General features: G+C 32.3%; 2 protein-coding genes and 2 pseudogenes across 2 annotated transcripts; all 4 read right to left on the bottom strand.

The window, feature by feature from the left end:
• Window positions 1-18,947: 18,947 nt before the first annotated feature.
• On the bottom strand, window positions 18,948-19,357 carry LOC124922566 (annotated as a pseudogene).
• Window positions 19,358-21,784: 2,427 nt separating this feature from the next.
• LOC124926760 (pectinesterase-like) lies at window positions 21,785-29,227 on the bottom strand. The gene is made up of 3 exons (XM_047467052.1): window positions 29,053-29,227; window positions 22,856-23,668; window positions 21,785-22,425 (listed from the first exon to the last, which is right to left on the bottom strand). Exons 1-3 carry the CDS (start codon window positions 29,225-29,227, stop codon window positions 21,785-21,787), a joined length of 1,629 nt encoding a protein of 542 aa, XP_047323008.1.
• Window positions 29,228-33,411: 4,184 nt separating this feature from the next.
• On the bottom strand, window positions 33,412-33,891 carry LOC124922577 (annotated as a pseudogene).
• A 15,630-nt stretch (window positions 33,892-49,521) lies between these two features.
• On the bottom strand, window positions 49,522-51,190 carry LOC124926769 (putative pectinesterase/pectinesterase inhibitor 38). The gene is made up of 2 exons (XM_047467064.1): window positions 50,590-51,190; window positions 49,522-50,162 (listed from the first exon to the last, which is right to left on the bottom strand). Exons 1-2 carry the CDS (start codon window positions 51,188-51,190, stop codon window positions 49,522-49,524), a joined length of 1,242 nt encoding a protein of 413 aa, XP_047323020.1.
• Window positions 51,191-72,089: the final 20,899 nt, after the last annotated feature.

Below are 72,089 nucleotides of genomic sequence, written 5' to 3' on the forward strand. Positions count from 1 at the left end.
ACATATTCGTTAGTCAAAGATTTGAACAATTTTTTTAAAATGTTATCAATAATATATATCAAAATCGAAGGAATAGTTTAGGGAGGTAATATGAATAAATGAAATAAAAAAATTAAAATAGATGACGAGGATAGAAGAGTACCGAAAGTTGCAGATCCGATGAGACTAAAACCTTTTGGTTCACTGCGTTCACCAGTAATTATAGTTTTTTTTATGCCGTCTCCAACCATTACGACGTTATTAAGATTCTTAGGGATTAGAATATTCTCATGATACACTCCCGATTTAATAGAAATGACATATTTCATGTCATCCTTCCGTTTCCATCTTCTCAAATTAGTGATAGCCTCTTGTATGGTTTTATAGTTACCAGTTCCGTCCTTGGCCACTACAATATCTACCTTGGAAAATATTGACGTCCTTTTTGTCGACTTCTTTTCGTTTCCAAGAACCAACTTGTTAGGAATATGTTGTCGGATATTGTGATCAACCGCCTGTTCCGACCATTCATGGTTAATGGTAAGTGAATTCCTTATTAGAGCCGTTATGTTGTTTCTCGATAGAGGGGTAATGTGATTGATAATCTGGGAAATTTCTCTTTCACAAATGAGAATATTCGTGGAGGCTGCGCTAAGCCATGATTGTGTATCGGAATCTGTGTGATTGTTGGAGACGTACAGAGTGTTGTTTAGTTGGAGGGTGGCAAGATCGTAGAGATTTGAACAGTCGAACCATGCACCCATTTTTTCAGGTACATTTTCTACACTTTTGCGCACTCTCAAAACCTCGGTTAGGGCTGCCTTCAATGTCACTCTTAGGAAATCGCGTTCCCCGTTTATAACAAATGGACTAAGTCTGCTTTCTTGGCTGAGGTGGTAGAGACATTGCGCTGGATATGGCAATTCGTGACACCAACAAGATAAGTCTTGGCTTGGAGTACAAGATTTTGAGTAAGCTAGTGAAATGAGAGAAAAAAATATAAAGAAAATGGAACTAACAACATTGGTATTGGTAGACATTTGGATTTTAGATGTATTTTTTGCTCTATCAAGTGTGTTACATTCTAACTATATATATACTAACTACACAATGATTATTTTAGGAAGGAGTTTGAAATCTAGCATAATTTAGTAAATGTAAGTACAGTCAAACATTGAAATTTTCTACATATTTTTTTCAATTGAATTTATATTTTGTTTTGGGTCTCTCATGGAAATTTAAATTTAATAGAATTTTATAATAGTAATTTGGAGATATTACTAATTATTCCATGCAGTTATATATACAATTTATAAATATTTGGTCAATGTCGACATATTTAATATTGTAGCTTGCAGTAAATCTATAATGTTCATTTATTTATTTAGAATATTCTTCTGGTCCTTTTTTAGAAAGAATATAATATTCTTTTTTAAAATAAATGTCATTTAGAGTTTTTATTCAATTATAAAAAAATATTATAATAAAATATCATTTTATTCATTCTCATTAATTACATGTTTTATGCTAATATATCATTTATTTAAAAAAAATATATATTATAATTATATATTAATAAATTTTAAGTGTTTTTTTTTTTAAAAATTCATCACTTCTAATTCAAAATCAACATTATTCAATATGTTTTCTAAATAAACTAAGATTTATTTAAATAACTCAAATGCCTTTATATGTTTCTTAGTAGAAAAAATATACAAAAGTTGTTAAAAAAAATAATGCTAATAAAATAGTATTGGTGATTTTTTTATGGTGATTTTATAGTTATATGTTTAATAAATAATATTCATATTACTAGATTAAAGATTGCTTTAGACCTTATTTATATTATTAATTCATGACAACTCTATGATATTTAAAAAAAAAAGGAATCTAGGCAAAATCAAAAGTATGAATGTCCGTTAGTATAATTTTTATTTTAAAAAAAATCATTACATATTTATGGGTTACTTTGATTCGGCACATAAACATGAATAATTCGTAATTACTTAATAAATTACTACAGTAATTTTATGAATAAGTTATTAATGTATATAAATTAAAATCAAACATATCTTAATATTTAACTTAATATAAGTTAAAACAAATAATAAGAATACTTTTAAAACGATTAAACATATCACACTTAATCAGCATTAGCAATTTAAAGAAATTGAGTATTATTAAATACGTCTGAATATTTAATAATAAACTGCACACTGTAGTCCCACTATATGATGAGTTTATTTTGAAACAGGATAGATATTTAGTGAGTAATACCGGAGTGAAACATCACTGTTGACAAGTTTGGACTGAGATTGCGTTTTTGGTTAGTTTGAGTCGATGAGTCTCTATTCCGATCATCTTATTTGAATCATTTTGTTCGAAAGAAAAACCAGATATTTAGTGATGGCGTTCAAATTATGCATTTATTCGCCAACACTTGTTATTATGACATGTGTAAAACAAAGGAATTTTTATCTGAAATCAATCTAGATATATTATTTATTTTATTGTATAAATGTAATAAATAGTTACATAATTATTATATATATTTAAATCCATGGGTCATAAGGCACTTTGGTACTTGGAAGCCACAACCATCTATGAGCTTTTGAAACAGAGTATTGTTGAGCCTCCAAATAACCCATAACCTGATACCCATTCCAATTAACTCTTTTCAAAATAGAATATCCAGGCCCGTTGTTCTTATAGCTAAGGCCGGCTATTAGGGTGGGCAAGATGGGCCACTGCACAGGACTCCAAAATTAAGAAGGGCAATTTTTTTTTTTATACAGTACTATAAAAAATAAATAAATTAGGTTTTATGTTTCTTTCTACTCGACTCTCTCCCTCTCAAATTTAGGTCCCAAATCTTAGATCGCCCCAAAAATAAACGAGAAGGCCCTGTCTATAGCATAACTTATCGACGTTCGATTCATCGTTGAAAATTAACCAACCAGTTTGGTCGATATTCTTATTGAAATACGACTTAATAAACGCGGTTCGGGCATATATCTTCCATGACCTTCCCAAAAACGTGTTGTAAGATGGAATTGATAGAATGTTTATCATTATCCTAATCATTAATATAGACTATAATTATCACTAGTAGAAAAATGCGTATTAGTAAGGGCTAAAACCGTTACTAAAAGCATCAAACGCCGTTACTGAAACTTATTTGTAACGGCAAATAAAACCGTTACCAATCGTTACAAAAAATTACGTTACAGAAACTTCACAGGTATCAGTAACGGCGTTCGAAAACCGTTACTGATAGTCATTGAATAACTGTAACGGTTCTAGCCGTGTAAAAACCGTCACAGAAACAACACGAGCATCTGTAACAGTTTTCGAAAACCGTTACAGATAGTAATGGAACAACAGTAACGGTTTTAGCCGGCTAAAAACCGTTACTGAAAGACTGATTTTATCTGTAACGGTTTTCGAAAACCGTTACAGATGCTCGTGTTGTTTCTGTGACGGTTTTTTATTTCTTAAACCGTTACAGTTAGATTTATATTAACGGTTTTTGTAATTATTTAACCGTTACTAAAACCTAAATTTTTTTTTTTACAATTTTTACCTATTTAAAACCTCAATCATTAATAACCAATAACTAAAAACCAAAAACTACAATCATCAATAACCAAAAACCCAAAAATACAATCATTAATTCAAAACAATAATCATCCACAAACTACAATCATATCACAAATTCACAAAAACCATTAATTAACGTATTTCAAATTACATTTAAACTGACCAGAATTGAAGTGGGAAAGCGACGATCACGAGGAAGGGGATCATCTCTAAGTAGGAGGGGCATCATCTCGAGTGGGAGGGGCAGGTGGAAGTTGATCACGGGGAATCCTGGATAATAAGAAGTTCATTGTCGATCTCATCTCAAGCATCTCATCCCGCATTCTCTCACGCTCCCTTCGAGCTTCTTCACGTTCATCTTCACACTGCATCAATAACTCTTCGCGCTCCATTTCACGCTGCCTTTGTGCTTCCTCACGCTCCATTTGACGCTCGAGTAAGGCTTCTTCGCGCTCTCTCCGTGACTGAAGCTTCTTAGCTTCACGCTCCTCTCGCATCCTCTGTATCTCCTCAAGTAAAAGTGTGTTTTGCGTGTCACCGCGCTGTGTGCTAGTACCACCACGAGCATCAGGTCTAAAAGATCTAGGTGTGACACCGGAGCCCAAACCCACAACTCGCCCATGTCCTTGAGACCCGAATGCGCACTCAGCCGACTGCAATTCATTTCTATTCGGGTCTTCTTCTATAGCAGTTCGCAAGGCAGTCTACAAACACAAATTACATTCGATTACATACATACATAAAATAAATAAAAGAAATATAACTAATAAACACGACTTACCACTTTTTCTTGAATAATAGGGGGAACCACCGGATTTGGATCTTGCAGAGTCGGTTTCTTTGTATGAGTGTGCAGAAATAATTCCGCAAAATTAGGCGACGTACCGGTAGTCTTCTCCTGTACAAATTTAATAATTAATAAAAACGTAATAACATTATAAACTTTGTTATTCAATGATAAAACGAACCATTTGCTTCTTCACTTGCGAAAATGAGATGCTGCCCGCATGATTCTTGTACACAACATGCGACCTATTTTGCGCATTCACAGCACTTGTTTTCTGCAAATAAGAAAATATTTGTGTTTAATGAATGATTAATGTAAGAGCTATTTATAAACACATTAATTTACCTTGAATTCCGGCGTGAGAAAGCGACGATCAAGTAGATAATTCCAATCACTAATTTCGATCTCGGGAGGGGAATTTGCCCTAATTGCTTGCTCGTCACCATCACGGGATTTAATGTACATGGTGTTCCAATGACATCTCCATCTATCCCATAATTTGTTGCCTTGAAATAAACTTTGTCTTCGATAGTTGTTGATGTCATCCCCCACAGCCACGAAAGGATCCTAAATAGTGAACATTAAAATACGATTATAGATTGTGTTGAATACATAATGGACTTAATAATATAAAAAGTTATATACCGTGATAGCCATCCATATGTGATCTAGCTGTGTGGAGCTCAGGTCCGACCAACGCAAAGTCCTATGAGGTAGTGCATTGGAGTCTCGAATGACACTCCCAATATGCCTCGACCAAGCTGTCCTATTCTCGCACATTGGTTTACCATCAACAGGGTTAAATTGAAGAGTCATCTTTTGCCCCGCTTGCAATCTACCAACAACTTTATTCTTGTTCTTGCCCCGTCTCCTTCTCGAAATAGATCCTAAAATTAAACAAAAAATTATATAGGATCACAACAACTAACTTAAGCAAAAACACAAGTACCTCCATCTTGCTCCTCAGACGGGGGCTGTGTCTCATCATCATCATCATCAGCGGGGATAGTGTTGGGTACACTATCAACATTCATAACATCATCAAGGTCCAAATCAATTTCCCCGACAGAGTTACACAATTGCACGAGATCTTCTGAATGCTCCTCGGTCCTTCGTACAAGCTCGTGTAGCGCGCTGCTTAAACTCTTACCTTGCATTCTTTTAGGTGCCATGATAGCTGTAAATATTGAATGTAATGTTTATAAGACAAATTTACAAGTAACCCTTCATAGAAATTAATTCAACCTTAATTAGAATAACGGGGATTTATTGGTGTCACAATTTTCCATTCAAGCCTTGATGCCATATCTGTAGAGTAAAAGACTTGTTGTGCTTGGCTTTCCATTATGAATGGTTCATTTAATTGAGTCTGTAGAATCCTGTTGATATTTATACTAACATAACCATACTTATCAACTTTAATGCCCCGATCTTTGTGATAAACATCAAACCATTTGCATTTGAAAAGAATCACTCGTCTTCCACAAAAGAATATCACTTCTATGATTTCATTGATCACTCCATAGTAGTTAATAGTCTCGGTCCTATTATTACCAACAACCAAAACCCCGCTATTTTGGGTAGTCAAGCTCTCGTCATGTTTTTCAGTGTTAAATTTGTACCCATTTATTTTGCACGAGTTATATTTCTTTGCATACAATGTAGGCCCACGTCCTAAAATCTTAAGATTCGTTGTCCTATCGGATTGATCGGTTAGTTGCTCCACCTATATATTCATTAGAAATTATTGTTAAACTAATTGTCATATACTAAAAAAAAAAATTGTTGAGACGATTACTTACTCTTTCTTGGAAATATCTAACGTATTGTTTATCCCGAGCCTCATTGGAAATATTAGGAGGGCACGATTGAACGAAATCGCTGCGCAAATGACAGATTAAATTATTACTTAAATCATAGCTCATAATGACATTAATGGACTTACTTATAATATTCTTCAGCTTCGCGACAATTTTTTAAAATGTACCAATGAGCACGCTCACGATCACCCGGTTCATATGTGTAGGATGTGCCATTAGATAAGTCTTCCATAGTGATGAAAATGGAGAATGTTGTACTTGTATTTATGGATTCATCATTTGACTCTTGATCGTCCAAATATCGGGCACACATGCTCATACTCTCATTCAAAAGGTAACTCTCGCTGATTGAACCTTCTGGAAAGTTCCTGTTCCTAAGGTATTTCTTGAGTGTGCTCATATATTGTTCAACTGGATACATCCATCGATACTGAACGGGCCCTCCAAGACAAGCTTCAAAAGCTAAATGAACTGGCAAATGCACCATTATATCAAAGAAAGAAGGTGGAAAGATCTTCTCCAATTTGCAAAGTGTCAAGACAATGTCGTCATGTAATGTTTCCAATTGCCCGCGTTGTAAACTTTTTTGGCAAAGCAACCGAAAGAACCTTGCTAAATTCACCACGGCATCGTACACATCATCGGGAAGTAGGCCACGTGTAGCTAGTGGAAGGAGATATTGTAATAGAATGTGACAATCGTGACTCTTCAATCCTGATATTTTTTTCTCCTCCATGTTTACACACGCCCCAATATTTGAACAAAAACCGTCGGGCATTTTAATATCTTTCAAAAACTGACATAAACGTTTCTTATGTTCTAAGGACAATGCATAGGGGGACGGCGGACACCGAAGAACACCATCAACTTCAACCGGATGTAAGGAATGTTTTATGTTCATTATGACCAAATCTTTCCTTGCTTTAATTCCATCCTTGGTCTTTTCTTTGAAATTCATTAAAGTTCCCAACAAACTATCACATATATTCTTCTCAATATGCATTACATCCAAATTATGTCTCAACATTAAAGATTTCCAGTAAGGCAATTGAAAGAATATACTGAATTTGTTCCAATTATCACCTCGGGATTCATGTATAACTTTCGTTTTCTTAGGCAGGTACTTTGTCAAACAAATTTCCTTTAGATCTCGCGCTTGCAATTGAATTTCGTAACCCGATAATAGTACAGGAGGATCTCTATGCTCCGTATGCCCGTCAAACGTATCGGTCTCTTTGCGCCATCGATGATTAGACGGGAGGAATCGTCGATGATTCATGTAACACTCCTTCTGGCAATTTGTTAACCTCAAAGACGCGGTGTTCTGATTACAAGACGGACATGCCAATTTACCCTTTGTACTCCATCCAGACAAATTTGCATAAGCCGGGAAATCATTAATAGTCCACATAAGAGCTGCCCGTAAATTAAAATATTGTTTTCTGCTTGCATCGTATGTCTTCACACCGGTATTCCACAATTCCGTCAACTCTTCAATAAGTGGCTCTAGAAATACGTCAATATAATCACCGGGACTTTTTGGTCCTGGAATTAGCATTGAAAGAAGAAAATTGTTTTTATCCATACATGTGGTAGGAGAGACGTTGTAAGGGATGAGAATAACTGGCCAAATGCTGTACGATGTTTTTCCGCTAGCAAAAGGTTGAAAACCATCACTAGCCAAACCAAGTCGCACATTTCGAGGTTCTGTTGAGAAATTTGGGTACAAGTTATCAAAGGTCTTCCATGTCATTGAATTAGCAGGATGCCTCAACACATCATCTTCAGGATTGTTATCTTTATTTAGGATCGGTACGAAGTATAGTCATCCATGTTTTGTCTGGGATTTCCATCTAACCTAACATACAAATTAATAATCCAACAACCTAACATCAATAATCAAACATACAAATCATTTATTAATCTACTAATCCAAACATGCAATAACCTAATAAACCAACAATCCATCAATCCATCAATAATCTAACTTAATTAATCTACCAATCCAACAACCTAATATCAATAATCAAACATACAAATCATTTATTAATCTAATAATCCAAACATGCAATAATCTAATAAACCAACAATCCATCAATAATCTAACTTAATCTACCAATCCAATAATCTAACAATCAAATAATTTAACTTATCATTCAATATTATCTAACCTAACATACAAATTATCCACTAACCTAACATCAATAATCTACTAACAATCTAACATTGAAGAACTAACCTGGATTTTGAAGTGCAAATTACAATCCGCGACAGCAAAGACAATGGCCAATTCAAACCCCGATAGAATTAAAATGGATGCAACCTGATTCAACAGTTCAAATGCAAAAAGTGATAATGAAAACCTGATTCAACAGTTCAACATATATAAGAAGTAACATGATTGAATACCTGATTATACCGTTCAAACGGTAGTGAAGAACGAATTCAACAGTTCAAAATCTAGGTCTGGGATTGGACAAGAAAATGTTAGTAAATTTCTTTCGAAAAACTCTTTCTTCTGTATAATATTTGTTAGATTCAGCACCCAAAAAAAAATAATATGTTACCTTTAGTGATTTGCACTGTTGCTTGTTGACACTTAAGCAATCATCATATATACCAAAGCACCCATAAAGAACCAGATCCTCAAAATTTTGGAGTTTTAGGACTGCTTTCAAAGAAGTATTTGTGATCTGCAGAACAACAGAATCAAATTTTGGTTTATATGTTTCATAACAAACATTTTCTACCAATAAACAACAAAAATGAATACAATAATAAGTCCTGCCTAATATCTAAGGTCATAATTAAGACATAAAAATGCAGCAAGTTGTACAGTAGTACAAGGTTTACTCATTATAATAAGACATTCAAAATGCAGCTTTTCATTGATCATATATAGCAGCGCGCATCACTATTCCTAATCCTTGAGAGTAATGCAATCATTGATAAGAACAAATGCTTTTGATTGGGAATCTTCTAGAACAGAAGATTAAGTTTGCTAGGATACAAATACTACATCTTCAATTTTTAGGATTAAGAAGAAACATAAAATATGTTATTTTTCCACATTAAGATTGTATTCCAATATATAGAGAAGATAATCCATGATTATATCAAACGGGCAGCGGTGTATTTTCAATCTGTAAGGGGGAAAGAAGGAAGGGCGAAATAATAATGTTTACCTTTCGTCAACGGGCGGCGGCGGCAATGAACTAGCGGCGGCGGCAATGAACTAGCGGCAGCGGCGAAGAATGAACCGGGCGAGGAAAACAGCGGCGATGAAGGAAGCAGGCCGCGGCCGGCGGATTGCGGATCAAGAAGAGGAAAGAAGAAGGGAAGAGAGAACTTACCTGATGATCGGAGACTTCTACCGGCGACGGATGATCGGAAGAAAAACGCAGGATGATCGGAAGAAAAACGGGAGCGCGCGGAAGAAAACGGAAGAAGAAAAGAAAGAAAGAAAGAAAGAAAGAAAGGAAGAAGGCGCGGGTTATTAATGGGTATCTGTAACGGTTTCTGCATAACCGTTACAGATACCAGAAAAGAAGTTAAAAAGTCGGCTTACCATCTGTAACGGTTATTCAGAAACTGTTACAGATATGCAACACAAAGAACTAAAGCTGAATGCTTATCTGTAACGGTTATAGTACAAAACCGTTACAGACAGCATATCAGTAACGATTATGGTGGAAAATCGTTACAGATATGAAACACGAATAGCTGAAGCTGAAGGCATATCTGTAACGGTTATCGTGGGAAACCGTTACAGATACTAGTTAAGAAGTTAAAAAGCCGGCGTCATATCTGTAACGGTTATATAGAAACCGTTACAGATAGTCTATTAGTAACGGTTTTAGGAGTAAACCGTTACAGATACGCAACACAAAGAACTAAAGTGAATACTTTTCTGTAACGATTTATATAACCGTTACAGATATATTAATAACTGTAACGGTTTTATATAACCGTTACTAATAAAAACTTTTAGTAAGGGCGTCCGACCGCCGTTACTAGAAGACGTTACAGATGACCTATTTTCTACTAGTGTATAACGCAGCGGAAGTGTACCTGAAGATGATCCCATTGTAGATCCGGATTGATCTGTTCTTAAAAGGAACGACTAGGTCTTCCAAGACTAAGTATTATCCGTTCTCCTCTGATATTGACGGGGGAAATCAAAGGACAAGAAAATGGAGGAGAGTTGAGAGAGAGAAGGCGTGAGAATTCTTCTTTGAATCTCCCTCTCCTGTTTCTTAAATAATACTTGTCTCATGGACCTAAACAAAGTTGAAGCCCATATATTGTTTATAAATTTGTAAATATAGGAATTGAATTTTAGTTTAGTATCAGTTATTGTGAAATTGAAATTAGAATTATAATGTAAATTCTAATATCTAAACATATCCCTTGGAGTTTTTTAATCCACCTTATGATAGATCTTTGATATTTTCACTGGACGATGACAATGGATAAGGAGTAAGGACTAAACAAAAGGTATCCAAAGAATTGATCGGGCAAAAAAGGATTTTCTATGGAAACTCCGTTTTCAATCTCAGTGGTCATAAACATGACATGCCAATTGGCTTCTCACAAATAAAAAAACAATCAACAATATTTTGACTCCATCTTGAAGAATCTGCCAAAACTCTCCAAAGAAAGAAAAGCCAAATCTTGTGATCATAATCTTAAGTTAACTAAGTCAATTTGTCAAAGTTTACGAGTCCGAGACCACTTAAGGGGATCGAGTTTTGAATGGAAGAAACTCTACTAGTAAATGTATGTTTAAGTAATTTTTATGAACTTACGATTGATTTTACTTTTCTACATTACAAATATTCAATTTTTAAATTTTTTAAATTTATTATTATTATTATTATTTTGAATAAAGTAGAACTAGCATGACATCTCTCTTAAACTCAAAGCGCTTCTTAAATCGACTTTAACTACTGAACTAACCTACAAATATTCTGTTGAGATTATTGGTCCGATATTGTTAAGCAAAAGCATACCCAGCCCAATATTGGAAATGCTCCCAAATCTTTTCCAATAAGAGAATCCAATGACCTAGGCTAACTGCCCATTGGCCCAAAATAATTATAATACTAGAAATTAAGCTAGGCATAACTTGGGTTGGGAATTTTGATTTTGTTTCAAATTAATTAAGATTAAAATATTATTACGGCATTGTTTTTTATTGATAAAATAATTAAAATCTTATTAAGTGGTTTTATAATAAAATTATATCTCTTTGTTTTTACAAATAATGGGTTTTAAGAATTTTTGTGTGTATTTTCTTAAGCTTTTCACACATTTTGATTCATTCTCCTTGTTATTTCATGAATATTTTGCCAGAAAATTATCAACTTATGGGGCTCTAACTAGAAGGTTATTTTATCTCAAGCTAATTTTATCATGTATTCAAATTAGGGCTTGATTTGAATTTTTGTTAGGAGTAATGATAGGGGAAGCGAAAGTTTTGCAGCGAATGTGTAGCGAACTTACGTGGAAGGGTGACTAAGCCGATGACTAAGCATAATTTTAAATGTTTATTTCTCTCTCTTATTTATTAATAACTTCTCTCTTCCTTTTATTAATAATTTATTTTTTATCTCTTCAATCTTATATGTTTATATATTTTATTATTTACCTTTTTTATTTATAAAAAATTAGAATAAAAATAGGAACATTAATAAATCAATCAAATAAATAAATAACAAAAAAAAATATATTTTTTCAAATATATATTATATTTGATAAATATATGTTTAAGAGAATAATAAAATAAATATAAAAATTCTTAATTTTTTTTAATTAATTATTTCTCTTCTTTGTTAATATATATATATATATATATATACGCGTTAATAATTCATTTATTTATTTGTTTTTAAAATAAATTATAATAAAAATAAGAATTTGTTGTTTTTAAAATAAGTTATAATAAAAAAATAAAAATTTATTATTTTTAAAATAAATTATAATAAAATAAATAAGAATTTGTTACATCTAATTAAAATCCTACCCATTAATATTTAAAATAAATATAACTCAAATTATAAAAAATAAAAAAAATGAAGAGAGTGTGAAAAATAATTAATTAAAAAAATAAAAAATAAAAAATTTATATTTAATTTTTTATTCTCTTAAATATATATTTATTAAATATAATATATATTTGAAAATATATATTTTTGTTATTTTTTTATTTGATTTATTATTATATATTTAAAATAAATTATTATTAAAGATTAAAGATATAGAATATAAATTATTAAGTAAGAGAGAGAAAAATTATTAATAAACATGAGAGAGATAAATAAACATTTAAAGTTATAATTAGTCATCGCCTAGTAACCATTCCACATCAGTTCGCTACACATTCGCTGCAAAACTTTCGCTCCCCTATCATTACTCTTTTTGTTAGTGTTGGCGTAGTGTATGGTGATCTATTTATACAGTTATTGAGTCAATAGTGTATTTATACAATTTTCAAGAAATTAAGGATTGTGTACGGATTTTGTACTGTCCCGTCCCATTTTAAAAGTTTATTCTTTTTTTTTTGAAATCTTTCCTATTAGCATGTTTTTCATTCGAATGTCCCGTTTCTAAAGTCATTTTGTGTTCAGAATTTTAAAACGAATAATATTTTTATATTGTAATCAATTGATATGAGATGGGTAAATGTACATGTTATCTAAATCTAAAATATGAGATCAAGCACAATATAAAACACCAAATTTATGTGGAAAACCTTCTAACCTGAAAGGTAAAATCACATGTCCAACCAACAAATTTAACTATAAATAAGAAACGTTTACAAATGTTATTCTCAACTTTAAACTTAAAGTTGAGGTATACAAACGGAGAAAACCAATTTCATTCAGACCCAAACAAGTTTAGATATAAAATAACAAGAAATTGGAACTTAAAGGTGATAAATATAAGGAGATCGCTACTGCCTCCTCTTCTTCTTCCTCTGTTTCTTCTTCTCTTAGCAAAATGTACTCTCTATAACAGTGATCAAATGAATAATATCTTAAGGTTTGCTTTTTTTTTTGGAAACTGGTTTAACACCCTTTCATTAAAAATCTCAAAAGTTGAGGTTTGCTTATTCAAAGTGCCTAATATGGCTGGACCCACAAGGCCCAACAATCTCCCCCACCAGCAAACAGAGAGTGGCACACCAATTTTTAAGTCATCACTTGGTATTCATGCCGACAACAAAGCTTGAGCTTGTCTTTTGGAACTTTCTTTGTAAACATGTTTGACGGGTTCTTATCCGTGTGGATTTTCTTCATACTCATCTACTAGTTTTCTATTACATCTCTTAACAATTGAAATATCACATCAATATGCTTTGTTCAGTAATGATATGTAACATTCTTTCTCTAATTTATGGCACTCTGGCTATCACAGAAAACAATTGCATCCTCTTGTTGCATACCAAGCTCTAGGAGAAATCTAATCACCCACAATAACTCCTTACCAGCTTCAGTTGCTGCAATGTATTATGCTTCTACTATTGACAAAGCCACACATTTCCGCAACTTGGATTGTCATGACACGGCTCCCCCTGCAAAAGTAAACATATAACCTGAAGTGAATTTTTTGTGATCCAGATCTCTTGCCATACCAGTATTTGTGTAACCTTCTAACATACAGTTTCACTATTTTCAAAACTCAAACACAAATTGGAAGTGCCTATTAGATATCTAATAATCCATTTTACTATTTTCCAATGTTGTTTTCCTATATTAGAAAGGAATCTACTTACCACGCCGACTGCATGCGATATATCTGGCCTAGTGCAAACCATTGCATACATCAAACTCCTTACTGCTGAGGAGTATGACACACTTGACATTTCATCATTTTATTTCTCTGTTGATGGACACAATTTTTTGCTCAGTTTCAAATGTCTAAGAAATGGACAATTTACTTCCTTTTCTCCTTGCATGTTGAATCTCTCAAGCACCTTTTCAATATACTTCTCTTGTGACAACTAAAGTCTCTTGACCTTTTTGTCACGAGTAATCTACATGCCCAATATCCGACGTGCTTGGCCCATGTCCTTAATGTCAAATATATTGGACATCTCCTTCTTCAACATAACTATTATCTGAGCAACATGTCCTATAAGCAACATAAAGTAAAAGGATTAGAAACTTTCTATTAGAATATCTTTTGAAGTAACCCACGGATTTGCCTGGGTTCTCTGATACTCATGACTCATCATAAAAGAGTTAAAATTTCTTGTACCACTGTTTTAGAGCTTGTTTCAAACTGTATAGACTCTTCTTCAATTTGCAAACCATGTTCTCTTTTTTCTTTCACTTCAAATCCCTTTGGTTGTACCATGTATATCTCTTCTTCCAAGTTACCATGAAGAAATGTAGTTTTTACATCAAGTTGCTCAATTTCAAGATCTAAGCTAGTTACTAGACCTAACACTGTACGAATGGAAGCAATCTTTACCATTGGTGAGAAAATCTCCTCAAAGTCGATGCTATGTTTCTGTCCAAAAGCCTTTACAACAAATCGGGCTTTGTACTTCATAATTTCTCCATTTTTATATCACTTTAGCTTGAACACCCATTTTTTTCTCAGTGTCTTTGGCCCTTGGGAAGCTCCGCCAGCTCATATGGTTTCATTTCTTGCAATGACTTTATCTTGTCTTTCATTGCATTCTACCACTTAGTTTTGTCTTTATGAATTTGTGCCTCCTGAAATTTTTTTGGCTCTCCTTCTTTTGTTAATAGAACTAGCATGACACCCCACTACTATGGTTCCCCGCTTAAACTTAAAGCGCTTCCAAAAAATATGGACACAAGGAGTTAAACATATAATCTGAATACACACTTAACCATTTAACTAGGCGCGTATTATCGTCTAACGGGCTCGAACCTAGTATTTCTCAAGGAGACTAGGGATATCTACATATTGTTGTCTCTAGACTAGAAGAGAGGATTTATTAGACGAGCTTTGATCAATCTTCTTGAATCATTTTCACTTGTAGCCCTGTATCTTCTATACTTCTCTTATATAATTTATTTTGTTCTTTATTTTATAATAATTGGTATCACATCTAGGTACGGATCTATGATTAGAGTTGAGCCTAAAAAAAATAACGATTTTTTTAATAAAACGAGTGAATAAATGTAAGTTTTACCATTTTTTTAATAATTAAATAAATAAATATTGAATTATATTGAAAATTAAAAAAATTATTGGATAGTGTTACATTTCTAACATATTTGTTTTTCTTCTTTCGAGGTGGGCTACATAGATCCGCCCCTGATCACATCTTGTGTTTCCATTATTAGACTACTGAATTAACCTAAATTTATATTTGAGATATCAATTCTATTTTCAGAAGTAGGAGGAGATTGCCAATTTTCAGAAAAGATCAGTTGTAAAGAAAGAATCATCCATCAATTATTAGTTCTTTTTAGAAGGAAGGCAACGTCTAATTTGAGAGTTTTTGCTAGACTACTAGACTAGATGGATATCGGTAGAAAATCGACAAATGGTTGAAGAAGATTGACAAGTCTTCAATAAAGATAAACAAATCTTGAAAGAAAATCAATGTTTGGGTTAGACAAACATACGAATGTTAAAGACAAATTTATAGTATGTTTTGTTCATCGTTTGATTATTACGGTTAATCACCTACTAAAAGTAAAAGAAGAAAAATTGCTTATTACTATTTGGAAGAGTTAAATTTGTCATTTTCTTTAATTAAATTATTGATTGATTTGTTAATTTATAATAATAAAGGAAACATCTTGAAAATGGGTGATAAGGAATTAATTTGTTCTTAATTGATATATTCTTACTAAGAATTATTGTAATTTATGAAGATTTTTGTCATGATTTATGTTTACTAGTGAAGGTATTCATTCAAGAATTTTATATTATTCTCTTATTCCTTTTTTAATGGAAATAATTTAGAGAAATTTTGTATATTATTCCATTATTGTATTGAACAAATTTAGAGAACAGCCTTATAAAGCAACAAATTTGAACCAAATGTATTAAACACAAAATGTGGCTGACATCTTTTAAACATGCATGTAACATTTTGTTACCACTACATCTTCTAAGTTAGAGTTACTCAACTTTTCCAAATTTGACTGAGTTGAGATTTATAGATAGTAATCACTTAATACATGATTTAACTAAACATAACATATATATTATATATAGTTAATAACTTAATAGAACTTGCAACTTGCACCCAAAGGTTGGGCCAAAAGGCCTATGCACTCAGGGCTGGACCAAATTAAGCTCACGCGTGTATTGAGAAATAGAGCCCTAGTATTGTATATAAATATGTTGTTGTTTATGCTAAAGAAAATAGCTCACGGGTCATTGGTTGTCTGCATATAATGTGTTGCATTCTCTTTTTTCTCTAGAGGTACTCATTTACTAAGGGCAGACGCTCACATCTTTAGTTTCACATGGATACGGTTAGACATATCATGGTTTTGATGCTCGATCTAAGATTTGACACATTCATGAGTTGTTTTGACGTATCGTCGTTTCTTGAGAATCAACCGAAACTCAAGAGCGTATATTTAAGACTTAATCAAAGGATAGAAGGTATAAAATATTGTGTATTTTTTTTATTAATTTTTAAACGACTAATTATGAAAAATGAAAGGTCCTGATTTTTTAATTTTGATTTCTAATACTTGTCAGGGCTCCGAAAAGTCATCAAATTCTTTGTGCGTATTCATAGCCTGAGAGATTTGCGTCGTCTTGTTGGCTCAAGCTAAATTAACTGGTTAGTTTTTAAGTTATATAAGTCGCGGTTAATTAATTAAAAAAAAACTCACTTAATTTTATGATTGATAAACACATGTCATGCTGCGTAGGAAATTCTAGATTGGCTAGATACAAGGGTCTATATAAAGATAAGGGTGGACATATGCAGAGGATTCAACCGTCATATGAAATGAAAAATGTAGTGAGAAAGAGACGAGAGAAAAACTAAAATTGTATAAATATTGTAATTATTATTATTAATAAAAAGAAGTTGATATATATTTATAATGTTATGTGTTTTATTTACATTATGGACAAATTATAAAGTTAATAATAATAAAATTGTTTTAAATTTTAAATTTTTATTTAAATATTTTTATGAATTTTTTTATACATACTTATAAATATATATTAAATATATATTTTAAAATCAAACATTCAAATCTGGTTGGGTATACCAACTTATTTAACTTTTTTATACTTTTTTATAATTAAATAAAAATATATTTTACTTAAAATTTAATGGACCAAATTAATGATATTTTTGTATAAAATATAATTTACTTTTTCAAAACAAATAAAAAATAATAAAAAAATTATTATATTGGATAAAATCTGCATATACATTAGCATTAAACTTTTATTTAATATATGTGACATGTCAATTGAACTTTTATTTTTTAAATAAATTTAAATACGATTCTCTCCATACTTAAGTCACCTAAATCTTTTCAAATTTTCTAAATTAATTTTAATTTAATTTTTTAAATTAATTTTTTTTTGCTAAATTAATATAATTTATTATTCAAGTACAATTATTTTATTAATCATTTAAACATTTTTATTATATTATAATTAATTATTAAAAAAATTCTAAATTTAATTATTTATATGTATACTTATGTATTTAAATTATTATTTTTATATAATATAATTTAACATAGAATAATATAAATATTATCATTATTAATCATTTTCATAAATATTTATTCAATACATAATTCATTTAAAACATATTACCCTTAAATTTAGGTCACCCTCAAATTACTTCAATCATTTACTTTTAGCCTTTAAACTATTTTTGAAAACAAATTGCCCCTCAAATTTTTAGAAAGGGTCGCTAGTGGTCCTTCCGTCAATTTTTTCGTTAAACATAACAATTATAACTAAGATCCCTTCAACTATTGATAGATTACGTTTGACCCTCAAACTATTCTGATAGTTTATTTGTTAACCCTTGAATTATTTCTCCCCAAAACTATCAACATATTCAATATTGACTCTTTTCTATTTTATTTTATGACCAAATTTAAAGATAATTTGTTTTATTGCAATCTATAAATAATTTTTTTAAAGTATTTATATATTAAAATAGAATTTTAAACAATTACAACTTTCTATTTTAAGTTTTTTTGCTTTTTACAATTATGTCAAATAAGATAAAAATGTGAATATGATTAAACAATAGCATCATCAATGTTAGATTAATAATATTCATTAAAAAGTACTACAAACATCAATAATCATCTTTTACATACTATAGTTAAAAAGACAAATGATCTACCATATAATGTGAATACATTCAACAAATCAAACACAAATATTTACATATTGGTTTTCTGCTAAGAACTGGGTATACAACAACAAGTACTTACCGTATACTCGATTGAAACAAAAACCGCAATTTCTAAGTCTAATCATCCAAGGCATTGCTCTAATACTATGAACTTTATCTCCTGTCTCTCTTTACCCCTCTAGCATACCCTTCTCTCGCACCAATCATAAAAATATAAACATTTATCGCAACTTAAGGCTTCTTTATCAAAACCATTCTCTCTCAACTAAGGCTTCTCCTTACAAAGAATGATGCAAATCTATGAAAAAGAAGAAATACGATATTAGGTAGGTAGGTTTTGTGGTTTGGACTAAAAGACCCGACCAAAATGGATGAATTCATAAATACATAATCACAAAAATCATTAATTAATCAATTAATCCATGTCAAGGAATTCCATTCTCCTTCTCATTGTATCTTTCAAATCCGAAGCTTCACTTTCCACCTTTTGCACCCTTGTTATTTTTGCAACTTAAATAGAGGTTATGTGAGGAGGAAATTCTTCATTTTCCAAATCCATTTCACCTAGAACCACATTCTCTCCTCGAATAATATATAGACCTAAAGGATGCCACAATAAATATCACCAACTATAACTCATTCATAAGCATCTTACACCACCGCATTTGCAAATTGGTCAAAGGAACGAAGTATGTCCATAAGCTTTCTTCCATCTCGCAGTAATACAATCAACTTCTTATCAAGATAGTTTGCAAGAGATGTTGACAAGTAAATATCTTCTGGTCCTGCCCAAGACATTTTAGCAATGTCCTAGAGCAACAATGGAGATGGGGATAGATTCATACTTGATCGAGGATGACTTTTGAGATAATTTCATACTAGAGTGACGATTGATTTAAAGGTAGATTCGTGCTCGATCGAAAGAAAATGGATCTTAAGACTCCTACATGATCTTTAGCAAAAGACGAGACTGAGAACTGGAGCGAAGGAGAGAGATGACTCTATTTTTCTTTTGTAAATCTGTAGAGGGAGAATAATGGTTGACTTTTTATTAAGCGTTATGTTGTAACAGAAAAATTTGACAGAAGGGCTTTGGTGACCCTTTTTGATAATTTGAGGATTATTGGTGACCTTTCAAAAAGTTTAAGGGATAATTCGTTTTAAAAAATAATTCGTTTAAATTATTATTTTATATAACAGAATATAATATATAATATAATTATTATCATAATTTTAGTTATATTTAATTTCTCAAATTTATATTTAACATTTTAATATATATGAAATTTTGACTCAATACATATCACAATTTAAATAACATGGTTGAAGATGTGTTATTATGAATTTGACAATGTTTAAACAAAATATTATGATCAATGAAAAAAATAATGACTACAAAATAATATGGTAAAAAGTTGATTGAATACACATTGGGAGATAAACAAGATATATGTGAAACGTTCACATAGCTTTGATTAGAATGTCAATCCATATGCCTCAAAACAGAATTTGAGAACCTAAAAATGAATGGAGACTCCAATCGATCAAGTATAGAAGATATTCATAATTATGGACAATAGTCTGAAGTTTTAGGGTTAGTACAAGAAGGAAGATACATCCTCACACATGTGCAAACTTCGTCCTTTGTGATATAAGACGCGATACTCAAAATTAAAAAGTTGAAAAGGGCGGAAAAAATTCTCTCTCGCAAAGCTAGGGATGTACTCCTAGCTCACATCCTTATTGTCCACTAGCACAATGTTGTGTGTTCTCTCAAAGTCGTATTAAGACACTATTTTATCCTTTAATTTATGTACCGTAATCTAATGACAAAAGACAAAATGAACAAGTTCATGGCTAACTATACCGAATGCACAATGTGTCATATGCACAACGGAGATGGAGACGACTAACCATTTCATAAAGTTTCTCATTCACAATCAATATATGAAGTGAACTCACAACAACAATGAACTTTGTTAACTTTCTAGAAAAATGACACATGTCCCAGTATGGATAGATAGAAAATGGTAAAAATGAAATGTAATAATCTTCTTATGGGTTAGATGTACAAATGGAATTGTTTGCAAGATATTTGAAACGAATTGCACATGAAAAGAATCTCAATCACCCAACAAAATTGAGAAGCTTGGCAATGTCTTAGTATTGATTATGCTTAAGTCACAAAATATCAACCAGTATAATGCAAAATAGTTACATTCATTTTATTTATTATTCTCAACATTACAATGTAATTGTGTTGAGCCAAATATTTTTTTCTCATTGAAAATGATTATTTCATTTTTCTGCTTGAGACATTTTTAACGCAATTAGATAAAAATATATATAAAATATTATTCAATTTAATAATTAAAATATTAAAATATTCTTTATTTTAAATTATTATTTATTATTTTATAATTATATATTAATACCTTTAAGATAATCAGGTTATTCCAAGGATGTCAATGGGACGGGGAATGCTTTTATCATCCCGCCCCGTTTAAATTTCGGGTATTTTTTTAATACCATCACGCCTCGTTCGGTTTTTGTCGGTTACGAAAAATCCCCGCGGGGCACCAATAATTAATTTTTTTTATATAAACGATTTTTTAATATAATATATATGATAATATATTGAAATTTTATATTATTATAAAGAAATAAACTTATCACTCTTATAAAATATACACTCTTATAAAATATAATGAATAAAGAAATATATAGGTAATTTAATAAATTTAATTATATTTATAGTGATCGGGGCAGAATCAGGATGAGATCGGGTCGGGTAGAGGACATAAATACCATCCCCGCCCCAACTCCATTTGGTTTCGGGGGAAAACCGTTCCAAACGGGACAATTCGGTTCGGTTTTCGCGAGGCGGTTTCAAATTGTCATCCTTAGGTTATACCAATAACTTAAATCCGAATCAGCCCTAAGATGATTATGTATGTATGATATAGTAAATTGAGTTATTTGAGATTATATAAGTTTGATTCTCATTCAGAATGAAAATTGTGAATCGTGCTAGTTTTCAGTAAAAATCCGCCTGATCATGATACAAACAAAAGGGAAAATATTATTTAGCCTTATTGTCAAACAAATCAATAATGTATATGTCCGAAATAATATTAAATTAAAACTAAAATATTATAATAAAAATTATACATTGATTTTAAAGAAATGTTGAATTATGTGAAATTAATCCCCCCAATTACTACTAATTTCTTTGAGTCTCATAACCATGGATCATTCGAACACTAGGGTATCTGGAAGCCATGACCAACCATCTATGAGCTTTGGAACAGTGTATTGTTGAGCCTCTATGTCACCCATGACCCTATAGCTTTTCCAATTTACTCTTTTCCGAGTTGAAGATCCAGGGCCGAAATTTTTATACTCTCTATAACACAAATTGTTCACATCCGAAGATCCGGCGAATTTTAACCAGCCTGCTGGATTGATTTGTTTGTTGAAAAATGACTGAAGAAACGCAACTCGAGCATGATTCCTCCAAGGTCGTCCCAAAAATGTGTTGTTTGAGGGGATTATCAACGAGTATTGAAACGAGAAACCCGTGTTCTCATATGTAAACTCCCTACTTTGAGCAGTTATCACAGCTAAGGCTCGGTTCATTGTCTTTATGGTACATTTTTGAAACACGGCTGCTGCATTTCCAAAAATGAAATCCACAGTCCCTATTATGAAACATTCGCGATATAATTGTCTACCGGAAGCTGCATAAAGGGTATCTTGGTATCCCTCAAAGCTACATCGGTAAAAAACAGAGTGATCCGAAAAGGAAGCCATTGCCACTCCTTGTCCACCCTTCGGACCAGCTGTGTTCCTAAAGGTTATGCCCTGCGCAATGAATCCCGAGCCTTGTACGGCTGAGATTTTGTTAAGGTGTAGATGTTTAGTTTAATGTAGTAAATCTTACAGAGAAAAACCAAATTTCAAATAATGATATTAATACAAGTCGTTAATACTATTCACGACGTATTTACCGTCGGCAAACATTTCTTTTCAGATATTAGCGACGGTAATTTTATCATTAACTACGGATTTGGTCCAGCTTTTTGAAAGCTTAAATTTTGATTTTGATTTAAACCCCTAAATTAGGGACGGTATCCTCGTCACTATACTATAACGACGTTTTCTCCGTCGTTATAGGACCACATATTCGTTAGTCAAAGATTTGAACAATTTTTTTAAAATGTTATCAATAATATATATCAAAATCGAAGGAATAGTTTAGGGAGGTAATATGAATAAATGAAATAAAAAAAATTAAAATAGATGACGAGGATAGAAGAGTACCGAAAGTTGCAGATCCGATGAGACTAAAACCTTTTGGTTCACTGCGTTCACCAGTAATTATAGTTTTTTTTATGCCGTCTCCAACCATTACGACGTTATTAAGATTCTTAGGGATTAGAATATTCTCATGATACACTCCCGATTTAATAGAAATGACATATTTCATGTCATCCTTCCGTTTCCATCTTCTCAAATTAGTGATAGCCTCTTGTATGGTTTTATAGTTACCAGTTCCGTCCTTGGCCACTACAATATCTACCTTGGAAAATATTGACGTCCTTTTTGTCGACTTCTTTTCGTTTCCAAGAACCAACTTGTTAGGAATATGTTGTCGGATATTGTGATCAACCGCCTGTTCCGACCATTCATGGTTAATGGTAAGTGAATTCCTTATTAGAGCCGTTATGTTGTTTCTCGATAGAGGGGTAATGTGATTGATAATCTGGGAAATTTCTCTTTCACAAATGAGAATATTCGTGGAGGCTGCGCTAAGCCATGATTGTGTATCGGAATCTGTGTGATTGTTGGAGACGTATAGAGTGTTGTTTAGCTGGAGGGTGGCAAGATCGTAGAGATTTGAACAGTCGAACCATGCACCCATTTTTTCAGGTACATTTTCTACACTTTTGCGCACTCTCAAAACCTCGGTTAGGGCTGCCTTCAATGTCACTCTTAGGAAATCGCGTTCCCCGTTTATAACAAATGGACTAAGTCGGCTTTCTTGGCTGAGGTGGTAGAGACATTGCGCTGGATATGGCAATTCGCGACACCAACAAGATAAGTCTTGGCTTGGAGTACAAGATTTTGAGTAAGCTATTGAAATGAGAGAAAAAAATATAAAGAAAATGGAACTAACAACATTGGTATTGGTAGACATTTGGATTTTAGATGTATTTTTTGCTCTATCAAGTGTGTTACATTCTAACTATATATATACTAACTACACAATGATTATTTTAGGAAGGAGTTTGAAATCTAGCATAATTTAGTAAATGTAAATACAGTCAAACATTGAAATTTTCTACATATTTTTTTCAATTGAATTTATATTTTGTTTTGGGTCTCTCATGGAAATTTAAATTTAATAGAATTTTATAATAGTAATTTGGAGATATTACTAATTATTCCATGCAGTTATATATACAATTTATAAATATTTGGTCAATGTCGACATCTTTAATATTGTAGCTTGTAGTAAATCTATAATGTTCATTTATTTATTTAGAATATTCTTCTGGTCCTTTTTTAGAAAGAATATAATATTCTTTTTTAAAATATAATGTCATTTAGAGTTTTGATTGAATTATAAAAAAAATATTATAATAAAATATCATTGTATTCATTCTCAATAATTACATGTTTTATGCTAATATACCATTTATTTAAAAATATATATATATATTATAATTATATATTAATAAATTTTAAGTATTTTTTTTTTTTAAAAAAAATCTTCACTTCTAATTCAAAATCAACATTATTCAATATGTTTTCTAAATAAACCAAGATTTATTTAAATAACTCAAATGCTTTATATATTTCTTATTAAAAAAATATACAAAAGTTGTTAAAAAAAAATAATGCTAATAAAATAGTATTGGTGGTTTTTTTTTATGGTAATTTTATAGTTATATGTTTAATAAATAATATTCATATCACTAGATTAAAGATTGCTTTAGACCTTGTTTATATTATTAATTCATGACAACTCTATGATATTTAAAAAAAAGGAATCTAGGCAAAATCAAAATTATGAATGTCCGTTAGTATAATTTTTATTTAAAAAAAATCATTACATATTAATGGGTTACTTTGATTCGCACATAAACATGAATAATTCGTAATTACTTAATAAATTACTACAGTAATTTTATGAATAAGTTATTAATGTATATAAATTAAAATCAAACATATCTTAATATTTAACTTAATATAAGTTAAAACAAATAAGAAGAATACTTTTAAAACGATTAAACATATCACACTTAATCAGCATTAGCAATTTAAAGAAATTGAGTATTATTAAATACATGAATATTTAATAATAAACTGCACACTACACACTACACACTGTAGTCCCAGGATAGATATTTAGTGAGTAATATCGGAGTGAAACATCCACTGTTGACAAGTTTGGACTGAGATTGCGTTTTTGGTTAGTTTGAGTCGATGAGTTTCTATTCCGATCATTTTATTTGAATCATTTTGTTCGAAAGAAAAACCAGATATTTAGTGATGGCGTTCAAATTATGTATTTATTCGCCAACACTTGTTATTATGACATGTGTAAAACAAAGGAATTTTTATCTGAAATCAATCTAGATATATTATTTATTTTATTGTATAAATGTAATAAATAGTTACATAATTATTATATATATTTAAATCCATGGTTCATAAGGCACTTTGGTACTTGGAAGCCACAAGCAACCATCTATGAGCTTTTGAAACAGAGTATTGTTGAGCCTCCAAATAACCCATAACCCGATACCCATTCCAATTAACTCTTTTCAAAATAGAATATCCAGGCCCGTTGCTCTTATACTCTCTGTAGCTAAGGCTGGCTATTAGGGTGGGCAAGATGGGTCACTGCACAGGGCTCCAAAATAAAGAAGGACAAATTTTTTTTTATACAGCACCATAAAAAATAAATAAATTAGATTTTATGTTTCTTTCTACTCGACTCTCTCCCTCTCAAATTTAGGTCCCAAATCTTAGATCGCCCCAAAAATAAACGAGAAGGCCCTGTCTATAGCATAACTTATCGACGTTCGATTCATCGTTGAATTTTAACCAACCAGCTTGGTCGATATATTCTTATTGAAATACGACTTAATAAACGCGGTTCGAGCATATATCTTCCATGACCTTCCCAAAAACGTGTTGTTAGATGGAATTGATAGAATGTTTATCATTATCCTAATCATTAATATAGACTATAATTATAACGCAGCGGAAGTGTACCTGAAGATGATCTCATTGTAGATCCGGATTGATCTGTTCTTGAAAGGAACGACTAGGTCTTTCAAGACTAAGTATTATCCGTTCTCCTCTGATATTGACGGGAAATCAAAGGACAAGAAAATGTAGGAGAGTTGAGAGAGAGAAGGCGTGAGAATTATTCTTTGAATCTCCCTCTCCTGTTTCTTAAATAATACTTGTCTCATGGACCTAAACAAAGTTGAAGCCCATATATTATTTATAAATTTGTAAATATAGGAATTGAATTTTAGTTTAGTATCAGTTATTGTGAAATTGAAATTAGAATTATAATGTAAATTCTAATATCTAAACATATCTCTTGGAGTTTTTTAATCCACCTTATGATAGATCTTTGATATTTTCACTGGACGATGACATTAGTGGATAAGGACTAAACAAAAGGTATCCAAAGAATTGATCGGGCAAAAAAGGATTTTCTATGGAAACTCCGTTTTCAATCTCAGTGGTCATACACATGACATGCCAATTGGCTTCTCACAAATAAAAAAACAATCAACAATATTTTGACTCCATCTTGAAGAATCTGCCAAAACTCTCCAAAGAAAGAAAAGCCAAATCTTGTGATCACTAAGTCAATTAGTCCAAGTTTACGAGTCCTAGACCACTTAAGGGGATCCAGTTTTGAATGGAAGAAACTCTACTAGTAAATGTATATTTAAGTAATTTTTATGAACATATGATTGATTTTACTTTTTTACATTACAAATATTCAATTTTTAAAATTTTTTAATTTATTATTATTATTATTATTATTTTGAATAAAGTAGAACTAGCATGACATCCCTCTTAAACTCAAAGCGCTTTTTAAGTCGACCTTAACTACTGAACTAACTTCATGTGATATTACAAATATGCCATTGATATTGCATAACCTATAGTTTTGACATGGTTAGATTCTGTTGAGATTATTGGTCAGATATTGTTAAGCAAAAGCATACCCAGCCCAATATTGGAAACGCCCCCAAATCTTTTCCAATAAGAGAATCCAATGACCTAGGTTAACTGCCCATTGGCCCAAAATAATTATAGTACTAGAAATTAAGCTAGGCATAACTTGGGTTGGGAATTTTGATTCTGTTTCAAATTAATTAAGATTAAAATATTATTATGGCATTGTTTTTTATTGATAAAATAATTAAAATCTTATTAAGTGGTTTTATAATAAAATTATATCTCTTTGTTTTTACAAATAATGGGTTTTAAGAATTTTTGTGTGTATTTTCTTAAGCTTTTCACACATTTTGATTCATTCTCCTTGTTATTTCATGAATATTTTTCAAGAAAATCAACATATGGGGCTCTAACTATAAGGTTATTTTGTCTCAAGCTAATTTTATCATGTATTCAAACTAGGCTTCATTTGAATTTTTGTCAGGGTTGGCGTAGTGTATGAAGATCTATTTATACAATTATTGAGTTAATAGTGTATTTATACAATTTTCAAGAAATTAAGGATTGTTTCATACGAATGTCCCGTTTTTAAGGTCGGTTTGTGTTGAGAATTTTGAAACGAATAATATTTTTATATTGTAATCAATCGATGTGAGATGGGTAAATGCACATGTTATCCAAATCTAAAATATGAGATCAAACACAATAAAAAAAGAACACCAAATTTATGTGGAAAACCCTCTGAACTTTAAAGGTAAAACCACGGGTCCAACCGACAAATTTAACTATAAATAAGAAACGATTACAAATGTTATCCTCAACTTTAAACCTAAAGTTTAGGTATACAAACAGAGATATCCAATTTCATTCAGACCCAAACAAGTCTAGATATAAAATAACAAGAAATTGCAACCTAAAGGTGATAAATATAAGGAGATCGCTACTGCCTCCTTCTCTTCTTCCTCTGTTTCTTCTTCTCTTAGCAAAATGTCCTCTCTATAACAGTGATAAAATGAATAACATCTTAAGGTTTTCTTATTCAAAGTGCCTAATTGTGCTGGACCCACAAGGCCCAACAATCTCCCCCTCCAGCAAACGGAGAGAGGCACACCGATTTTTAAGTCATCACTTGGTATTCATGCCGACAAGACGACAACAAAGCTTGAGCTTGTCTTTTGGAACTTTCTTTGTAAACATGTTTGACGGGTTCTTATCCGTGTGGATTTTCTTCATACTCATCTACTAGTTTTCTATTACATCTCTTAACCAATGAAATATCACATCAATATGCTTAGTTCTGTAATGATATGTAACATTCTTTCTCTAATTTATGGCACTCTAGCTATCACAGAAAACAATTGCATCTTCTTGTTGCATACCAAGCTCTAGGAGAAATCTAATCACCCACAATAACTCCTTACCAGCTTCAGTTGCTGCAATGTATTATGCTTCTACTATTGATAAAGCCACACATTTCCGCAACTTGGATTGTCATGACACGGCTCCCCCTGCAAAAGTAAACACATAACCTGAAGTGAATTTTTTGTGATCCAGATCTCTTGCCATACCAGTATTTGTGTAACCTTCTATCACTGTTTCACTATTTACAAAACTCAAACACAAATTGGAAGTGCCTCTTAGATATCTAATAATCCATTTTATTACTTTCCAATGTTGTTTTCCTATATTAGAAAGGAATTTACTTACCACGCCGACTGCATGCGATATATCTGGCCTAGTGCTAACCATTGCATACATCAAACTCCTTACTGCTGAGGAGTATGACACACTTAACATTTCATCATTTTCTTTCTCTGTTGATGGACACAATTTTTTGCTCAATTTCAAATGTCTAAGAAATGGACAATTTACTTCCTTTTCTCCTGGCATGTTGAATCTCTCAAGCACCTTTTCAATATACTTCTCTTGTGACAACTAAAGTCTCTTGACCTTTTTGTCACGAGTAATCTACATGACGTGCTTGGCCCATGTCCTTAATGTCAAATATATTGGACATCTCCTTCTTCAACATAACTATTATCTGAGAAACATGTCCTATAAGCAACATAAAGTAAAAGGATTAGAAACTTTCTATTAGAATATCTTTTGAAGTAACACACGGATTTGCCTTGGTTCTCTGATACTCATGACTCATCATAAAAGAGTTAAAATTTCTTGTACCACTGTCTCAGAGCTTGTTTCAAACTGTATAGACTCTTCTTCAATTTGCAAACCATGTTCTCTTTTTTCTTTCACTTCAAATCCCTTTGGTTGTACCATGTATATCTCTTCTTCCAAGTTACCATGAAGAAATGTAGTTTTTATATCAAGTTGCTCAATTTCAAGATCTAAGCTAGTTACTAGACCTAACAATGTACGAATGGAAGCAATCTTTATCATTGGTAAGAAAATCTCCTCAAAGTCGATGCTATGTTTCTGTCCAAAAGCCTTTACAACAAATCGGGCTTTGTACTTCATAATTTCTCCATTTTTATATCACTTTATCTTGAACACCCATTTTTTCTCAGTGTCTTTGGCCCTTGGGAAGCTCCGCCAGCTCATATGGTCTCATTTCTTACAATGACTTTATCTCGTCTTTCATTGCATTCTGCTACTTAGTTTTGTCTTTAGAAATTTGTGCCTCCTGAATTTTTTTTGGCTCTCCTTCTTTTGTTAATAGAACTAGCATGACACACCACTACTATGGTTCCCCGCTTAAACTTAAAGCGCTTCCAAAAAATATGGACACAAGGAGTTAAACATATAATCTGAATACACACTTAACCATTTAACCAGGCGCGTATTATCGTCTAACGGGCTCGAACCTAGTATTTCTCAAGGAGACTAGGGATATCTACATATTGTTGTCTCTAGACTAAAAGAGAGGATTTATTAGACGAGCTTTGATCAATCTTCTTGAATCATTTTCACTTGTAGCCCTGTATCTTCTATACTTCTCTTATATAATTTATTTTGTTCTTTATTTTATAATAATTGGTATCACATCTAGGGACGGATCTATGATTCAGAGTTGAGCCTAAAAAAAATAACGATTTTTTTTAATAAAACGAGTGAATAAATGTAAGTTTTACCATTTTTTTAATAATTAATTAAACAAATATTGAATTATATTGAAAATTAAAAAAATTATTGGATAGTGTTACATTTCTAACATATTTCTTTTTCTTCTTTCGAGGTGGGCTACATAGATCCGCCCCTGATCACATCTTGTGTTTCCATTATTAGACTACTGAATTAACCTAAATTTATATTTGAAATATCAATTCTATTTTCAGAAGTAGGAGGAGATTGCCAATTTTCAGAAAAGATCAGTTGTAAAGAAAGAATCATCCATCAATTATTAGTTCTTTTTAGTAGGAAGGCAACGTCTAATTTGAGAGTTTTTGCTAGACTACTAGACTAGATGGATATTGGTAGAAAATCGACAAATGGTTGAAGAAGATTGACAAGTCTTTAATAAAGATAAACAAATCTTGAAAGAAAATCAATGTTTGGGTTAGACAAACATACGAATGTTAAAGACAAATTTATAGTATGTTTTGTTCATTGTTTGATTATTACGGTTAATCACCTACTAAAAGTAAAAGAAGAAAAATTGCTTATTACTATTTGGAAGAGTTAAATTTGTCATTTTCTTTAATTAAATTATTGATTGATTTGTTAATTTATAATAATAAAGGAAACATCTTGAAAATGGGTGATAAGGAATTAATTTGTTCTTAAATGATATATTCTTACTAAGAACTATTGTAATTTATGAAGATTTTTGTCATGATTTATGTTTACTAGTGAAGGTATTCATTCAAGAATTTTATATTATTCTTTTATTCCTTTTTTAATGGAAATAATTTAGAGAAATTTTGTATATTATTCCATTATTGTATTGAACAAATTTAGAGAACAGCCTTATAGGGCAACAAATTTGAACCAAATGTATTAAACACAAAATGTGGCTGACATCTTTTAAACATGCATGTAACATTTTGTTACCACTACATCTTCTAAGTTAGAGTTACTCAACTTTTCCAGATTTGATTGAGTTGAGATTTATAGATAGTAATCACTTAATACATGATTTAACCAAACATAACATAAAAATATATAGTTAATAACTTAATAGAACTTGCAGCTTGCACCCAAAGGTTGGGCCAAAAGGCCCATGCGCTCAGGGCTGGGCCAAATTAAGCTCACGCGTGTATTGAGAAATAGAGCCCTAGTATTGTATATAAATATGTTGTTGTTTATGCTAAAGAAAATAGCTCACGGGTCATTGGTTGTCTGCATATAATGTGTTGCATCCTCTTTTCTCTCTAGAGGCACTCATTTACTAAGGGCAGACGCTCACATCTTTAGTTTCACATGGATACGGTTAGACATATCATGGTTTTGATGCTCGATCTAAGATTTGACACATTAATGAGTTGTTTTGACGTATCGTCGTTTCTTGAGAATCAACCGAAACTCAAGAGCGTATATTTAAGACTAAATCAAAGGATAAAGGTATAAAATATTGTGTATTTTTTTATTAACTTTGAAACGATTAATTATGAAAAATGAAAGGTCCTGATTTTTTAATTTTGATTTTCTAATACTTGTCAGGGCTCCGAAAGGTCATCAAATTTTTTGTGCGTATTCATAGCCTGGGAGATCTGCGTCTTGCTGGCTCAAGCTAAATTAACTGGTTAGTTTTTAAGTTATATAAGTCGCGGTTAATTAATTAAAAAAAAAACTCACTTAATTTTATGATTGATAAACACAGGTCATGCTGCGTAGGAAACTCTAGATTGGCTAGATACGAGGGTCTATGTAAAGATAAGGGTGGACATATGCAGAGGATTCAACATTCATATGAAATGAAAAATGTAGTGAGAAATAGACGAGAGAAAAACTAAAATTATATAAATATTGTAATTATTATTATTAATAAAAAGAAGTTGATATATATTTATAATGTTATACGTTTTATTTACGTTATGGTGGAATTATAAAGTTAATAATAATAAAATTATTTTAAATTTTAAATTTTTATTTAAATATTTTTATGAATTTTTTTATACATACTTACAAATATATATTTTAAAATCAAACATTCAAATCTGGTTGGGTATATCAACTTATTTAACTTTTGTATACTTTTTTACAATTAAATAAAAATATATTTTACTTAAAATTTAATGGACCAAATTAATGATATTTTTGTATAAAATATAATTTACTTTTTCAAAACAAATAAAAAATAATAAAAAAATTATTATATTGGATAAAATCTGCATATACATTAGCATTAAACTTTTATTTAATATATGTGACATGTCAATTGAACTTTTATTTTTTAAATAAATTTAAATACGATTTTCTCCATACTTAAGTCACCTAAATCTTTTCAAATTTTCTAAATTAATTTTAATTTAAAATTTTAAATTAACTTTTTTTTTGCTAAATTAATATAATTTATTATTCAAGTACAATTATTTTATTAATCATTTAAACATTTTTATTATATTATAATTAATTATTAAAAACATTCTAAATTTAATTATTTATATGTATACTTATATATTTAAATTATTATTTTTATATAATATAATATAACACAGAATAATATAAATATTATCATTATTAATCATTTTCATAAATATTTATTCAATACATAATTCATTTAAAACATATTACCCTTAAATTTAAGTGACACTTAAGTTACTTCGAACATTTACTTTTAGTCTTTAAACTATTTTTTAAAAACAAATCGTCCCTCAAATTTTCAGAAAGAATCGATAATGATCCTTTTGTCAATTTTTTCGTTAAACATAACCGTTATAACTAGGAGCCCTTCAACTATTATTATAGATTATGTTTGGCCCTCAAACTATTCTGATAGTTTATTTGTTAACCCTTGATTTATTTCTCCCAAAATTATCAACATATTCAATATTGACTCTTTTCTATTTTGTTTTATGACCAAATTTAAAAATAATTTGTTTAATTGCAATCTATAAATATTTTTTTTACAAGTATTTATTTATTATAATAGAATTTTAAACAATTACAACTTTTTATTATAAGTTTTTTTCTTTTTACAATAATGTCAAATAAAAATGTGAATATGATTAATCAATAGCATCATCAATGTCAGATTAATAATATTCATTAAAAAGTACTACAAACATCAATAATCATCTTTTATACACTATAGTTAAAAAGACAAATAATTTACCATATAATGTGAATACATTCAACAAATTAAACAAATATATTTACATATTGGTTTTCTGCTAAGAACTGGGTATACAACAACAAGTACTTACCGTATACTCGATTGGAACAAAAGCCGCAATTTCTAAGTCTAATCATCCAAGCCATTGCTCTAATACTATGAATTTTATATCCTGTCTCTCTTTACCCCTCTAGCATACCCTTCTCTCGCACCAATCTTAAAAACATAAACATTTATCGTAACTTAAGGCTTCTTTATCAGACAATTCTCTCTCAACTAAGGTTTCTCCTTACAAAGAATGATGCAAATCTATGGAAAAGAAGAAATACGATATTAGGCAGGTAGGTTTTGTGGTTTGGACAAAAAGACCTGACCGAAATGGATGGATTCATAAATACACAATCACAAAAAATCATCAATTAATCAATTAATCCATGTCAAGGAATTACATTCTCCTTCTCATTGTATCTTTCAAATCCGAAGCTTCCCTTTCCACCTTTTGCACCCTTGTTATTTTTGCAACTTAAATATAGGTCATGTGAGGAGGAAGTTCTTCATTTTCCAAATCCATTTCACCTAGAACCACATTCTCTCCTCGAATAATGTATAGACATAGAGGAATCACACAATAAATATCACCAAGTATAACTCATTCATAAGCATCTTACATCACCGCATTTGCTAATTGGTCAAAGGAACGAAGTATTCCCATAAGCTTTCTTCTATCTCGCAGTAATGCAATCAACTTCTTATCAAGATAGTTTGCAAGAGATGTTGACAAGTAAATATCTTCTGGTCCTGCCCAAGACATTTTAGCAATGTCCTAAAACAACAATGGCGATGGAGATAGATTCGTATTTGATCGAGGATGGCTTTAGAGATAATTTCGTACCAGAGCGGCGATTGATTTAAACGTAGATTCGTGCTCGATCGAGAGAAAATGGATCTTAAGACTCATACATGATTTTTAACGAAAGATGATACTGAGAACTGGAGCGAAGGAGAGAGATGGCTCTATTTTTCTTTTGTAAATCTGTAGAAGGATAATAATGGTTGAAAATGAAAGTTTTTATTAAGCGTTATGTTGTAACGGAAAAATTGACAGAAGGGTCTTTGGTAACCCTTTTTGATAGTTTGAGGGTTATTGGTGACCTTTCAAAAAGTTTAAGAGTTAATGCGTTTTAAAAAATAATTCTGAGTGCTAAAAATAAACGATCAAAGTAATTTGAGGATCACTTAAATAATTTGCACTATAACCATTACAATATAATAACTTAATACTTAATAAAAATAATTACAATTATCTTATTTTAAAATTATTACATATATTAATAAAGAGAATGATTTTTTTTACTGTATTTTTTTTAAATATAAATGACTTATAATCTTAATTAAAAATATCTTAAAATAGAGAAACAATGTAATTATTTTGGTTGGACAAAACAAACATATGTCAAATTGGAAAAGTGCCAACAAAACGCACTTAGAGAGAGAAATTTTCTCTGGAGATTTTTTCTCACATCGGGCACGACCGGCACATCAACGCCGCCGGAGCTTTTGACGTCGGAATGATCTCAAATTTCTCCAGCAGTCGCGGTCATCTTCTCTTACTGTTGACCGGAGCATTTCGTCAAACCCCCTTCTGCAGAGACTTGACGTCAAATCGGCGTCGGTCGCCCTCCTCTTCTCACTTTTCGATTACAGGTTAGTTCGGACATCGGTCGGGACATCAAACCACATCGCGAGGCGCGGGTAAGTCTCCATTGAACTTCTTTATCGCCGTTTGAATCAAGTGTTCGGTCTGGAGGAAGCTTTCGTAGCTACAGACCGTTCCAAAATTGCTTAAACCCTTTCTTGTTTGAGCAATTATTTTCAAGCCCCTGTTCCGGTGCGATTGGTTTCCAATCGTGCTGTTTGCGCCCACCCTTTGCTGCAGAATTCCAACCTCTGTGGCTCCTTTGAAGATTAGGCAGTTTGCGCTTGATCTTTCCAATGACTGGTACGCGCCCGTCCAGTGTAGTTACTCGGGCAAGGGGCGTCCTTCAAGTCCGCCCTGATGATCCTAAGAAGGTGCTGAAGGGGCCGTCGACAAACAACAAGGCTAGGTCTGATAGACGAACTCACAAGTCTCTTAACAATCCCAGGAAGCAGAAGCCAGAAATCATGGATGAAGTCCTAAACAACGGAGAAGATGCGCCTATTGATTCTATGCCAAATACATCATCGGGTATGAGTTCTTTTCCACATGCTGATGAATTACATGAGAATAGTTCTATTGGGGATTCATACTGTAACAATATGCATGTTCATAATAGAAATGATATGATTGAATTGATAGGAAAAGACAGTACTGCATATAGAAATGATAGGACTTTAATTCCAGAAAATTCTATTGTTACTGGACTTGCTGCACAGAATGGACCGTTAGAGTCGCTGGTTGGTACCCTAGACCTGACCGGTCATTCTGTTGGGAAATTGGATTTGAAATCTTGTCTTGTTGAAATTGATGACAATCGGGTCGCTTGTGCTGAAAATTCGGTCCCAATGTTGGAGATAATCTGTCAAAAGGCTCTAAGGTAATGCAGGAAAATGACATAAATTGTACAAGTTTATTGGGTCCTATTGAAAGCTCAAAATTGTGGCCTGTTTCTAAATCGGGTGAAAACATTACGCTGAGATTTATGTCTGTTTTGAATGATCCTACTGAAGTTGGTACTGGTGTTCCTATTGAGGTAAGTATGACAGAGCTGAATAAGACTGTTGATCGAGAATTAATAGGTTCAAAAAATATTACAAGGTCGGGGTCAGTTTCAGAAGCAGGAAAACATGACAGTTTGGGTAATTCAGGTGCAGAGAAAGATCAGAAAACAAATTTTACCGGTCTTGCTAGAGAGGATGCTAAACTGGGCAAAATAGATCATTTTGAAATTGCCTCTACAGGGTTGGAGATATCAGCTGCTCAGAGTCCATTAGGTCCAAAGAAGGATATAATTTCAGAGTCTTGTTCTTCAATGAGAAATCTTGCAAATCTAAAAGTCTCGGGTTCCATTAATGATCAGAATGCTAAATCTACCTGTCCTTCTAAGGATCAAATGGAAAGTCAGATATCCAGACTATGTACTAGGCTTGAAAAAGGTTGGACAGAAGACACTAAATGCGCCCAGGATTCTGAAACTGAGGCTAAAATTGCAGGATCTTCTAAACAGCCTACACATCTAGCTGAAACTGTTAAAGGACATAGTCTAACAGAATCTGGAAACACTGAAGAAATTGGATCTGAGTTAGAGCTATTCATGGAAATAAATTCATCTAAATTAGAAAAGCCTAATAATACAGATCTAAAGGATGATGAAGTAAACTTGATTGGTATAGCCAATGGTGAAAGCTTGGCTGGAAATTATATTGATTCGTTGATTGATGACATCATGAATGACAATCTGGGTCTGGGTATGGATCTCATGGAAGCTACACATAAGTTGGGTCAGAATATAAGTCAGGGCATAAGAGGTGAAGAATGTATGAAACTAGAAGAATTAGCCAACGGTTTTCGCTTGGCCGGGTCTGATGAGGGGTTAGCCAACGGTTTTCGCTTGGCCGAGTCTAATATGGGGTTAGCCAACGGTTTTCGCTTGGCTGAGTTATAAAAAATAATTTGGTTGCAAAAAAGTTGGGTCTAACAAGGGTGGATAACATGAATATTCAAGTCATTGATCCTGAACACGCCGGTCCTGGACACACTAAAACTACTCATGGCATTGATCATATCTCTTCAAATGCCGATCTTAGCTCTTCAAACGGTCCTAGCTCTTCAAACGCCGGTCATAGCTCTTCAAATGCTGGTCCTAGCTCTTCTAATGACAGTCCTAGATCTTTTAATGCCAATCCTAGCTCTTCTAATGCCGATCCTATCTCTTTAAATGTCGTTCCTGACATCACATATCCACCTTCTACCGGTCCTAATCGCCAAGATAATAAATCTACTAACAAAGCTATGAGCCACCGGTCGAATCAAAAGAACCAAAGCATAGATGTTGATTTGGAATCAGACGATAGCACTGACTATGATGAAACAATAATATGCGACCTCGAATATCATAAGTCCATGAAGAAGATATTGGCAACAAAGATCAAACCAAAAGCAAAGAGGCGTAATTCTTCCAAAACAAGTGCTGAAATTGAAAAGATCGATCAAAAAACCGGATCGAATAATTCTAAAACAGCTAAGAAGGGTAAGAATGAATCGAAAATCAAAGAAAGAAAATATATGAAGGCAAATAACTCAAGTTCTAAGAAGAATGCTGAAGTAAATCCCAAGGAAACTGTGACACCCGAGGTTAACCCTGAGATATTGAACCTGGGTGCGTTTTCTCCACTCGTTAATCTGGATCCTGAAATGCCAATTGATAGCATTCAAAAGAGGAAAACTGATACACAAGAGAAGAGCACTAAAAGGGATATTCTAAAGAAGATCGGAACAATTGAAGGCAACGGTTTTGTGAGAAATATAAGGGTTAGATGGGCCGAAAAGAACAAACAAGTCAGGAAAGATAGCATCCCTGAAACAGTCATCTCCTCAGCTCCTCCTACTGCTGCAATTCCTCGCAAAGAAAATACTCAGGCTGATAACAAGGATCTTACTGCTGGTCCAACGTGGTCAATGAGGAAAAACGAAATAGCAAATTTGGCAGGACTAAGAAACCAGATGAAGAAGCTATTTTTCCAAATTAATAAACAAGAGATTACGATGCCCCAAGAAAGAAATGATCAGTTGAATGCTCAGTTCAACAGTTACTATCTAAAGAATTGGAATCTCTTTAACAAAGACCAATATGATGAAGTGATCAAGTGGACAGTTGACGCCATGAAGGAAATTTCAAAATGTAATAAAACAAAGGTGTACACAGTCATGAGCAACCCAAACAAAACCTGGCGAGAAGGAAATGTGTGGAATGGAAATTCCATGAGCGATCCAGTAAAGGGAAAATTCCAGATAGACACCTTATTCCCAAAGGTAATTACATTTGATCATCCGCACCGGTTTGAGCTCCCACCAGAAATTGAAGAAAAATGTGTCAAGGCATGGGAGTTTGTCATAGTTGGTTATTTTATGGGCAACATGAAGGCACCATTTGTTGAGGTTAAAAGAACGTTGATGAGTCAGTGAGAATCCTCTGGTCTAGAGAGGATCACAATCAATGATCACGGATTCTACTTTCTATCCATCAGGAATGGAAGCGAAATAAAGTCGATCATAGAGAGCGAATATACTTTTATCAGGGGAAAAAGATTCAAGTTGTACAAGTGGAGCGAGAAACTTAATACTAATCATAGACCGCCTGAACTTGAACAAATCTGGGTGAATCTCAAGAATGTTCCACCACACATGTGCAACCCGATGGGCCTGGCCTATATTTCAAGCATTATAGGCAAACCACTTATGTTTGACCCAGCAATGGAAAGTTACGAGTGTGCATCAGTGGCCAGAGTTAATGTCGAAATCCATCCAAGTAGCTTTCTTCCAATCAAGCTTGAACTTAAAGATAGACTGGGAAATTTATTTGACATTGGAGTACAATACGAATGGAAACCAAATCGATGTATATGGTGTAGCACTTTCACACACGCTACGAATAAATGTCCAGTCAATAATAATCTAAAATCGAAGGCCAATAACAACACTCAAGTAAGCGATATCAATGACTTTAACCAGGCTCAAGTTGAGAGAAATGTGAACATGTCTGAACTTAACAGCAATGAACGCACTGAGGATGATAAGATGGGCAACCAAAAGCAAGAACAGATAAGGATAAGGAAGAAGAATGAAGTGGGTAAGGGTACAAGCTAGCCCTACTAACGTTGATCATATTGGTCATGTTCAGGGTACCGGTCCTAGGGATTCTGTTTTCTCAAGAATAGGTCCTGTTCAAAATGTCAGTCCTGGTCAGGGTATCGGTTCTGATAAAGCTGGACATAGACACACCGATCCTAGAGCTTCTCATAAAGCTACTGTTCCTAGCCATATTGACCATATTTAGCCTAGTCTTGGACTTGTTGATCATGAAACTACTCAAGCTACCGGACTTGCTACTATAGGTCTGGATGAAAAATGTGCAACCATTGCTGATCCCAGCTATATTGGTCCTGATACTGGCACAAGTCCTATTATTGTGGATGATACTATTGTTGGTCCTAACTCCACCGATCCCAATACTGATCAAAGAACTAGTCTTGATGTAACTACATGTCCTAGTTCCAAAGTTTCTGAAATTCAAAGATCTATGGGATGGGGAATACTTGGCCCATATGAAACAAGCAAAATTGGATCTGAAGGCACTCCAATAGGTCGTGAGTCTACTCTTGACAGTTCTAGGAATGCAAGTAGGAACCGAAAAAACAGTGTCATCAAAATTCGAAATGACCTGATCCTTGGGCTCAGAGCCACCTTTCGAGATGATGAACAGGAGAATCTTAGAATAAGTAATAAAGAAGCTCTTGAGAATGGAATGGGAAATCTTGGGTTTTGTGAAATCAAAAGATCAAGTGCAGAAGAAGACAATTTGGTCTTGAATAAGGTAGTGAGCCTTAGTTCTGAAGTAGGGCGAATTGAAACCGATAACAAACATGAATCCAGTAGTGAAGAGGTTCAAAGTCAGAAAAGACATACTAAAGCAGAACAAGATGAAAATCGAAGACAAAGCAGAAAGATCCTGGATCCAGAAGCTACTAAATCTATCACGGGAGAAGATTAGATCTACATGAGGCAACCCTCACTCAATGACAATAGTATTCCATGTAATCAAACTGTAGCCATTGAAGATATTGAGGCAAGTGATGCTTATGATTTCTCTGATGAAGAGGTCCAGGACAGTCTGGAAAGTCAGGAACCCAACACTTATATTCATTCATGAATATAGTGACATGGAACATAAGGGGACTCAATGACCCTCTAAAATATAAAGAAATCAGGAGGATTATTGAGAATCAGAAAATCACTATTATGGGTATTCTTGAGACAAAAGTCAAAAGTCGGAACGTTGAGAAGGTTAGAAAACTGTGTATTGATAGTAGCTGGGAAATCATTCACAACTCAAATGACAAAACGGGCAGAATCTGGGTTATTTGGGATAACAAAGTTGTTGAGGTGACGACTCTCTTTTCGAATGATCAAGCAATCTTGGTGGAGGTCAAAGACAGAATCACAAGAATCGTGTTTAATCTTGCTATTGTCTATGGTAGCAACTCAAGCACTGACAGAAGACTCCTCTGGAATTTTCTTAGAAACTGGATCGATATTGATAAATCTTGTGCTGTCCTCGGTGATTACAACGTAACCAGAAACGAATCTGATCGTAGCCCAGAATCTGAAATTACTCGGGATATGATTGACTTTAATGACTGCATCAGAGATATGGGTTGTATCGAGCCTACCAATTATGGGAACTTCTTCACTTGGTCTTCTACGAGACGGAATGAGCAAATTAGAAAAAGTAGAATTGACAGATGTCTGGTAAATGAGAACTGGATTAATCAATTTCCAAGAAGTCAACTTCATGTTTTGAATCCGGGTACATCTGATCACTGTCCGATTAAATTGTTCTGGGAAAAGGAAGAAAGGTTCAAAAGGCCCTTTAAATTTTTCAATTTCTGGATGGATAATGATAAATTCAAAGGTATTCTCGAAAGCGTATGGTCAACAGATGTCAGAGGTTCCAACATGTACAGGGTTTCTGAGAAGCTTAAGCTTCTGAAGAATCATCTCCAAAGCTTTGACAAGAAGAAGTTCAGCAATATCTCCAATAGAGTTCTGGCTGCTAGAGAAAAACTGGAAGAGGTTCAGAAAAAGTTATTAAGGGATGATAGTGATAAACAACTCAATGAAACAGAAAGATATGCGCTTGAAAACTTCAGGAAGCTGAGTCTGCTTGAAGAGAATTTTGTTAGACAGAAATCAAGACAGAGCTGGCTTTCGTTGGGTGACAAAAACACAGCTTTCTTCTACAGAAAATGCAAGGCTAGAAACATGAGAAACAATGTGTACAGGCTGAAGAATGATGATGGTGAATATGTTCAGGGTCAAAAGGGTGTCCAAGATATGGCTATTGATTTCTATAAGCAGCTTATGGGTACAAGAAAGCAGCATCAAAGTCACCTGAATACCTTGTATCAAATTATTGATAGGAAAATCTCTTTAGAAGATAGTCGCGAGTTGATAAGGGTGGTCACGAAGGTTGAGGTTAAAGAAGCTCTGTTTAGTATTGATGGGAATAAAAGCCCGGGTCCTGTTGGGTTTAATGCACAGTTCTTCAAAGATAATTGGTCGGTTGTGGGTAAAGATGTTACTGATGGGGTTCTGGAGTTTTTCAAAAACAGGAAGATGTTAAAGCAATGGAATACAGCGGTCCTAACCTTGATCCCCAAAACTGCGGTACCTGAGAAAGTACAAGATTTCAGACCAATTTCCTGCTGCAATGTGATTTATAAAATAATTTCAAAAATCATTTCTAAACGTTTTAAAAGTTTTATAGGAAAAATAATAAATCTTAATCAATCTACATTCATCCCCGGTAGGACAATCTCTCATAATATTCTTCTCATGCAGAGCCTATTAAAAGGCTACGGGAAAAAGAAAATATCCCCGAGAGTGGCTTTCAAAATAGTTATCAAGAAAGCTTTCGACTCTGTTAGATGGGAAGCCATTCGAGACTTTCTGGTTGTTTCTGCTTGTCCTATGATTTTTATCGATTGGATTATGCAATGCGTTTCATCATCCTACTTTGTTGTTAGCGTCAATGTAGTCCACAGAGGGTATTTCAAGGGTGAAAACTGGGTAAGACAAGGAGACCCTCTCTCTTCTTACCTTTTCGTAGCTATCATGGTGATCTTTGAGAGCATCTTCGCAATGTTCCGAAAGAATCGTCCATACATCTTTCACCCATTCTGTGAGGTAGAGGAGGTAACACATTTATGCTTTGCTGACGATTTGTTCATTCTAGCGCACGCAGACGTTGATTTCATTAAAACTATTAGGGTTGCACTAACGTTTTTTTTCTGAGGTAACATGTTTAACTATTAATGAAAGCAAAAGTGTGGCATTTTATGGAGGCGTGAAGGACGAAACAAAGCAGGACATCTTCAACATCATGGGCATCAAGGAAGGCAACTTTCCCATAAGGTACTTAGGAATTCCGTTAACTGCAAAGCAGATCGAGATCTCACATTGCAAGCCGCTAATTGAAAAGGTAAAAAACACGATATATGGCTGGGCAGCGAAAAAACTTTCTTATGTAGGGAGGATCGAACTTATCAAAACCGTGGTTATGGGCATAGTTGGTTATTGGGCGCAGCAAATGGTCATTCCGAAGAAGGTAATGAAGGAACTCGACACACTGATGAGAAACTTTATCTGGGGTAGTAGTGGAAGAGGAGGAAAGAAAGTCAAATGGACCGCTCTCTGCAAACCGAAGGACGAGGGAGGCATCGACTTGAAGAACTGTATCGAGTGGAACAAGGCTCTAACCTTCAAGAATCTGTGGGCTTTGGAGCACAATCAGGAGTCACTATGGATCAAATGGGTGCATACGAGATTTATGGAACACGAAATCAGCATCTGGACCTGCAAAATTCACGAAGGTATGAGCTGGTCTCTAAAAAAGATTCTTAAACTAAGAAGCGATATTGCAGATTTTTATGACATCCGACTAGGGGACGGGAAAGGCACTCTATTCTGGCACGACCCTTGGTTTAAAAACCAGCCTATCATCGATAAGGAGGAGTTTCAAAATACTCGTATCAGAAGGGACTGCGCAAAAGCGAAAATCAGAGACATCAAAGACGGGAATTGGAACTTGCTCTTGAGAAGAATTCTAGAAGGAAAGAGGATACTTGATCATATAAGTAACATACAACTACACGACAGACCAGATATTCATGAATGGAAAGTTGAGGACAATGGGAAGCTAGTATTGAAGAAAATATGGGAGGTAATCCGGGAAAAAGCGCAGAAAGTAGAATGGGCTCCTCTTGTATGGTCAACGAAGATTATCCCTCGACACCAGTTCATCCTATGGCTCGCCTTCTGGGAAAGACTCAACACACGTGATCGTATCAATAAGTATATGAGCATCCCGGATGCGAGCTGTCTTCTATGCATAGGAAATGAAGAAACCATAGATCACCTATTCGGGAGCTACTGTATTGCTTCGGAGCTTTGGGACAGATTCTATAAAAGCCTGGAGCTGATCAGTTTCCCGAGCGAATGGAATGAAATCAAAGAAGCGGCACTACTCAAAGCCAAGGGAAATAGATTTGTAACAAGCGTGTTCAAGTGTGGTTTTGGAGCAGTGGTGTATAACATTTGACAAGAACGGAATGCAAGGGTATATGACAGAACCCGCAGGAGCATTGATGAGTTATGGAAAGATATTGTATCGGATTGCAGCGCCCTCGCGGGAACGTGGAGAGGAATTCCAAGCACGGAGTAGAACTGGAATATCTGTAGGAACTGGAATTTACCGTTTTTTAAACTCACTAGAATTGAAAGCATTGTAAACAGATAATTCATTTACGTTTTTAGCTTTTATTCAGAATGTTACGACTTTAAAATCATTTTAGGCCTGTCTAGAATGATCTCTTAAACTCGCGGTTTTTTTCCCGTTTTTGGGAATTTTTAATGAAATGACGCTAAGTCGTTTTTCCCCAAAAAAAAAAATTGGAAAAATTTAAATAAAATTTAACAATTACATCATATTTAAGAACATTGTATAAGCAATGTCAAATAAATATACTTGTAGTCTTATTTTGTTGAAATCATACTTCTAAGAAAATAAAATTTCTAAAATATTAAAGCGTAGTTAATATTTTTCACATTTAAATTAAATTAGAGTGAGATGTGCACATAAAAATAATTTTATACAAATTTAACAAGATTAAAATAAGACTAATAATATATATATATATATATATATATAATATCTTTAATTTATATATAATTATATAATAAATAGAGGAGGGATAGAGGGAGGGAATTTGGTGAGGGAATGACTTGTCATCACATTCATTGGTTGGAAAATGTAAAAGTGGGTGGAAAGAAAGAAAAGAGAGAAATTATTTGATTTTTTCAGCGAATAAAATTATGCCACATCATTCCCTCACCAAATTCCCTCACCTAATCATTTCTCTAATAAATATATATTCTTAGTCTTTAGAAAGGATATTGTTATATGTTTTAATTTTATCATTTAACAATAATTAAATATTTAATGATAATATTTTTCTCTCTCAAATGATAATATTTTTTTCTCTTTAAATAATGAATTATTTTCATTTTTTAATGAATTATTTTATAATGATAATATTATAATAGATATATTTTTAAAATATATCTTATAATTAGATTCACTTAATTTGATTTACTCTTTTTTTATTATTATTCATTTGAAATATATATAAATAAATAAATGAGCCAACAATCTTATTTTTATTTGTAGGGTACTGTGTAAAATATCAACTCATTAGTTTTATCATTTCCTTAAAATGGTCTCTCCAGTTATCATTACTTTATTATTAAATACACTATAAATTTTATTATTTATATTTTTATATGTATTTATATATATTAAAATTATTATTTTATATAACAGAATATAATATATAATATAATTATTATCATAATTTTAGTTATATTTAATTTCTCAAATTTATATTTAACATTTTATTATATATGAAATTTTGACTCAATACATATCACAATTTAAATAACATGGTTGAAAATGTGTTATTATGAATTTTACAATGTTTAAACTATAATATGGTAAAAAGTTGATTGAATACACATTGGGAGATAAACAAGATACTATGTGAAACTTTCACATAGCTTTGATTAGAATGTCAATCCATATGTCTCAAAACAGAATTTGAGAACCTAAAAATGAATGGAGACTCCAATAAGATATTCATAAATTATGGACAATAGTCTGAAGTTTTAGGGTTAGTATAAGAAGGAAGATACATCCTCACACATGTGCAAACTTCGTCCTTTGTGACAGAAGACGCGATACTCAAAATTAAAAAGTTGAAAAGGGCGAAAACATTCTCTCTCGCAAATATAGGGATGTACTCCTAGCTCACATCCTTATTGTCCACTAGCACAATGTTGTGTGTTCTCTCAAAGTCGCATTAAGACACTATTTTATCCTTTAGTTATGTACCGTAATAGGCTAATGACAAAAGACAAAATGAAAAAGTTCATAGCTCACTATACCGAATGCACACGGTGTCATATGCACAATAGAGATGGAGACGACTAACCATTTCATAAAGTTTCTCATTCACACTCAATATATGAAGTAAAATCGCAACAACAATGAACTTTGTTAACTTTCTAGAAAAACGACACATATCCCAGAATGGATAGATAGAAAATTTATAAGCAACCTGTTTTTATGTTTGTAGTAAACATCTCAAGAGTACCTTTAATTCCTTAGTATACCAAATATGGACCATGGTAAAAATGAAATGTAAGAATCTTCTTAATTAGACGTACACATGGAATTTTTTGCGAGATATTTGACACGAAACATCACTTGCACGTAAAAAGAATCTCAATCACCCAACAAAATTGAGAAGCATGGCAATGTCTTAGTATGGATTATGCTGAAGTCATAAATTATCAACCAGTATAATGCGAAATAGTTAGATTCACTTTATTTATTATTCTCAACATTACAATGTAAACAACGACACGATCAACACGATTGACACAACACAATTGATGGCACGTTCGACACAAACGACATGATCGTCAAGAACGACACGATTCGCAAAAACGACACGATCGACATAGCCACAGAATCCCCTATTTTCAAGAGCTACTAGGGTTTCAATCGTACGGATCGCGCTTCGATTTATTCGACGCGGCACGAGAGACACAGTCAATACCGCACTATTGAAGTCAAGATCGGCACAAACAAACCAATCGCCACGAACGACACGATCGATAGTGTCGCGGAAACCCCGGTTGCATCATTCACCAGCGCCGCTAAGGTTTCAACCGTTCTAATCACGTATCGCGATAAACGTTGTTGTTTGAATCCGTTTGCTTTTGCCACTTCGAATTAGAAAACATGAAAACTTCTACAATAGGGAATCTTTCTTCTTTGTCAATATTTGGCTCAAGCCTGACCAATTCTCTTAAACATGCACCCGAGGTATCAAATTTCTGCTCCACTCACCCAAAGAAAGTCCAGGATGCAGATAACCAACAGGAAGAAAATAGGGGCACATACCCCATTACGTCTCATAAAAACAAAGACACTCTGGCTAAAGAAGGAAAAGATGGCACCCCTGAATTCGTGAACAAGAGCATAAATGTCAACTCTGGAAAAGCTCTAGGTATGCCTTCTTCCACTATAGCCTTCGATAATTCTGTTAAAATGAATGTTAACGGAAATAAGAGCAAAAATGAAATACATACTGATTGCCCAAATAAACAAAAAATTTCAAATGAATTTGTTGCTGATTCTTTTGGGAATCAAAATCAATCCAATAAAACTAGTAAGTCACAGAGGAAAAAAGGAAAGAAAAATAAAACAGAGGCGACCAGAAAAAAAAGGAGAGTATAAGGGAACAAAAGGAAAATAGTGCTAGTCTGGAAGAAATTAAAGTTGGAAATAAATGTCAGAATAATGCAGTAAACAAGAAAGCAGGGGAAACAGAGGAAACCGAAGGGAAGGCAAAAAGCAAATGGAGGGTTGGTTTTAATGAGAGGGAAAACCTCAAAGGGCTGAGAAACCAAATTTTAAGGATGTTGATGCAAGCTAAGAATGGAGAAATTATTCTCAACAAAGAAAGGGCTCAACAAATCACTATTCAGGTAAACCTGCACTACCTCCAAAATTGGAACCTTCTAAAAAAAGAGGAGTATGACATTATTGTTAGCTGGTCCGTCAACACAGTGAAAGAGTTGATAAAATGTACCAAGACAAATGTTTATACCCTGAAGAAGAACCCAAATTTTCAGGTTGATCAAGTCTAAAAGAAGAATCCAGACACAGAGCAGGGTCAAAACTTAGCAAAAGAAAGTGAAAACAAAATCCCAGAAAATGGGCAGATTTTCCTGGGTGCGTTCAAAGCAAAGGTGGAAAAACTCGAAAATCCCTTTAAGATCAAGCTACCATCAGACGTGGAAGAAAAATGCGTTCGATCATGGAAACAGGTGATAGTGGGTAATTATATTGGGAAAGAACTTGCCATTTTTTATGCCACCAAGGAAGAACTCATGAAGCAATGGGGAAAAGAAGGTTTAATGAAGGTCACCTCTAACAATCACGGCATGTATTTCCTGAAAATCAATCAAGAGGATAATCTTGAGAAAATTTTAGAGTTGGGACATACACACGTGGGGAAAGAATGCATGAAGCTCGAAAAATAGAAGGAGGGTACGAGCTATGAGAGTATTCCAAATGAAACAGTATAAATCTGGTTCAAGTTGCGAAATATCCCTCCCCACATGTACAACGCGGAAGCCTTAAGCCATTTCGCTAGCCTTCTAGGAAACCTGCTATACATGGACAAAATCATTGAGAAAAGCGAAAATCTCACATATGCTAGGATGAGCGTTGAAGTTCAACCCAAAAGCGTTCTTCCCGACGAAATTACAGTGGTGGATCGAAAGGAAAATTCTACCAAGATGGGCATACACTATGAATGGTGACCGTACAGATGCGTGAACTGTAATACCTCTAAACATTCTATAATGAGATGCACTAAATTAATGACCAACCAGAAAGCAAACCAGGAACAACAAATGTAGAAGGGAGAAGCCAAGAAACAAAAGGTTCCTAGTACAAATGAAACAGTTGTGGAAAAACAAGCAGCAAAAGAAAGCAATGTCAAAGGGAAAGATATTCAGAATTCGGGTGAAGGAACAAAAGGAAATCAAACTCTCAAGAAGAGGGAAGTAAGAAATGAAAGGAAATTGATGAAACAAGGGATTCTGAAGAAGATAAACTTAAATGCAAGGAAGAGGAAGATGCAAAATATGAAAGTAAATATACAACAGAGGAGAAGGAAACTAAGGTTGTTGATCCTCAAACACGTAAAACTAAAGTAGAGAAAAGTAGTAACAAAACCTTGAAATCCTAAAAAAGAATACATTTTATTATGTTAGTACGAGTTCATATAGAGGAAGATTAAACAATAAGAGCAGACATACATCATCATCTGTTTCAATTCAATCTCCCTTCATGAAGAACACGAGAAGATTGAGACGTGGAAAAAGGCAATATCGTCAAAAGGCGGATATGGAGACAACATAGGTTGGGATAGCTAGATTGTAGTCTTTGTTTATTTTAATATGTGTTTTGTAATGTGATTTGACTGCCACCATTCAGAAACTTTTGGGTCTTTTGTTTGTCATCTTACAATCGAAACTAGGGTTTATCTAGTTTTGATTATTAACCCCTCCTACTTTTGGGTTTTTTAATGAAATGTTGTTAAACCGTTTTTCCTAAAAAAACATTACAATGTAATTGTGTTGAGCCAAATGTTTTTTTCTCATTGAAAACAATTATATCATTTTTCTACTTGAGACATTCTTAATGAAATTAGATAAGAATATATATAAAATATTATTCAATTTAATAACTAAAATATTAAAATATTCTTTATTTTAAATTATTATTTTATAATTATATATTAATACCTTTATGATAATCAAGTTATACCAGGGATGTCAATGGGGCGGTTCGAGATGGGAAATGCATTTATCATCCCCGCCCCGTTTTCATTTCGAGGATTTTTTTAATACCATCCCCGCCTCGTTCGGTTTTTTTCGATTACGAAAAATTCCCGCGGAGCACCATTAATTAAATATTTAAAAAAATAAAAAAATTTATATAAACGATTTTTTAATATAATATATATGGTAATATATTGAAATTTTATATTATTATAAAAAAAATAAAATTATTAGTCTTATAAAATATAATGAATAAAGAAATATATTGGTAATTTAATATATTTAATTATATTTATAGTGATTGGGGCAGATTCATGAAGAGATCGGGTTGGGTCGGGCGGGGGACACAAATATCATCCCCGCCCCAACTCCATTTGGTTTCGGAGGAAAATAGTTCCAAACGGGGCAATTGGGTTCGGTTTTCGCTGGACGGTTTCAAATTGTCATCCTTAAGTTATATAAATAATTAAAATCTGAACCATCCCTAAAATGATTTTGTGTGTATGTTATAGTAAATTGAGTTATTTGAAATTATATATGTTTGATTCTCATTCAGAATGAAAATTGTGAATCGTGCTAGTTTTCAGAAAAGACCCGCTTGATCATGATACAAACAAAAGCGAAAATATTATTTAGCCTTATTGTCAAACAAATCAATAATGTATCTGTCCGAAATAATATTAAATTAAAACTAAAATATTATAATAAAAGGTATACATTGATTTTAAAGAAGTGTTGAATTATGTGAAATTAATCCCCCCAATTACTACTAATTAAATCTTTGAGTCTCATAACCATGGATCATTCGAACACCAGGGTATCTGGAAGCCATGACCAACCATCTATGAGCTTTGGAACAGTGTATTGTTGAGCCTCTATGTCACCCATGACCCTATAGCTTTTCCAATTTACTCTTTTCCGAGTTGAAGATCCAGGGCCGAAATTTTTATACTCTCTATAACACAAATTGTTCACATCCGAAGATCCGGCGAATTTTAACCAGCCTGCTGGATTGATTTGTTTGTTGAAAAATGACTGAAGAAACGCAACTCGAGCATGATTCCTCCAAGGTCGTCCCAAAAATGTGTTGTTTGAGGGGATTATCAACGAGTATTGAAACGAGAAACCCGTGTTCTCATATGTAAACTCCCTACTTTGAGCAGTTATCACAGCTAAGGCTCGGTTCATTGTCTTTATGGTACATTTTTGAAACACGGCTGCTGCATTTCCAAAAATGAAATCCACAGTCCCTATTATGAAACATTCGCGATATAATTGTCTACCGGAAGCTGCATAAAGGGTATCTTGGTATCCTTCAAAGCTGCATCGGTAGAAAACAGAGTGATCCGAAAAGGAAGCCATTGCCACTCCTTGTCCACCCTTCGGACCAGCTGTGTTCCTAAAGGTTATGCCCTGCGCAATGAATCCCGAGCCTTGTACGGCTGAGATATTGTTAAGGTGCAGATGTTTAGTTTAATGTAGTAAATCTTACAGAGAAAAACCAAATTTCAAATAATGATATTAATACAAGTCGTTAATACTATTCACGACGTATTTACCGTCGGCAAGCATTTCTTTTCAGATATTACCGACGGTAATTTAATCATTAACGACGGATTTGGTCCAGCTCTTTGAAAACTCAAATTTTGATTTTGATTTAAACCCATAAATTAGGGACGGTATCCTGGTCACTATATAACGACGTTTTCTCCGTCGTTATAGGACCACATTTTCGTTAGTCAAAGATTTGAACAATTTTTTTAAAATGTTATCAATAATATATATCAAAATCGAAGAAATAGTTTAGGGAGGTAATATGAATAAATGAAATAAAAAAAATTATAATAGCTGACGAGGATAGAAGAGTACCGAAAGTTGCAGATCCGATGAGACTAAAACCTTTTGGTTCACTGCGTTCACCAGTAATTATAGTTTTTTTTATGCCGTCTCCAACCATTACGACGTTATTAAGATTCTTAGGGATTAAAATATTCTCATGATACACTCCCGATTTAATAGAAATGACATATTTCATGTCATCCTTCCGTTTCCATCTTCTCAAAGTAGTGATAGCCTCTTGTATGGTTTTATAGTTACCAGTTCCGTCCTTGGCCACTACAATATCTACCTTCGAAAATATTGACGTCCATTTTGTCGACTTCTTTTCGTTTCCAAGAACCAACTTGTTAGGAATATGTTGTCGGATATTGTGATCAACCGCCTGTTCCGACCATTCATGGTTAATGGTAAGTGAATTCCTTATTAGAGCCGTTATGTTGTTTCTCGATAGAGGAGTAATGTGATTGATAATCTGAGAAATTTCTCTTTCACAAATGAGAATATTCGTGGAGGCTGCGCTAAGCCATGATTGTGTATCGGAATCTGTGTGATTGTTGGAGACGTATAGAGTGTTGTTTAGTTGGAGGGTGGCAAGATCGTAGAGATTTGAACAGTCGAACCATGCACCCATTTTTTCAGGTACATTTTCTACACTTTTACGCACTCTCAAAACCTCGGTTAGGGCTGCCTTCAATGTCACTCTTAGGAAATCGCGTTCCCCGTTTATAACAAATGGACTAAGTCGGCTTTCTTGGCTGAGGTGGTAGAGACATTGCGCTGGATATGGCAATTCACGACACCAACAAGATAAGTCTTGGCTTGGAGTACAAGATTTTGAGTAAGCTATTGAAATGAGAGAAAAAAATATAAAGAAAATGGAACTAACAACATTGGTATTGGTAGACATTTGGATGTTAGATGTATTTTTTGCTCTATCAAGTGTGTTACATTCTAACTATATATATATATACTAACTACACAATGATTATTTTAGGAAGGAGTTTGAAATCTAGCATAATTTAGTAAATGTAAATACAGTCAAACATTGAAATTTTCTACATATTTTTTCAATTGAATTTATATTTTGTTTTGGGTCTCTCATGGAAATTTAAATTTAATAGAATTTTATAATAGTAATTTGGAGATATTACTAATTATTCCATGCAGTTATATATACAATTTATAAATATTTGGTCAATGTCGACATCTTTAATATTGTAGCTTGTAGTAAATCTATAATGTTCATTTATTTATTTAGAATATTCTTCTGGTCCTTTTTTAGAAAGAATATAATATTCTTTTTTAAAATATAATGTCATTTAGAGTTTTTATTGAATTATAAAAAAAATATTATAATAAAATATCATTGTATTCATTCTCAATAATTACATGTTTTATGCTAATATACCATTTATTTAAAAAATATATATATATTATAATTATATATTAATGAATTTTAAGTGTTTTTTTTTTAAAAAAAATCTTCACTTCTAATTCAAAATCAACATTATTCAATATGTTTTCTAAATAAACCAAGATTTATTTAAATAACTCAAATGCTTTATATATTTCTTATTAAAAAAATATACAAAAGTTGTTAAAAAAAAATAATGATAATAAAATAGTATTGTGATTTTTTTTATGGTAATTTTATAGTTATATGTTTAATAAATAATATTCATATCACTAGATTAAAGATTGCTTTATATTATTAATTCATGACAACTCTATGTTTTTTGAAAGAAAAAAAATCTAGGCAAAATCAAATGTATGAATGTCCGTTATTATAATTTTTATTTTAAAAAACTCATTACATATTAATGGTTACTTTGATTCGGCACATAAACATGAATAATTCGTAATTGCTTAATAAATTGCTATAGTAATTTTATGAATAAGTTAATGTATATAAACTAAAATCAAACACATCTTAATATTTAGCGTAATATAAGTTAAAACAAATAAAAAAAATACTGTAAAACGATTAAACATATCCAACTTAATCAGCATTAGCAATTTAAAGAAATTGAGTATTATTAAATATATCTAAATATTTAATAATAAACTGCACACTGTAGTCCCACTATATGATGAGCTTATTTTGAAACAGGATAGATATTTAGTGATTAATACCGGAGTGAAACATCCACTGCTGAGAAGTTTGTACTGAGATTGCGTGTTTGGTTAGTTTTAGTCGATGAGTCGATATCCCGGTCATCTTATTTGAATCATTTCGTTCGAAAGAAAAAATCAAATAATTAGTGATAACGTTCAACTTATGCATTTATTCGACAACACTTGTTATTATGACCAGGGACGGAGCCACACATGGGCTAGGGTGGGCTCCAGCCCCACCTAAATTAAAATCTTAAAACAAAATATTTTATATATATATTTCACAAACAACTCTTAGTCCAGTTGGTTATATGACTAAACTGTGAACATGAGGTCTTATAAGGGTAAAATATAAAAATTAAAATAATAATAGTGTTTTATATTTCTTAATTTTAAACTATTTAAAAAATTTATAAGAAAATATAAATTAATATTAATAAACAAGTTAAAAAAGTTACATTGGTTTGATTCGGTATTTAAATAAAGAATTTGATATCCCTAATCAAAAACCTAACAAATCTCCTAGTATTGATGTTGATGTAAGTTTTCTTAAACTTGATCCAGCATTACGTATTCCGATATGGAAATATCCTTTTAATAAAATGGATGAAATTAGACGAGCTTATATAAGATGGGGTCATATCAGCTTGTTAAGGATGAGTACCTGCCGACCAAATTTGAAAATCAAAATCTACGGTTCCAAAGTCATTGGTTTAAGAAATTTACTTGGTTAGAATACTCTCCTTTGAAAGATGCTGCTTTTTGTTTCCCATGTTTCTTGTTTGAACATAAACAACCTCAAAAACCTACATTTACAATAGATGAATTCAAATATTGAAAACGAATTAATGATAGGGATAGATGCTATTTTGTTATGCATATAGGATGTAATATTTCATCACATAATAAGGCAGTTGAATATTTTGATAATCTAATAAATATCCTTGTCATATTGACAAAGTACTGAATACATAGTATTCTGATGAAAAACAAAATAACAGATTACGGCTTACAACAACTATTGAAAGCACTTTGTGGCTCAATTTGCAAACGTGTGCATTGAGAGGGCATGACAAGTCTCCATTTTTGAATAATCGTGGAAATTTTATTGAAAAAAAAGCGGAGTATAAAAAGTTAAATCTGAGATGCAAGATGGAGTCAGCCCTAGGTAATTTTTTATCCTGGCTCCGCCCCTGATTATGACATGTGCAAAACAAAGGAATTTTTTTTTATCTGAAATCAATCTAGATATATTATTTATTTTATTATGTATAAATGTAATAAGTAGTTACATAATTATTATATATATTTAAATCCATGGGTCATAAGGCACTTTGGTACTTGGAAGCAACAATCAACTATCTATGAGCTTTGAAACAGAGTATTGTTGAGCCTCCAAATAACCCATAACCCGATACCTATTCTAATTACAGATCAGATATTCTCTTATCGAATTGGGTGTTTCCCGGTTACGGACCAATCAAAACTCAACAGCATTATTATATTAATAAATTAAAACTGGGTTGAAATGAAGAGAGAGAACCCAAAACCCGTATTTCATTCCGGGTTCAACAGAAGCGGAAATAAGTGAATTTTTTACATAACTCATTGAAGAGACTTTTACATGAGATTGTCTATGTAAAATTGATTGACATATATTCACTATAGAGTGAAGCGAACTTCACTTGACTCCGATTTATAAATTATGTTTATAAATTTATTTGTGATTTATTTAAATCATTAAATAATAATTCATATAATTTTATTTTTGATATATATAAAATAATAATTATGAATTAATATAGTTTTATTTCAAGGTCTATTTTAAATAATAATCATAAATTATGTGATTTAAGATATTTAAATTAATTTTTATGAATATTTATAATTATATTTTATAATTGTGATATATTCAAATGAATTTGTACAAATTATTTTATAATGTATATATTTATATATTCAATATGCATAAATTTGTTTGTAATGTATTGAAATATATTTTGACAAATTATTTAAAAATTAATATAATTATATATTAAATATATACATATAAAAACGTATTTTTAATTATTTTTGAAAGATATTTAAATTATTTTGTAAATATATTTAAATGAATTTGTAAAACAAAATATTCAATTTTTTTTGTAATATATTTAAATAAATTTGTAAAACAAAATATTTTAAAATTTATTTTTAAAATATTTAAAAAAAAAATATTTAAATTATTTTATATTTTATATAATTATATATTAAATATATATAAATGTTCATGTAAAACCACTCACACATTTATGTAAAAATATTTATACGTTCATGTTACTCTGCTTAAGAATAAAAAATAAATAAAAAACAAGCAATATCCGGTGAAACAAGCTTCACCTGGGTATTTACAGCTCTTAAATGAGTGAAACAAGCACTACCTGGTGAAGTTTACTTCACTCAATATTTGCAGCGCTGATAGAAGTGAAGCAAACTTCACTAGGTATTTACATTCAATTTACTTTAATTATTTATATGATTATATATTAAATATATATATATATATAACATAATGTTCAAAAAAATTTATAATATATTTAAATGAATTTGTAAAACAAACTATTTTAAAATTTATTTGTGAGATATTTAGAAAACATTATTTAAATTATTTTATATTTTATATAATTATATATTAAATATATATAAATGTTCATGTAAAACCACTACCACATTTATGTTAAAACATTTATACGTTCATGTAAAAATATTTATAACTTTATGTAAGTCTGCAAAAGAATAAAAAAATAAAAACAAGCACTACCCGGTGAAGCAAGTTTCACCTAAGTATTTACAGCACTCAAATGAGTGAAACAAGCATTACCTGGTGAAGTTTGCTTCACTCAATATTTGTAGCGCTGATTGAAGTGAAACAAACTTCCCTAGGTATTTACATTTGTAAGATATTTAAATGAATGTAAATATCATTTAAATATCTTACAAATGTAAATATCTAGTGAAGTTTGCTTCATTTAAATATCTTACAAATGTAAATATCTAGTGAAGTTTGCTTCACTTCTATCAGAGCTGTAAATATTGAGTGAAGCAAACTTCATCAAATACTGTTTGTTTCACTCATTTGAGTGTTGTAAATACCCATGTGAAGTTTGCTTCACCGGGTAGTACTTGTTTTATTTATTTTTATTCTTTTGCATATTACATGAAGGCATAAATGTTTTTACATTACGTATAAATGTTTTTACATAAATGTGGTAGTGGTTTACATGAACATTTATATATATTTAATATATAATTATATAAAATATAAAATAATTTAAATAATTTTTTTAAAATATTTCACAAATAAATTTTAAAATATTTTGTTTTACAAATTCATTTAAATATATTATAAATTTAAATTTTTTTAAACATGTTGTTTATATATATATATATATATTTAATAAAATAATTAAAGTAAATTCATTTAAATATCTTATAAATTTAAATACCGGGTAAAGTTTGCTTCACTTTTATCAGCGCTGTAAATATTGAGTGAAGCAAGTTTCACCATATAGTGCTTATTTTAATCATTTGAGTGTTGTAAATACTCAGGTGAAGTTTTCTTCACCGAGTAGTGCTTGTTTTATTTTTTTTAATTTTTTGCAGACTTACATGAAGGCATAAATGCTTTTACATAAACGTATAAATGTTTTTACATAAATGTGTTATTGGTTTTACAAAAAACATTTATATATATTTAATATTTAATTATATAAAATATAAAATAATTTAAATAATTTTTTTCAAATATCTTACAAATAAATTTTAAAATATTTTATTTTACAAATTAATTTAAATATATTACAAAAAAAATTTGAAAATGTTGTTATATATATATATATTTAATATATAATCATATAAAATAATTAAAGTAATTCATTTAAATATCTTACAAATGTAAATACCTAGTGAAGTTTGCTTCACTTCTATCAGCGCTGCAAATATTGAGTGAAACAAACTTCACAAGGTAGTGCTTGTTTCACTCATTTGAGAGTTGTAAATACACAGGTGAAGCTTGTTTCACCGAGTAGTGCTTGTTTTTATTTATTTGTTATTCTTAAGTAGACTTATAAGAACGTATAAATATTTTTACATTAATGTGTGAGTGGTTTTACATGAACATTTATATATATTTAATATATAATTATATAAAATATAAAAAAATTTAAATAATATTTTTTAAATATCTTAAAAATAAATTTTAAAATATTTTGTTTTACAAATTTATTTAAATATATTACAAAAAAAAATTGAATATTTTGTTTTACAAATTCATTTAAATATATTTACAAAATAATTTAAATATCTTTCAAAAATAATTAAAAATATGTTTTTATATATATATATATATATTTAATATATAATTATATAAATTTTTAAATAAATTGTCAAAATATATTTCAATACATTACAAACAAATTTATGAATATATAAATATATACATTATAAAATAATTTGTACAAATTCATTTAAATATATCACAATTATAAAATATAATTATAAACATTCATAAAAATTAATTTAAATATTTTAAATCACATAATTTATGATTATTATTTAAAATATATCTTGAAATAAAATTATATTAATTCATAATTATTATTTTATATGTATCAGAAATAAAATTATATGAATTATTATTTAATGATTTAAATATATCACAAATAAATTTATAAACATAATTTATAAATCAGAGTAAAGTGAAGTTAGCTTCACTCAATAGTGAATATATATTAATCATTTTTACTGAACCCGGAATGAAAATCTCGTGTAAAAATCTTTTCAATAGTTCATGTAAAACGGAGTGAAGCGAATGAAGCTTCACTCTTTTCCGCTTCTACTGAACCCGGAATGAAATACGGTTTCCGGGTTCTCTCTCTTTATTAATATAATAATGCTGTTGAGTTTTGATTAGTCCGCAATAAGGAACACCCAATTCGGTAGCAGAAGATCTGATCTGTTCCAATTAACTCTTTTCAAAATAGAAGATCCAGGCTCGTTGTTCTTATACTCTCTATAGCATAACTTATCGACGTCCAATTCATCGTTGAATTTTACCCAACCTGCTTCACCGATATTCTGATTGAAATACGACTTAATAAACGCGGTTCGAGCATATGTCTTCTATCAGGGGTAGAGCCAAGTACAAGCCGGCCCAGGCTGTAACCCGAGTATGCCTAGATATTATGTATGCATTCATCAATAACAACGGTAATTTACTGTCGTTATTGATTGTTTCCCGTCGTTATAGATAGTTTGTTTGATATTATTATAAAACTAGCCCGGGTAGATTTTTTTGTTAAAAAATTAGCCCAGGTAGGTTTCAAATCTTGGCTCCGCCCTATCTTCTAGGCCTTCCCAGAAACGTGTTGTTAGATGCAATTATCAATAATATTGAAACGAGAAACTTGTATTGTCATGTGGACTATCTCGACCGTGTGCTGCTGTTATGACATTTAGGCCTCGTGGCCTAGTCTTTATGGTACATTTTTGAAAGACGGCTGCTGCATTTCCATATATGAAATTTACTGTTCCTGATATGAGACTTTCGCGATAAAATTGTCTACCCGACCCTGCAAAAAGGGTATCTTGGTGTCCCTCGATGCTACATTAGAAGAAGAACGAACGATCTGATACAGATCGGATGCTACTGCAGTTGCTTGTCCATTCTTGGGGTCGGTTGTGTTCAAGAAGCTCATGCCTTGAGCAATGAATCCCGATCCATAAACACCTGACAATTTTGTTTTTTAAATTATAGGTAAAATTGTTGAGACTCGTAACTAAGTAGTAGAGCATGAATTTTCAAATTTTGAATAATTTAAAAAAAATACTAATTTGAATAATTTTAAAAAAAAATGTGTTATCAAAACATTTGAAAGGAAAATTACCTAGAGTTGCACATCCGAAGAGGCCGGATATTTTTGCAATGTCATCACCAGAAATTACAGTCTTGTTGATACTATCACCGACCAATACGAGGATTTGATATCATCACCGACCAATACGAGGTTCTTACACTAGTGAAAAAGTATCTTTCGGTAACGAAGCTCAGTAACGACGCTATAACGCCCTTATTGATAATTTTTATTAGTAACGGTTATATTAAACTCTTACTATTATTAAGATATTAGTAACGGCTATATTAAACCGTTACTAATATAAATCTTTAGTAACCGGTATTATAAGGAAGCACCGTTACAAATACTAGTGTTTTAATCTTTTTTTTCGAATTAAGGATATCAGTAACGGTTTTATCAATAACCGTTACTGATATACCTCCCGTTTAATTTTATTAAAAATATATCTGTAACGGTTTATAAGAATGCCATTACAGATAATATCCGTAAACCCTTTCAACTGTGTTTCTTACCTGAAGAAACTCCACCCCAAAAAGAAGACATCTATCTCTCTCTCCTTCCTTCCGTGAAAGAAGAAGACAACGATCACTTACTCTCTCTCTAAAATTATAGAAGTAAGGTCTAATTTGTATCATTCACTGTAAATTTGGTCAATTTGTCTCCCTCCTGTAACCGTCCGTCTTTTGCATTTTTAGATGGCTCATGTGGATCCGAGGCAGGTATTAGCGGAGATTTTAACGGTGACAATGTTCGTCATGCTCGGGAATATGATTAAGAGAGATCATTTAGATTCATATGAAGTAATGTTTCAATCTTCATCGATTGTTTTTGTTTTTGTTGATTTTGATTCTTCGATTCTCTAATTCTCAGTTTAGTTATATTCATTCAATATAGATCTTAATTTTTTTACAATAACGGACTCGGATCTTATAAAATTAATCGTTTATGCCACAGATTTAGATCCACCTGTGCTAAGGCTTCGTTAAGCTTCAATTAGTAAGTACATTAGTTAGTCCTCTGACCTCCAAATAACTGTTCTAAGCTGATATGCAAAATATGCAGGGAATGGGTATTCCTGTAGGAAAACTGTCTCTCTACAATGCTCTTGGAGGTGTTCATCCTTCAGCGGTATGTCTAATAATTCATTGTTAAACAATGTAGACTTTGATTCACTAATTTAAAACTGTTGACTATCACGAGCACTTGTAAATTGACACTTAGAAATAAAGAAAACTTAGTCAAATAAAATGCTGACAAAGGGTGTAGTAAAAAAATGAAGAACTCCTTATTTCTGGCATTTTTTATTTGGGGTACATTACTGAACTACTATACTTAATATGCAGTGTTTACCCATCACTATTGATGTCGGTACCAACAATGAGAAGTTGTTGAATGATGAGTTTTATATTGGTCTCAAGCAAAGGAGGGCAACCGGACAGGTGAAATTCTTCGTCCCCTCCATTTCTCTATGTTCCCTTGTTTGAAATCCTTTATGTATGTGGTTCTTAGAGCTCAAAATTTTTGTTCCTCCAATGTAGGAATACACAGAGCTTCTTGAGGAGTTCATGTCTGCTGTTAAACAGAATTATGGGGAGAAAGTTCTCATTCAGGTTGGTTTCTTATCTCTACGTATGGTACAATTAGCTTTTATGTGTACAATTTCTGTAACTTATCTATTTTTTGTCCTCCTCAATTTTGAATACATGTTTGTTAGTTGTCACACATATTCTTAGAAATGATGTAAATCGTCCATGATGAAGTTAATGAACTTGATTTGAAAATGGAGTTTGTGATTATGAAACAATTTTGTTAGCTTCTCTGTATTTTTTCAAGGATCTACTATTATCATATCTAAATGACATACATGTATGCATAATGCATTACTCATGTTTTCTTTGTTAGAATTCTGGACAAGCTGATTGAAGATGACAAAGAGTCGTTGGAAGGAATCACTTAGATCATTCGGTAGACAAGTTAATCATGACAATAGTGATCAATTAAAGAACACCAAACTAGGTATATAACATTTCCCATCAAAACCACCTCAATTGTTATATCATTGAAGACACTGGAATAACTCTTTGACTAGAACCATGCAATATAAAACTCTTCAATCAGCATTGTTCCTGGAACGAGGATTATCATAGTGCATGCAACCGGATGGAGCTAACCACACTTCACTTGTTCCTATAAATGGTATGCACTTTTCATTTTATTGTGTTGATCATCCAACTGATACAACCCATTATTATACAAATTTCAGTTACTAATCTCAAAAATGAAAATAAAATGATTAATCAAATCTTTGAATTCATGTGTAACTACCATTCATTTCATTTCCATTTCATTTCCATCTTTGGTCATATTTTAGTATTTACTTAGTTTTTTTTTCTAGCTTCTCCCTTTTAAACATGTTTTAACATATAATATTATTGGAATGGAATTTTATGACAGTTTTATTTCATCTTCTAGGTTTCTCTGAGTCTTTTGTTTTGCTTTCTTGCCTATTTATGTTGATTCTAATAAGCAAGATTATGTCTTTATGTTTTTGGTTTGTGCAGAGATAAAAAGAGAAATAAAAGATCTGAATTCCAACAAAGAATCCAGGATTACTCAGCTTTCAGGAATTAGAAGAAATAGAAGAAAGGAATTTTGGGCTACAAAACCATATTTCAGAACACGAAAATACACCTTCCTAGATTTTATTTTGATTTTTTTATCATTCTACAACCGGTAGAGATTCTAGAATATAACGGTATTGAATTGAATATTTGATTTTTGAATTATGATGTTTGGATTAGTATTTTTAAATTATATAATATTTTTGGCAATTAAATATTTAATATTGTTTACAGGTATATTAATAATTAAAATTAAAATTAATTACATTTAAATATCTGTAACGACATTGACAAAGAGAGAACCGTTACAAATATACTTATATCAGTAACGGTTAGAACAGCTATTACAAATACTCATATCAGTAACGGTTATCTCAGTGACAATGCCCTTACTGATACTAATATCAGTAACGGTATTACAGTTGTTACTGATACTAGTATCAGTAACGGTTCTATAAAACCGTTACTTAAGTATCAGTAATGTTCGTTTCTGTAACGATTGGTAACGGCATTATTCGCTGTTACTGAAAGATATCAGTAACGGCTTTTAAAGTCTTCTGTAACGGCTTTAGCCCTTACTGATGCCCATTTTTTCACTAGTGTTAAGATCGACAGAGATTATAATTTTCTCGTAATAAACCCCAATTTAATATAAATAACATATTTCTTGTGGTTGGACCGTTTTCATCCTCTCAAATCAGTTATAGCCTCGTTTATAGTTTTATATTTCTCAGTTCCGTCCTTGGCCACTTTAATATCCGCCTTGAAAAATATTGGTTTTGATACCTTGTTTCGGTTTTCATTTGGTAAATGTTGTCTAATATGTAATCGATGACTTTTCCGACCAACCTTGGTTAACTGCCAGAGAATTCCTTATAAGAGTCGTGATGTTGTTGTTGTTGGATAAAGGATTTTGGCCGACGGAATGTGAAAATCCTCGTTCGCAAATGAGGGTATTCGTGTAGGCAGCGCTGAGACATGTTTGTGTATCGGAATATGTGGAATCTGTGTGATTGTTGGAGATGTCTAGAATGTTATGAAGATGGATGGAGGCAAGATTGTACAGATTTGAACAATGAGACCATGTTTCCTTCTCTATTTTTAATATTGTTGCAACGTCTAGTACTCATTCCAACAATTTTACGATTTTGCCAACTCTCATGACTTCGATCGCGGTTGTCTTGATCATTATTCTTAGGAATTCTCGTGACTAAGGTGGTAGAGACATTCTTCGGGTTATGGTATTTTGTTACACCAATATTTTATGCCATCAGTTGACCTGCAAGATTTTGAGTAGGCTAGATTCAATAAAGACAAAATTAGAATAAAGAATGAACAAATAATATTAATTTTAGTAGACATAATATTTGAATGTCTTTTCTTCAATTGTACTTGATATATCTTATTGTTACTTATTTATAAAATTTCAATTTTTAACAAGGAAATAAAATTTTACTAAAATATGACATAATTAAGTAAATGCGTATATACAAATTCTAACATTGAGATTTTAATTAGATTTTATTTGATGTGGTTTCTATCTCCTAATTAAAATTTATCTAAGAAATTAATGTTGGTCAAATGTTATCAACAATATCTAATATTTTTTTTGTAAATCTAAGAAGTTGTTTACTTGTTTATAAGATAAGATTACATATTTATGATGGGTTTAACTATTTGTTTTTCCCAAAGATAATATATTAATGAAATTTCTTTATCTTTTAATACAAGAATAAAAATAAGATTACATGTTGATTAATTAGCAATTCAACATTTTATTTATTTATTTGGATATGTGACGGATATTATTAGTTATATTAGGACAATAATTACCATAACTATAATTTTGTTGAAAAAACTTTGGGAGTCAAAAATTACATTAAAGATCTCATTTTTTTAATGAAACGTTATTCATAATAAAAATTTAACGAATTATATGTGCATGAAAAAAATTGTCTTGTATGGGTCACGAAGAGATTGAAAAAGCAACTTATTTACTTTTGTATTATCGAGGGGTGACTAATATTTGGAGTCTTTTATAAAGTATTATTGGGATTCATTGGGTGATGTCTGAGTCTTTGAGTAGTTGCTGGAGTGTTTGGATTAATTTAACTAATATGCAGGGACGGACCCAGGATTTCGAACTGGGGTGGGCTTGAAAAAAATTTAGGATGAGCTTAAAATAATAATAAGAAAATTTTGAAAAAAACAAATATATAAAAGTAAAGTTTTACCATTTTTTTAATAATTAAATAAAAAAATGAATTATATTAAATTTTTTTAAGAAATCAAGGGTAATGTCATATTTCTACCGGATGGGCTTCAGCCCACCCGAGCCCCTACATAGATTCGTCCCTACTAATATGATAGACCTACATAGTTGTGTTATCATTTCAATTATTTTTTGGTGGACTGTCTAGTTGGAAATCGTCCGATTCGTATCAATCATAATATTATTATTATTTTATTTTTTTAGATTTGTTTAGAAAAGCAGTAAAGTAAACTTGGAGAGTTAATCGTTCTTCTCGAGAATTTACGAGCTTTATAACTTATTAAGTACCGTTTTTTCTTATTTATTTTTATTTTTCTTTTATGTCATATTTGTCGTTGTCCTTAAACGGTTTTTTTTTTCATTTTAATATATATGGACCTATTTAAAAAAAATAAAAAATAATAATAAACATAACTGTATAATATTTATTAGAATAACTTTATTATTTATTATTTATTTATTTATCATCTAATTAGTTTATTCATTAATTAAAATACTAAAATACTTTTATAAAATTTAATAAAAATTATTTATCTTTAATTAAATTTTATAAAATATATATATATATAACAAAAAAAAATAAAACCGAAATATTAAAACAAAATTTGAAACAAATATGTCAAATCATATATATATATTTTTTTTAAAAAGGTCAAACCATATTTTCTGAAAAATAAAATGTCAAAACAAAATATAAATGATAAATCAAAATCAGTCGTTAGTGAATATTTTATTTATTAATAGTTAAAAATAATGGTCAAATGGAAGGAAATTGTTTTAAAATAAACTCACATAGATTTACACTAAAAATATTCCAGAAAAAGTAAGAAACATACAAAAATAGTAACTTTCTGATTTATCATTTTTTTAGATTGCTTGCAATTTAAATTTTGATTTATGTTTCCTATATTATTGTATCCTAAATTTTTTAAATAAATCATCAAATAATTCTTTATAGTTAAGGTAATACTTCATAGAGTATGTGTCCCTACTTTTAAGTTTTTTAGTGGAAATCTAACAAATATATTATACATATAGATTATCATTTTCAATAGTTTTAATTTATTTACCTCCTTTTCAATATTTATTTACAATAACAAAATTTTAAGGTCTCTTTTATATTAATGAAAGAAATGCAGTCCGTGGCACAAACATGAAACACTACACAATTCAGCAAGGAAAGAAACCAATAGTTTTTCCAGTAAAAACAAATGGTTGGTTTCTTCCATTCCAGAAAATATTTAAGATTCGGAAATTTGATGAATTGGATCGAAGAATTCTAGCAAGAAGTTCATCATTATATAGACGATTCAGTTCCATGTTCGCTCATTGTTTCACCCGATACTTTCTTCAGCTTTTTCCAAAGTCCCTCCCTAATCCTTCCTCCAAGTCTCAAAGGACCCGAACTAGAAAATACACGAAAAACCCTTGTATTCTGTCTCCCAAGCCTAACCGAATTATCAAAGATATCTGAGACAGGAATCCCCTTTCAGCGTCGAGCCCAGAACATTAGTTCGAAACCGGGGAATGGCAATATTGTAAATGATTGAACAACATGTCGGAGTTGTTGAGGTGTTCCTTGCCATTGTGGGCGGGTTTTAAATTCCGGGTAAACGGGTCAGGGTTTTCTGTTATGAAAACGGGTTAGAGTATAAATACTTTTTTTGGGTATTTTACTCACAACACAGTAAGGTTGAGAGAGAGTGAACAGATTTAGAGTTTCTTCTACTTCTTCTTATTCTTTGGCTGATCCACAGTGAAAGGTTGAGGAGCTTTTGATTGTGGAGGATTACAATCATTTCTAGTGTAATCACTTCTTTCATTTGAGAGAAGGGCATGTAAGTTTCTACTATTGACATTTGTTTGATTTAGTGAAACGTATCCCTCCCGTGGACGTAGGTCGATTTTGACCAAACCACGTATATTGTGTTGTCGTTTATTGTTTTGTGCTATTTCAGTTCTTGGTAAATCTGTTTTTCGTCATAGACGATTTAGAAACTGATTTGTTACAAGTTTGATTTATAAGAAGATCCGTAGTTTTGTTGTTGCAAAACCCAACAATGGTATCAGAGCAGTATTGACTGGTTATCTGTTTTAACATTGGAGCAGAGTGCTCTATTAGTTACTTGACGAAATTCAAAGAGGAGATCAACTGGTTTCTTTGCTGGGGTTTTTGTCACTTGTTAAGGCAATAATAATGGAGAAATCTAGACCTGATATGGTGAGTCTAAATGGTACAAACTAATGATTAGTGATCTGTTAGTTTCAGATGATTTGAATGAAGCAATTGAAAGTGAGGGTGTTAGACCTGAGACTACAAAAGAGGCTAATTGGAAAAAGACAGATAGAAAGGCCAACAGCTTTATTCGTTCCTAGGTTGGTGTAAATGTTGTGCACCATGTTAAGAACGAGACTACGATGTATGGTGTGTGGAGCAAACTTGAAGCTCTCTATGCTGGGAGGTCGGTAGGGAATAAAGCAGCACTAGTACGAAGATTGGTAAATATGAAGTACATTGATAATAAATTAATTGTTGAGCACTTGAATGAATTTCAAAATATTTTGAATTAGATGAGTAGTATGAAGATAAACTTTGATGATGAGGTGCAAACACTTTTAGTCCTTAGATCTTTTCCTGCAAGTTGGGAGACACTTATTATCACTCTCAGTAACTCATCACCAAATGGTAAAGTCAACATGACATTTGTCACTAGTTCCGTACTTGATGAGGAGAATCGAAAGGGGGATAAACCCTCTACGTCTGATATGTTGGTGACTGATAGAGGAAGATCAAAGGTTAATAGAAGTGGTTCGAGCAGGGGCAAGTCTAGAAGCAAGTCTAGAGCTCCAAAGAAGGATGGTGCTTGTCATTACTGTGGAAAAATGGGTCAATGAAAAAAACTGGAAATTTAAAAATGATAAAGCGAAGGGTACCGTGAAGCCTAGAGAAAAGAAAAAATAGAGTGCAGATATATCTACTTATGTTTTAGATGGTGAACTCACATATGCTTCTAACTGTCAAGACTCCTGTCTTAGCACATCTTCAAATGAAACAACATGGATTGTTGACACATGTGCCTCATTCCATATTACTCCACACAAAGGTTACTTCCAGTCCTACAAAGCTGGTGATTATGGTGAGGTTCGCGTGGGTAACAGTGGTGTGTCCAAGATAGTTGGTCTTGGTGATGTTAGAATCGAGACAAACATGGGATGTTTCTTGACATTGAGCGATGTAAGACATGTTCCTGATTTGAGAATGAATTTGATTTCAGCAGGTAAGCTCGATGATGGAGGCTACCATAATGTTTTTAGTGGTGGAGCATGGAAGCTAAGAAAGGGTTCATTGGTTGTTGCACGAGGTAAGAAATGTTGTTCCTTATATAAGACAGATATAAAAATTGTCTATGATACAACATATTCTGTTGTGATAGAGTCATCCTCTGATTTGTGGCACAAGAGACTAGGTCACATAAGTGAAAAGGGGCTGAATGTTTTGATTAAGAGGAATGAGTTGCTGAATCTCAAGGATGCACATCTTGAAAATTGTGAGCATTGCTTAAAGGGTAAGCAGAACAGAGTCTTCTTTAGTAAGTCAAAAGTGGAACTGAAAAAGAATGTCCTTGAACTGGTCGATACAGATGTTTATGGTCATATGAAGATTAAATCCATAGGTGGTGCTTCTTATTTTATAACCTTCATAGATGATGCATCTAGGAAGGTTTGGGCATATGCTATAAAGTCCAAGGATGAGGTTGTAGCAAGGTTTGAGGTCTTTCACAAGATGATTGAAAGAGAGACAAGAAGAAAACTGATGAGGGTGCGATTAGATAATGGGGGAGAGTATATAGGCTCATTTGATGATTATTGCAAATAGTAGGGTATTCGACATAAACAGACTAGGCCCAAGACTCCACAACAAAATGGTGTGGTAGAGAGAATGAACAGAACAATGTTGGAACGGATGAGGAGTATTCTCTCCCATGCCAAGTTGGCTAAGTATTTCTGGGCTGAAGCCATGAGAACTACAGTGTATGTGATCAACCATTCTCCCTCCAAGCCATTGAATAATAAGTGTGCATAGAGCGTCTAGTCAGGTAAAGATGTTAATTATGACTATTTACATGTTTTTGGTTGTAGAGATTTTGTGCATGTTCCAAAAGATGAGAGGTCTAAGCTATATGCAAAACCAGGCAATGCATATTTTTGGGTTATGGTGATGAAAAGTGGGGATACATGTGTTATGACCCAGTTGACAAGAAATTTTGAGAAGTCGAGATGTGGTATTCCGTGAAGATCAGACTATTGAGAATTTTGAAGATGGTGAAAATCTTGATGCATACATACGTGACATTTCTAGTCTTGAGTTATCTCATAATGTTGAGGAGACAAGGCCACATGTAGCTTCAGACTTAGATAGTGATGAAGTTGTTCCTCAGGGTCAAGCTATAGGCCATGGAAATGATACTGATACTGAAACTGATCTTGGTGATAATATTGAGGCTGATTTTGAAGTTCAACAAGAAGATGTAGATCAACAGAATCAACAAACAAAGGTACTTAGGAGGTCTACTAGGGAGAAAAGATCAAGCTCTAAGTACCCTGTTACAGAGTATATTCTTCTAACTGATTGTGGGGAGCTTATATGCTATAAGGAGGCTCTTGAGGATTCTCATAAGGAAGAATGGCTAGCTGCCATGGATGAAGAGATGAAGTCATTGCTGAAAAATGACACATATGAACTAGTTGAAAGACCAAAGAACAGAAAAGTATTACAAAATAAATGGGTGTACAAGATCAAGTAAGAAGGTGATGATAGCAAGCCAAGATACAAGGCTAGGTTGGTTGTCAAAGGTTTTGGCCAGAGACGTGGAATCAATTATGATGAGATTTTCTCACCAGTAGTGAAGATGACTTATATCCGAGTGGTGTTAGATCTAGCTGCTTGTATGGATCTTAAGGTTGAACATCTTGATGTCAAGACTGCATTTCTCCATGGTGATTTGGATGAAGATGTTTATATGAAGCAACCTGAAGGTTACAATAAGAAAGGTGAGGAAAGCAAGGTGTGCAAACTTGTCAAAAGTCTGTACGGTTTGAAGCAAGTACCAAGGCAGTGGTATATTAAGTTTGAGTCGTTCATGACCATCCATAGGTACATGAAGACGTCTACAGATCATTTTTTTTTGTGCAAAAGTTTGCATCTAATGATTTTATTATACTTCTCCTATATGTTGATGACATGTTGATTGTTGGGAAAGACAAGCTCAAGATTGCCAAGTTGAAAAGAGATTTGGCTAAGACTTTTGAGATGAAAGATTTGGGTCAAGCAAGACAAATTCTTGGAATGCAGGTCATTCGTGATCGGGTGAAGAAAAAGTTATGGCTGTCTCAAGAGAGATATATTGAGAAGATTCTAAAACGATTTTGTATAGACAAGGAAAAACCAGTTGCTTATCCATTGGTTACATACTTGAAAATAAACAAGACAATTTCTCCCAAGGAGGAAGAGGAAACACAAGAAATGTGCAGTGTTCCATATGCTTCAGTAATATGCAGTCTGATGTATGCAATGGTTTGTACAAGACCGGATATAGCTCATGTGGTTGGAGTAGTTAGTCGTTTCCTTTCAAATTCCGGTAAGACACACTGGGAAGCAGTTAAGTGACTAATTAAATATTTTCGAGTGACCTCCAAATACGTTTTGTGTTATGGTACTGGAAAGCCACATGTTGAAGGGTTTTCTGATTCAAATATGAGTGGTGATATTGATACAATGAGATCAACTTCAGGGTATTTGTTTACCTTTGGAGGAGGAGTTGTATCATGGCAATCTCGTCTACAGAAATGTGTTGTTTTGTCTACTATAGAAGCTGAATATATTTCCATTACTGAATGTTGTAAAGAAATTAGATGGATGAAAGAATTGTTGAAAGAAATAGACATTGCACAAGACAGGTTTGTGGTGTTTAGTGACTCATAGAGTGCTATACATGTGGGAAAGAATCCAAGTTTCTATTCACATTCAAAACACATCCAAAGAAGGTACCATTGAATTTGTGACGTGCTCGAGAAGAAGGAGTTATATTTGGAGAAAGTACATACAGATGAGAACGGGTCAGATATGATGACAAAGGGCTTGCCAAGAGGTAAGCATGAGATATGGTGTGCCAAAGACGGAATGGTTCTGGTAGGAGTGTCACGATGATGAATGTTTATAGCAACATTCTCCCATGGCTCGGAAGGGGGAGAATTGTTGAGGTGTTCCTTACCATTGTGGGCGGGTTTTAAATTTCAGGTAAACGGGTTAGGGTTTTCTGTTATGAAAACGGGTTAAAGTATAAATACTTTTTTGGGTATTTTACTCATAACATAGTAAGGTTGAGAGAGAGTGAATAGATCTAGGGTTTTTTCTACTTCTTCTTGTTTTTTGGCTGATCTAGAGTGAGAGGTTGGGGGAGCTTTTGATTGTGGAGGATTCCAATCATTTCTAGTGTAATCACTTCTTTTATTTGAGAGTAGGGCATGTAAGTTTCTACTATTGAAATTTGTTTGATTTATTGAAACTTATCCCTCCATGGACGTAAGTCGATTTTGACCGAACCACATATATTGTGTTGTCGTTTATTGCTTTGTGCTATTTTAGTTCTTCGTAAATCTGTTATTCGTCTTAGACAATTTGGAAACAGATTTGTTATAGGTTTGATTTCTAAGAAGATCTGTAGTTTTGTTGTTGCAAAACCCAACAGGAGTTGTTGTTGCTTCTAGCAGCATCCATTTCGATTTACACACCATCATCTTCACAATCGTTACACGTAAGTTTCAGAGCCTGCACGACTTCACCCATGAAAGGACGATGAGATACCTCTAAATGGACGCACATTGAGTTAATTGCAACCACTTTGGTGTTGGGCCTTTAGGTCCAGCCCAATTAGATATTTAATTAAATGAGCAAAACCTAACAATGCTGCTCATTTTATCACTTCTAGAGAGAGAACATTCTACAAAAGAAGAGAAGAAATAGAGGAAGAAGAGAAAGAGGTAGTAGATCTCTTACATTTTCACCTTCAGGTTCTAATTTCTTGTTGTCTTATATCTAGACTAGCTTGAGTCTGAATAAAATTAGTTTTCTCTATTTGTATACCTCAACTTTGGGTTTGAAGTTGAGAAAAACATTTGTATATGTTTCTTGTTTATAGTGAAATTTGTCGGTTGGCCCCGTGGTTTTTTACCCTCTAGGTTGAGAGGGTTTCCACTTAAATCTGGTGTTATTTCGTTGTGTGCTTAATCTCCTGTTTTTTTTTAGATTTGGATAACTTGTGCATGTACTCATCTCACATTGCTTGATTACAGTAGAAAAGTATTCTTTATTTCAAAATTCCCAACAAGTGGTATCAGAGTTGTTAGGTTTATTTTTTAAAGAGTGATTTTGTAGGTTGAGATGGAAGACAATAACACAATGATCAAGTTGACAAAAAATAACTGGCAGATTTGAAAATCTAATATGGAGAATATTCTTTACTATAAAGACTTGTATGAGCCAGTTGAAGGAGATAGTGCGAAGCCAAAAGATATGTATGACGGTGATTGGACAAAATTGAACCGGAAAGTAGTTGGCACAATCAGACAGTGACTTGATGATAGCGTGTAACACCATGTAGCAAGTGAGAAGAGTGCACATGAGTTGTGGAAGAAGCTGAAGTCATTGTATGAGCAGAAAACAGTAGGTAACAAAGCGTTTCTGATTCGAAAGTTAGTAAATCTGAAATTCAGAGAAGGTGCAGGTGTTGCTGAGCATTTAAATGAGTTCTAGAGCTTGATTAATCAATTGTCAGTGATGGAGATGACCTTAGAAGATGAGCTGCAAGCCTTATTGCTCTTGGAATCATTGCCCGACAGTTGGGAGACATTGGTTGTGACAGTTAGTAATGCAGCTCTGAATGGTGTTCTTACTATGAGTATAGTTACTAGCAGCTTGTTCAATTAGGAGACAAGAAAGAAGTCAACTAATACAAATAGTGCAAAGGCCCTTGACATAGAGAATAGGGGAAGAGCTGAATACCGACAACAATCAAGAGGCCATAGCAAGTCCAGAGGCAGATCAAAATCTAAGGGAAGACAGTGTTATCACTGTGGAAAAGAAGGTCATATGAAGAAAAATTGTAGAGCTTGGAAAAGACTACAGAATGAAGACAAAAATTAAAAGAAAGACGATGAGATCAAAAATACCACAGGCACAATAACTGCAGATGATGTACTGATTCTTTCTTGTGAAAAAGAACAATATCTACATGTAGAAGGTCACTAAGGAGTTGAGTGGATAGTTGATACAGGTGCTTGCTATCATGCTATACCCAATAGAGAGTTCTTCACGATTTACAAGGCTGGAGATCTTGGTACAGTGAAGATGAGTAATACTAGTCACTCGAGCATTGTGGGTATTGGTGATATTTGTTTGCAAACAGAGCTGGAACATCAGTTAACACTGAAAGATGTGCGACATATTCCTGATTTGTGTATAAACTTGATATCAAGTGATGCATTGGACAAAGATGAATTCAAGCATTATCTTGGTGGTGGAGAATGAAAGCTCAACAAGGGATAAATGATTGTAGCAAAAGGGAACTC

Source organism: Impatiens glandulifera, chromosome 1 (genome assembly GCF_907164915.1).
Source record: "Impatiens glandulifera chromosome 1, dImpGla2.1, whole genome shotgun sequence".
NCBI lineage: Eukaryota > Viridiplantae > Streptophyta > Magnoliopsida > Ericales > Balsaminaceae > Impatiens > Impatiens glandulifera.

Coding starts and splice junctions, on each gene's coding strand:
- LOC124926760 (XM_047467052.1), bottom strand. CDS start 29,227: ATGAAGTACAAAGCCCGATTTGTTGTAAAGGCTTTTGGACAGAAACAT. Junction 23,669..29,052: donor AAAAACTACATTTCTTCATG/GTAACTTGGAAG, acceptor TCATTTCAATAG/CTTACTCAAAATCTTGTACT. Junction 22,426..22,855: donor CATCGGATCTGCAACTTTCG/GTACTCTTCTAT, acceptor ACAAAATCTCAG/CCGTACAAGGCTCGGGATTC.
- LOC124926769 (XM_047467064.1), bottom strand. CDS start 51,190: ATGGGTGCATGGTTCGACTGTTCAAATCTCTACGATCTTGCCACCCTC. Junction 50,163..50,589: donor CATCGGATCTGCAACTTTCG/GTACTCTTCTAT, acceptor ACAATATCTCAG/CCGTACAAGGCTCGGGATTC.